This window comes from Talpa occidentalis, unplaced genomic scaffold (genome assembly GCF_014898055.3).
Source record: "Talpa occidentalis isolate TD23 unplaced genomic scaffold, MPIMG_talOcc4v2.1 talOcc4.12, whole genome shotgun sequence".
NCBI classification, from domain to species: domain Eukaryota; kingdom Metazoa; phylum Chordata; class Mammalia; order Eulipotyphla; family Talpidae; genus Talpa; species Talpa occidentalis.
In genome coordinates this window covers 12,276,371-12,347,874 of record NW_023601212.1, presented here as the reverse complement: position 1 = coordinate 12,347,874, position 71,504 = coordinate 12,276,371, and the positions used below count along the sequence as shown (strand labels likewise).

Below are 71,504 nucleotides of genomic sequence, written 5' to 3'. Positions count from 1 at the left end.
CAATTCCTAATTTGCTAATCCTGGGAAGCAAAAACATACCCACTTGCATGTTCCTACTAGCTATGAAACACTGAAATAGAAAATATCTTTTTAAAGCTGTCATGAGTTGGGACGATGCACAGTCCAGCTCATGCTCAGGAAATATATCAGCTCTTTGTATGCTTTTTTTTTTTTTCTGGAAGTTGCTTTTCTTACTACTCTATTTAAATACTGACGTTTATGAGACTGCTCCTTTTTATTAGGCAGGCAGCCTACATCTTCCAGTTGAATTGATAATGGTATTATAGAGTAATTTAGGTTTTTTTCTGTTTGTTTCAGGCGGAGGCTTTAAAGTTTAAAGGGACCCACATTGCTCTGTGATTGTGTGCTGGGATGTCCAGCTCACCACACCTCTCTCTTGGGTTACAGGAGATACTTATTTACTCCCTTCCAAGGAGACCCTGTGAGGCTGCAGTCAGCCACTGCTGAAACAGTCAGCCACTGCTGAAAAAGGAGGCGGTGTTCATTTTGAAAACGATCCATGCTGTAAAGTCATGAACCAGGAAGCTGGAATCCTTCACCAGCTCTTTACGCAAATATTTGACTGCAGCTTGAGCTAAAGGACTTGGAAGGAGTGGGCTTTAAAAAATCTGCTTCATTGTGGAGCGCTCCTGAACCCCAGTCCACCCCCGGAAGGGTCTGTTTGTCTGCCTCCCCACGTTATCTCCCCCAGGTATGTTTACAATATCCTACTTGATATTATCTTTCTAGTCATGAGTTCACTTTCTGCTTCGCTCCAGGAATACAAAGAAAGGCACCTCTCTCTCTTAGATTTCAGTCAGCACCAAAATCCACAATCTACAATTCATAAAAACACATCAAGGGTGTTTCAAAAAATGTAAAAAGTAAAGGGTAAATTATATCTTCTGATAAGTGCTAACTCAAGTTTCACTTCATTCTAAAGGTAAAAGGTGTGTGTGATGTTTGCAAATTCATCTGGATGAAATAAACAGCTTTTAAAATCAGATTTACAAGTCTGGCATGCACACGTTTCTGTTGGCACTGTTTGAAACGTATTTGTCTTAATCTGTGACTTCCATTCACAATTGCCTTCTTAAAATTTCAAATTGTGATGACTACTCTGAGTTTATAGCAAAGTAAGATACATTTCTCCCCCCTTTGTATATTTGATAAAAATAATTCTGTCCTTGACTTAAAGCTTCCAGAGGTGTCCTTCAACAACTGAACAAATAGGGGATCATCTCTAATCAATTTCAAGGGTCTGTACTAAGGAGCAGACAGACAATTATATGTCTGGCATCTGCCATTCTTGCTGATCAAGTACACTCTCACAGCTTTCTAGAATCCCAAGTTCTTCTGACGGGTCCTAGTGAGGGATTTTCCATCTGGCTCTCATAATTAGATCATCTGTGTTGACCCGGATGTGCCTGTGAGGGCATGGGTGCAGGAGCATCTTCCAGGAAGCAAAGGAGCACACACTTTGTTCCGCAGGTACCTCTCTACAAGGCACTGGCTCAGAAGTGTGGCTTTGCTAGTCAAACTGCTCCACAGGACAGGTACAAGTGAAATGCTTTACCCTTGCTTTCGTTCCTGCAGCTAGCTCAGCAGGGGACCAGTGGCCAAACCAACCTATAAGAGGACAATAGTCAGAGCATCGCCATGTCCACATGAGACTTCTCCAGGTGCAGCTGAAGCAGACTCTACCATGTACCAAAGCGCCTTACTGAAAGATTACATTTTGTTATGAACATCTTGATGATTTTTTTTGTTATTGTTTATTCTTTCCCAATTCCCTTGTTCCTTCTTCTATTTCTTTAAAAGTAACCATCTCTGAACTGAAGGGATAGATGACTGAGGCTACCAGACTCCTGCTCAGCACAGCTTGATCTCCAGAAAGGTGAATATTTAGGAAGCCAATTAAGTGGGTAGTATTTTTTTTTTTATATTAAGAGTAAGAAGACCTTGATCTTACTTTTAATTTAACTCCTCCACCATTAGGAACAGCTAAAAACTCTGAACTTCTGTCTCCTGTACAGAGGCAAACAGATGTCTGAACTATTCTCATAGTTGCTATAAGAACTAAATGAAATTATGAGTATGCAAAATTGCTTTAAATTAACCATTGTAAAACTTTCTACAAATGGAAGTGAGTCTTCATGTGTTAGCTGACATTCTGCATAGGAAGGGCCTAACTTCTTCGGCCAATGAGTCATCACAGCAAGCTCACACATGAATTTTCAACTTTGAGCAAAGGGTGTGAATGAGCATTACTGGATAGCTGGCTTTCAGTCCTCGGTTGTAATTTTACTTTAGTTGCTTTTCACCAATAATAAAAATGATAGCTAATAGTTACCGAGCACTTACTACATACAAAGCACTCTCCTAAATGCTTCACCTGCAAAATCCTATTTGCTACTGTTTAAAGATGAGGAAACAGAGGCAAGAGAGACTGAATAATATGCTCCAGGATACACACTCATTCCCGAACCTGGGCTTACCCCTCCTACATCATGTACCTCTTCCCACAGGCCTGGCTTGGGAAGTCCTGCATTGCACACCAACAGCACCAGGCACTGAAACTGTTGTGGAGCAGTTGTCAAGTAGCTGGGGATAGGACCAGTGCTGACACTGGCCCCGCTGTCAGATCCCACACATACCTGGGCACAAGCAAGGGTACAGGGCTTTCAGCCAATCATTGCCCTCTCCTAGAGCATAACCTTACATGTAGTTTATTTGGTGCTGTTGCTGCCCCAAGCACCCTGGGCAGTACTGTCTGCTCTAGAATGTATACTGTGAGTCCTGGGACCACCCAGATCAAGCTTGTGACAACGTGGAAATGCTTAGGGCTTCATTACTCCGTAAAGACATTATTCTATATTCCAAGATGTCTCCTCTGCAGAGAAGGCCCTTTTCTGCTGGAAACGTTCAGTGACTGTTGATTTACAAATATATGGCTGAATTTACAAATAAAGGGTGGGGAGATGGTTCCACAGGGATTCTCTGCTTGAAGGGTTTCTGAAAATGAAGTGAATTGCTCAGAGACATTTTCTTTGAGTGTGTGAGGATACACATGTCCTGTCTCCCAGAATAACAATTCACTCACCAGCCAGCTGCACTCTCCCCAACAGGCCCAAGGGGCCCTTTATACATAACTCGAATCAGTGAGGGACAGGTTCCTCCAAGTCCTGAGCCCCATAATGTGTCCCAACTGCTTTTTGTGGCTTCCTTGGTGAACCGGCATGAAGTAGACACAGAAGTTATAAGAACAGCTGAAGTAGGCCCATTGGGGACAGTGACTAGGACCTAAGGTGCTGTTCAAACCTTGCCAGCCCCAGGGCTGAACGAGGCCTAACAGGAATTGGGAGTAGGAAAAGGTTCATGCTTACGGTTACCCCTGAGGCTGCTTGGTGTGCCCTTCTCTGCTGCAGCAGCTCCTTCACCGTGATCTTCACACGAACGCCTTGATACACCTTCGGTTTTTCTGGGGAAAGGCAACAGAGTCAGTGGTCAAGTGAAGGTTTGGGTGTCAGGCTGGGGTGTAAGGGTCCTCTTTATAGACATGGCACTTGAGGCCAGGGGTCTAGGTTTGAAGAATGCAAAGAGAATGCTAAGAGACACATGGGAAAGAACCCCAAATTTGTCATACTTAAAAGGATGGAGAGAGGCTGGGTGTGGTTCAGGGCCCCTAGTAGTAAGGAACCCATGGAAATCTGTGGGGTAAGCTGCTCCAGGATGGGCCCTATTCCTGGACCATCAACACACAGGTTTTCTCTTCAGGAATGTGGAGACCAGCTAGTGGTTTGCAGGAGTTGGTGCTGGTGGTTAACCAACTTAGTGAAACAAGCTGCCAGCCAGGGAGTAGGCCTGATCTGCTGGTCTAGGGAGAGGGTCTCCTTATGGACCCGGGGAGGAGGAGCTCTCTCTCCTTGGTAGCAGCTCACCTAGCTGATTATCACCGGACAAGCGGCCCCCCAGCCACCCCCACCCCCCCACACTGATGCTCTCACAGGTACAGAAACTCATCAGCTCAAGCCAGTTGTGGCTTCTGGGGACGCTCTGACCTCTACATGCCCTTGGTCTGTAGGCCAACCTGGGGCAAGCAATGGCCAGGCGGGGGTTGGCGAGTCCTGTCCTTAGGCCAGGGAGGGGCTGCTACACCGAGCCCAGGAAAGAGGCCCGGCCAGGGGGACCTCCCCCGACCCCACTCCTGTCTTTCCTTGTCTTCTGCCGGGTCTGTGGCTCCCTCGCCTGCCTCTTCTCAGCCTTTCCTGCCCTTCCTGCTCTCCATCTTTCCCTCCCCCTCCTTCGGCCCCGCTCGGCTTTCCCCTTCTCCTCTCTCCCCCTCCCCCTCGGTGCAGGCATTTCTCGGCGGCGCACGGAGGCTCCCGGCGGAGTCCGCGCGGTGCCAGCTCCGAGCAAAGCCTGCCCGGGCGCCGGCCGGCTGAGCCGCCGCTGGGAGGCCGCGCTCGTGGGGTGCCGGCCCCGGACCTGGCGGGGCCGAGTCGGACGCAGCGGCCGGCGCGAGCGGCCCAGCGCCCCGAGGGGTCGGCGGCCGGGGAGTCCGGGCGCGCGGGGAGACGGGCAGCTGCGGCCCCAGGAGGGCCCCGCTGAGCCGCAGTGAGTAGGGCGGGCCGGGAGGCCGGGCCCATCGGGCGCCTCTCGCGGTCGGGGGTGCCCCGGGAGCCAGCGCCCCTCCGGCCCCGGCCTCGACCCTGGAGCGCGCGCCGCGGGCGGCGCGGGGAGGGGCCTGGCGGGGGCGGCCGCGCGCGGCGCGCGGGCTGCGGGTGGCAGTGGCAGGTCGCCAGCGCCTCGCCTGGTCGCCGCGGAGACCGCAGCCGGCCAGCAGGGACCCCCCTCAAACTGGCCACCCCCATCGCCACCTCTTCCAGCCTCCCCGACTAAGTCCGGGGAGCGAGGGCCCCCCAGGGAAGGCGAGCGCGCGCAGCGCTGCAGCGCAGATGCAGAAACCCCGCGGCCGGCTCGCAGGGCCTGGGCGCTGCGCCCTCTCCGCGGTCCAGTCTTTCCCCTCAACTCCCTCGCCGGCTCTGCGGGCAGCAGGAGGGGTTCGGGGTCGGTGCAGGGACCGCCGCAGCTCAGCTCTGCACGGCCGGCGCGCGCTGCTCGCGTCCCGGCCTCACGGCGAGTCTCTAGCTCCCCCCGCTGCCGCTTCGGGGCGCGCAGAGCCCGCGCGGCCAAGTTCCAGGGGCGCAGCTCTGGCAAAGCGCGCGGGTGGGGGACCCGGGGACGCGGACGTCCGCAGCGGCCAGCTCGGCCTCTGGGCCTCTGCCCTGGCTCGCGGGCACCGAGCGAGAGAGGCCACAGCAGCACCTGTGCGCTCTCGAGATTCCCGGCTCATTCTTGCATGCACTGACTTTGTGCCTCTCTGTTCTGTGCAGGCAAAGCGGTGGAAATACACCCCGGATCAAAAAGCCCCAGGCCCGTGTGACCCTACCCCAGGGAGAAGCAGCCGAATTACCAGACATCGTGGTCAGCAGAAGCTGGGTCGGTGGCTGGATGCTGCAGCTTTAGAGACTCAGCGCCTGGGAGGCTCCTGTGCAAGGAGAGAAGCAGAGATGCAACATTTTTAAAGTTTCACAAAGCATCCAGCTGCACCCAGGTTCCTGGAGCAGGAGACAAACAGAATTAATGTTTTATACCTTCGGGTATAGGTTTGAGATTTTCCCCCCTCATGCCAAGTATTTAAAACCTCTAGAAACCCATGATTTGACAATCAATGATTGCGCGATACTTTCAATTTGAATATTCAAAGGCTTAACAAAATGGACTATCTTCTGCAGAAATCCTGCACACAGGCACCCCACAGAGAGTCCAAAGAAACAGGGAGTGAGACCCCTGGGGGTCCTGGCCCTTGCTTTTATTGTATTTTGAGCATTTTGCACACCTTCCCACAGTCAGAGCAGCAGTCCCCAAAGATGCTCTGTATTTCTGCCTCAAAGGCAGCTCCAGGAGCAGGGAGAGGCCTAGGCTGCCTTTCATGGCCACGTGAACCAGGCTGGCTGGCTGCACTGATTTCCACATCCTCTGTCTCCATTTTAAGGGAATATTTCAGGTTTTTGGGAGTGAACATGGCAGCCGGTAGGTGTGGCCTGGCGCAGAGTCACTGTGGCCAAGGCTGTAGGCCTGAGGCCCAGCAGAAGCCTTCGCAAATCTGTGCTTCATCTTTCTCTGGCCCTGCCTGGCCATGTGCTGGCTTCCCTCTCCTCCCTTTCTGCTCTCTGCCTGGGCCCCGGATACTGGCGTTTCAGCACAGAATTCTGCCCCTTGAGACCCTTTGCTCCTCCCCATAGAGCTGAGGATGCCTACAGGCCTCACGCTCTGAGCCTGGCATTTTTTGCACTGGGAAGTTCCCTCTTCTGTCCTCTTACTTTGGAGCCATCCCGGCCTGTGTGCTGTAGGAACATGTCTTCAGAAATGGTGACAAACTTGAGCTGGAAGAACACAGATTGGCATTTAAATCATCACCCTTTGGGTGAGAAGTGGCAGGAGTTGGTGGTCACCTGCCCTCTGGTCCCAGGCCCGAGCCCCTTCCAGATGACCCAGGGCTGTGCTGGGCCCTGTTCTCCAAGCACTTGCTGTACCTCTTCCAGTTCCAGGTGCTCTTGAGTTCCAGGCAGCTTGAGTGACCCTGTGAGGGAGTGAGTGCCAGGCCAAACCCTCTCGTGGCCCCCGAGGGAAGGGGGATGCCCTAGAAGATAGAGGCAGAATGGGACTCCCTTTGTAGATAAGCCAAGGCCCTGGGCTGAGGCAGGCCAGGTGATGGTAGAGTCCTGGGCTCTGTTCCCTGAGTTTGCTGAGGTGCTGGAAGAATTTAGCGGAGCCCCACAGGCCATAGAAAAATTCCAGAATGCCCTGGGATGTGCCCGATGCAGGGTGGAGCACTCGGAGATGAGGAGGGGCTCATGGAGGGACAGGACACAGTGTCTGGTGGGCAGAGTAGCTTGGCTGCTGAGGCCTGGGCTGGGAACACCCAGGCTTGCATGTGGCAGTGGAAGGCAGGATGGGGTGAATGTGTCCCCAGCCCACTGGAATCTCAGCTTCTGGAGCCCTTTTCTGCAAAGGCTCCTGAGCCCGTGTCCAGAGTTTTCCTGATGGATGTTGGGTCTGAGGACCAGGCTTGTGAGGAGGAGAAGGGCATGGGAAATTCCTGGAGCTCCTTTCTTTCTCTAACCCCGAGTGCCTGGGCTCTGGCCGCAGAATCAGTGGGCAGAGCCTGGAGTCGGGACAGTCTTCTGTCCCCGTGGTTTCTTCCACGACTTCTTTTCTCTTTTGCTCTCCCTTTTTGTTTTTTGGTTTGCTTTGAATACACTTCCTCATTGTCCCTTGTGTCTGCTGTTTTCCGAGTTTCTTTGTCTTTCTTCCTGTCCCTGCTTCCCTCCCTTTTCTTGCCTGCATTGCAGTTTTTCTCCCCAGCCCCTGCTGTGTCTCTGTTTTCCCATTTGGGGGTGCTGTCTCATTTCGGCCTAACCTCACCTTTCCCTGATGACGACAAGGTTGCCATTCAGTCCTGTTAGCCACATCCTTGAAGCTTATGCTGCTGATTGGCTGCCCTGTGGAGACACAGGCCAACCTGGGTGGGAGATGAGCTCCCTGCAAATCATGGGGTGCACTGGGACATGGAGGAACTCTTGGTCCTTTCCTCCTCAGCCCCTGCCTGAACTCCTTGGTCTGGAAGCCAGCCCTGGGCAAACATTCGGCAGGTGGGTTTGGTGAGCCCTGTCCTTGGGCCAGACTGACCCCAGGAAAGAGACCCGGCCTGGGACACTCTCTTAGCCCCACCTTCTGTCTATCATTTCTTCTGCAAGCAGAAGCAGTTCTGGGTGCTTCCATGTTGGCCCCTCGGCTGGGCCCATGTTCCAGTGCTGTTTCTGAGCAGCAGATTCAGAAAACTGGGTTTCCCCAGGCTGAACTCTGGTTTCAGATAAAAAAGTTCTCTGGTTTTTGGCCCAACATTCAGGAATGTTTGGTTCCTACCGTTGGTATCATTGTTCACCCCTCCCCACCAGCACTGGTGTTTAAGAACAAAACACTATGCTTGGAGGTCAAGGGAGGTGCTTTCTAAATGGGATCTGCAAATCCTCCTTACAGAGGTGAGGCCTGAGGCCTAGGGCAGTATGTTTACCCTGAGGCCCTCCAGAGTTGCTTGTTCCTCAAAGACTTCTTAAAGGGTGCTCATTAGAGGTCAGGCACCATGCGGTGTAGCCTCCTATATCCCAGCTGCAGAGTCAGGTCCAGGCTAAGCAGCATATCCAAGATTGCCACGCACATCAAGCATCAATGGCAGGACCAGGAATCAGGCTCTGGTAAGTCTGCTGCTAGACCCTTCCTCTTGGCCATTATTGTCTCCCTGATCTTTCATGAGGCTTTCAAACTTGTTTTACTTTAACCCACAAGAAGAAATTTATTTGACAGATAAAAACATCATAAAAAAACATATGCCTAGTATAGGAGCTGCTCCATTATTATTCTGGTCATTGTTTCCATTTCATTCCACTTAAGAAAAATACACATTGGTTGGGAGTCACCAAGATGACTTAATGACCCACTAAAGGGTTGTCACCGACTGACATTGGACAAATGCAGACGCACGTGCCAGCGTTGTATGTGCACAAGTGTTTTCCTGGCTGTTGTACTGTTGGGGGGTGTTGGGAGGAGAGCAAGTGTGCAGAGGGGCAGGCTGACTTGAGACTGGGAACACCACGACGGGAAGAAGAAGAAAATACTGGCAAGAGGTGGGGGTGAGCGTCACTATATTAATTAGTTTGTGCTTCTCAACCTGGGAGCTCTTTCTTTTGCTGGGGTCACTGTCACCTCTGGGGTGATTGACCTGACATCTTAATAATTCCTTTGGTTTTTAGTAAAAAGACTGGAAAAAATGGTTGCAGGTTTTTAAGAGGCTCAGCTCACTTGCTGAAAAATATCACATCAGGTCCCAATGTTTGAAATGTCAGAGAGAAATCTTTGAGGTCCAAAGAGAATGGGCAGTGGGAATTATACGGGGAATACATCTGAGAGGAGAAAGCAAACGTTGTACAAAAATGAACAATGATGTAAAATATATATATAAGTAAATAAATTATATATTAAAAAATAATATGTTGGGCCTCCCCAGTGGCGCAGCGGTTGAGCGCTGGGTTGCGAAGCTGCCCGCAGCCTCTGCAGGCCGGTTCGATCCCCGGCTGCTCCACCAGAGGAGGGTCCCACATGGCGCGCAGACCTCTCCTGCCGCCCTCTGCTCCCCTCAGCAGTGTACTTCGGTCCTTCTGCCTGTTCTGTTCCCCGCTCTGGCTCTGGTGAATTCTCTCACCCTCCCGCGCTTCTGACTGTACCCAGTGCTTGTATAAATAAATAAAGAAATCTTTAAAAAAAAAAGCAAAGAAAAAAATCTTAAAAAAAATAATATGTTACTGAAATTTTCGGCAGATTTTGTATGCAAATAACCCTGCAGAACATTATATTTTCTCCCAAAGTAGGAGACATTATTAAATTTAGACACATGAATAGGAAAACACTCTCAGTTTAAGGAAAAGGGGTGCTGTATTGCCTCCAAATTTGACTACGCCTCTACATTCTCATTATTAATGCAAAGTTCTTTTGTCATTTTGACTTTGGGACACTGTTACCAAAGCTAGTGGGAAATATCAAGTTCCAAAAACATGGAGGAAACATGTACTTACTGGGCCGTAGAGTGAATGTTTCGGTCCATATGAAAATGACCAGGGACACTACCAGACAAAGGTTTTTTAATGATTTGTGGTAAGTCAGCCTCTTCCCATAAAACATATTCAAAACTTCAACTTTTCCATAAGAGGTTTCTGTGGGAAAAGCATTTCATAATCTATCATTTAAATAAGTACACCACCAGACACGGTTTGAAATGTTCATCTCTTAACACTTCCTAAGATGCAATACTTCAGGCATACAAACACATAAAGAAACTGTGATAAAAACCTATGAGTAGATCACCAAGGTTAATTAGTTAAGTCTTTCATTTATGACTAAATGAATTAATTAGCATTCAGTTTTTATTCTATTCAAGATATTTGTTGAGGCAGAAGGTTAGCAGAAATACCTATCCATTTTCCTATGCAAAAGAACTAATTCTTTCTGTGATTTCTTTTGTCCATATTTTAAAAAAAACTTTTGGAGCTGAAACATATTAAAATTGTTTTTACAAAATTATAATCTTCTTTACTTTCGATCGCTGTGTTCTGTCTAAAGTGTCCTCTCTATTCAAAACAAAATTACACTGTCTGCTTACGTACCATAATCAGTAGCTATTGGCCCTAGCAAGGGTAAGTGCAAACTCATATACTCTAGATCAAAAGTGACTCTAACTAGACTCATTCAGCTGCAGTGGAGAGTTTGTACTTGGTATATTTATATGAAGTGTGAGCTGGCCAACTCTCTATAATGTATTTCAACTTTACACATCAATTGTTATTGCAGTTATTTAAATATAACTGATGTTTTATTTTTTATAACTATCCTATAATTTGCATATTGAAAAGTGGGTCTCAAAGATACTAGTAATACTTTTTAATTATAAGTATGTATACATGAGTATAAATGGATATTTTGTTATTGGGGTGATTAGCTCTTTTCTTTCAGAGTAGGCCAATACTTTGCACTGGAGTGCTTCTTCTACCACAATAATACCATCATATTGTGTTTTGAGCTGAGCTGTAGCCAGTCATCAGGCTCATTTAAATGCCTTTATTAAATAAACAAGGTAAAGCTGCGGTTTTCTCTTTCTTTGGGCTTTGTATAATATTGTAAGAGAAACACAAACACCACTAAATGCTGTTGTATGTTTCCAGTGGGTTCTGCCACTGTTGCCTATCTGCAGATTTGTGGGGGCACCTTTTGCTTCCCACTTTCTTTTGAAATCGTTGTCCTCTTGTCAGCCTTCTCCAGGGGCTTGCCTGGACAGCATGACTCTGTTTCAAATCTCAAGGGTCCCGATGACCTTTTGAAACCAAGTACTCTCATTTTTTCTGGTTTTCCCAGGAAAGTCATGAGTCCAAGAAAGTGGGTTTTAGGAAAGAAAGGGAGAGAAGAATGTTCATTTTCTCATTCTGCTGACCTTGTTTAGAAGTGTGAAAAGGTGCAGTGAGTCTACTCAGGCAGTAGGAAATAGGAATACTTGGACTGGAAATGGAATAGGGAAATAGAATTAACTTCTTGGCCATAATATTGTAGCTTGGTGCAGGGAAGTGAATTAATCAGGCTTCTTGCACTGCTAGCCTCAGTGGCTGTCACCTGTGGCCTTGATCATGTTGCTGAAGAAGGCGCTTGAGAGCGTGGGTGCCAGGCAGGCGTGCCTGATTGCGGACACCTGGAGCATGGGTGCACACGCGTATGCGAGTGTGCACACCTGAGCCTAGAGGCCAGGGAGATTAGGGTGGCGTCCCTCGGGAAGTGAGGACGGCTAGGAGAGGACCAGTGACTACAGAAGAGGCTAGAGGAAGTGTAAAGATTTGTGGGGGGCTGGGAGGCTGGGTTGCCTGCCTGCACCCAGCCCCCTGCCTGCCCTGCGCCTGGTTGCAGCACTACCCTTGGTTTCACTGTTTTTAACACAGTACTGCAAATTCCCAGAACAACAGAATTCACGTATATACAATGTAGAAATACATTGTCAAGCTAAACAGAATTAAAAAAACAATCATTTGCCAGTTGGAATTCTTAGCACCTCGCCACCTCCCCCTTTGCTGACCAAGCTGGCTCTCGAGGGGTATGAAGCGGCAGGCGTGGGTGCTCCCCGCCCAACGTGTGGATTGTAGGTGCAGGAGAGCTCGCCAGGTGTGGCTGCTCATCTCAGGCCTGATTTCCACCTGCCCGAGGATCACGCTTCCGGACACGCCCACGAAGCCCGCGCCGGGGCTCGTGCAGGACGCCGACAACCTGCACCTCCTGGGCCCTCGCCCGCGTGGCGTCTCCTCCGTGACCTGCACAGACGCTTCTGGCGTGGCGGGGTCCGGCTCCACAGCACCCCTCCCCCGGGCTGTGCAGCTGCTCCCCGGCCCCGAGGCCTCGTCCAGCCCCGCTGCAGCCCACGCCACGGTGAGTGAACTTGCGGGGAGGTGGGCGGCTGCTTCGGCTCCGCGCGCGCCCTCGGCCCCCTTGGTTGGAAAGGGCCCGCTCGGCCTTAGACCCTGACATGGGCGGCCGCAGAGTGTGCGCCCAGGTGCGTCCTTGCTCCCAGGTGCATTTTGTCCATTGCTGTGACGGGGTGTAGGGGCTTTCAGGAGAGTGTGTTTGCTGAGCGCTGCTTACTTGGGGCCGGGGCATCTCGGGTGGGCAGGAGACATGGGAAGACACCAGCCCACTAAGAGCAACGGGCGCGCCGGGTAGTTGGTGTTAGAATCTGTTTTACAGTGATAGGGGCACAGTTATACAAGCACTGTGGTGTCGCGAGCTCCTCAGGAACACACGCTAAAGACTGCAATGATTGCCAATGTACAACTAATCTAGAAAGATGACGTTGCAACCCCCCCTCCTACCCAATCTGTAGAGGGCTGCAGCTTTCTGAGGCAGGGCCTGTTGGTGACACTGGAGGGCAGGGGCCTCTGCCAAGGACACTGGGAAGCAGATGTCCCAGGTCTCACTGGACGTAGGGAAGTTGGGCTCTCGGAGCCCGCGGGAAAGTCACTCCCTCCCAATAAAGAGCAGCCACTGAGCAGTGGAACTCGGCCTGCCTAAAGGTGGTGGGGGAGCAGGGGGGAGACACAGGGCAGGGATCCGAATTGGCAGCTCTGCTCCTTGATCTGCCCCTTCCAGGGCTGCTGTCCCAGGACCAAGCTGAGGGGAGCCAGGTAAAGGAAGGCTCCTTCCTTATCAAGCATTTCTGGGGCACTCCATATATTAGGGGTTTGCTTAATCAGAAAATACCCTTGAAGGCCTGCAGAAGGAAAAATATCAATCATTCACTTCTAAGTGTGAATTAGCGTCCTTATTTGATTTGCTGGATGCCTACCTGGCTAGGTGGAGCATGGGGTAGTGTAATAGAGGGTGCCATAGAGCCTGCATGAGGGACTCTGGGCAACCTGGTAGAACATGAGGCCATCGGACCCCTCAAGAGATGGAGGGAAAAGCCATCGGGTCAGAAGAGAGCAGAGGGTCAGAAAAACATGCAAAGGGGATAAAGAAAAGAAGGCCGTAGGAAGGTAGGAGGCAGAGTGTGGGTGTAACCTGTGGGTGTTGAGTCACACAATGCAAAATCAGAGTGGGTGCAGAGCTTCTACGACAGATGGAGCCTGCAGAAAGGTACTCTGCCTGGTGGGGATTATTCTAGGAACTTTATTTTATTTTTTTAGTAGAAGAACTGGTGGTATAGGCCGGGGTGGGGTGGGTGTGTGTGTGTGTGTGTGTGTGTGTGTGTGTGTGTGTGTGTGTGTATTCACCAGAGACAGAGCGGGGAGCAGAACAGGCAGACTGACTGAAATACACTGCTGAGGGGGGCAGTGGGCGAGACAGGAGAGGTCTGCTGCGCCATGTGGATTAGCAAACTGCTTGGGGATTGAACTCAGGCCGTGGTGGTGATAGCACTGAGACATAACCCCTAGGCCACCAGGGAGGCCCTATTCTAGGAACTTAATTGGCAAAGGAATCCACACTAAACTCACAGGCAGATGCTTCAGAGGTCAGTCTCTTCATTTACACATATTAACAGTTGAACATTTCTGACCCATGAACCACCAAGGCTTCTTTCATCACATGAGACATGTATGTAATGCTCTAGATGCTTTGTTTCTCGATGTCCAGTGGGCAAAGCAGCCCAATTATATTTTCTTTATAATATGTGCATTCTTATTTGATCCCAGAATGCCCATTTTACTCATCCACTATGCTAACTATAGTTTCACCCACCAGAGACCATGTCTAGCTTACCTAAGATTACCACTGGTCAAAGAAAGTTTTGGGCCTTTATTGATTTTTGGGTTCTACTCATTTTTGGGCATCCTAGGCGTGGGGGCAGTGCTGAAACAGGAGCCACATCCTCATCCAGTTTCAATGCCAATAAGGCTTTTGTATATGAGGCCATATTTACAAATCACTGTAAGGAGAGAAATGTGTATAATGCTTCAGTCTTTGAAGTCGAAGTCAATAAATGACTTTTGTTTTATGTACCCTTATCCATATCACATCCTATGGGTCCCCTTTTGCTACAGAACACAGTTCATAACAGAAAAAATGGATAGGAAAAAGTGTGTTTTATGATCTCATAAGCTTTTTAATGTAATTGAAGAAAAGTATTAGTGCCTAAAATGACACCTCAAAGATAATAGATTCAGCTTGTAATAGGCTGTTGAAGTTCCAAACACCTCACTCAAAGGCTGTCTCACTAGAATGCTCCTGATCAGCTGGGCTAGCATGGTGGCGTATTTCGGGGGGGCTCCTGGTGGGGAGGGTTACAACTAAAGGCCACCATCCATTGACAAAGGGCAGCACGAGTGTTTATCCTGCAAATCCAGTTCTGAATGGGCCGCCACATGGACAGCAGTCCGTGGGGTACAGAACCCAACTAGAAGAGTCCTTTGGTGCCCCCTCAGTAAGCTCTACGGCATTCGTAGGCCCCCCAGGCCAGGCTCCCATCTTCTTTGGTCCACGGAGAAGGGTCCTGAAGAACAGAGGTGTCCGTGCCTTGGTCTGGGGCCAGGGGCACCACCTTGGGTGTTAGATCATTGGGCATCGTCATGAAAGGGGTGAAGGGGTAGGGGGGAGGGGTGGGGTACCCGGGTGTGTGGTACAGATCCTCCAGTGCATGCAATGAGTAGGACTGGGCTCCAGCTAGGGTGCCCCCCCAGCTCGAGCTCCGGAGCTGGGTGGTGCTCCCCGACTCCAGTTGGGCAAGGCAACTCGTGCTGGGTGACAAGGTCTGCAGGGGGTCCGTGGGCACAGGGTCCGGTTGGCTGAGGCCATCAGGCACCGTCTGCTCCCATGAGTCCCTCTAAGAATGGAAAGTGAGGGGAGTTAGCCATTCGGTGATACACTAATGAAGTGGACAGATTTCCTCCCCAACATGGACGCTGCTGAGCCCTGCTCCCCAGATGTCTTGATGTCCTCCCACCCCCTGCTGTCTACCTCCCATTGTTAGAACTTCATCCCCTTGTGGTGGAAACCTTCCAGTTTTCTATAAGATGTTTTTAGAGATCTATAAGATCTTTATGAGCTCACCTCTGGGGAGGAATTGAGAACAAGTTTCCAGAGCATAGAAATATTGTGGGGGGAGCCTGGGAGGGAAAGAGAAGCCCCAGGGACTGTGCCTAGAGACATTCCAGGGAAATGCCCCTTCAGGGCACTTTTCTTAGGTGCTGCAGCGATGATGGAGAACAATCTGGCAAAAGCAGTAGCGAATTAAAAAAATGGATAGAAATCCCTTCTCAGAAGCCATGCCCACATAAACCACTGGTTAGACCCTCTTGTCATGGCTGGCACGGACTCTTGCGGGAGGCTGGCTGGGACTGTATTCTGACCGAGACCCTGTATCTCCCTGGCCATCTCCCCGGCCTACTCGGTAGGGGTGGGAGTGGGAGGCTCTCCAGAGCCCTGGGAGGGCCAGACCAGCTTCAGCAGGTGGCCAAGTACTCGGGCTGGCCAGAGTCCTCCCTACAGGCGAGCTGCCCGCAGACTCACCAGCACAAAGTGTGTGGGGTCGCTGGGGAAGGGTGGTGGCAGGAGTGGTGGCAGGGGCGAGGCGCTGAACAGAGAGCCCGGGCTGGGGGTCAGGGCTGCGGGGCGGTGGTCGCTGTAGGGCTCGGGGAAGTAAGGATCCAGGAGGGCCGGGTGGCTGGGCCCCGCCGCCGCCGAGGACTCGCAGGAAAAGGGCTTGGCCACGCTCGTGCTGCACACGTCGCCAGGAAACTGTTTAGAGTTGTGGAAGTCTGAGTCAGACAGGAACGATCTTCGGACCCCATAGTAACCTGATGTGACCGGCGAACCTGTTGCCAAAAGAAAAACACACGGGCAGAAATGTCCCCGTAGGAAGGTGAAGGCATCTCTGTTGCAGCTGAGCCTCTCCACGTGTGAAATGTTTCTGACTGTACATGCCTGACACCAAGGCTGACATGTCAACGGGTAAGTGTTCCATGGGGCTGCATTGTCTCTTTTTAATTGGGCCAGCAGAAGAATAGGCCTACAGTTCACTCAGCCTTTGGGGATGAGTTCATCTAGGATGGTGCACTAGCTCTGCCTTCATTGGCTCATTTGATGTTCATTTAGTGGGCACCTTCTGTGTACCAGGCACTGTGCAGGGGCTTCAAGTGGTCAGAACAAGAATCCCTTGGCATTTGCATTTTGTCTAATGAAGCATCTTTTTTTTGCCCGGCCTCAGAGGGCGCTCTGCTCTCTTCCCTCCTGCCAGGACTCAGAAAAAGAGGTGTTTCTGGGTGTGTTACTGAGATAGCTGTCTCAAGATAAGGTGATAACCCCAGCCCCAATCAGAGGCAGGTTGTACTGTTGTACTTCTTTGTATAAGGACCTGTAAGATACCTCTCTTGTCCCCAGCAGGCAGCAAAAAGGGCTCACTTGCTGTGAGATGATTCGGCTTCTGTGCAGCCAAGGGGACTGTCAAAAATGTGTTTTCTGGCTTTGGGGAGTGTCATGTGGTTTGCTGCCCTCTAGTGGCCACACCCGCCCTCACCTGGCTCACCTGGTGCTGTGTAAGCTGGGAAGACAGTGACTGGCATAGGAAGGCCCCTGGGGAAGAGCTGCAAGTGACAAGAGTTTCCCTGACCATAAGGTCAGGGAAACTGTTCCAGAAGAGAAGAGATATGTTTGCTGAAGGCTTTTGACCCTGCAGGTCAGTTGCAGCAGGAAGTACATTATCATGCAGAACATGCTCAGGGGCACAGACTCAGGTCTGTACCCTGAGGGTATACGTCCCTATTCGTGGGGTGCTCTAGTTGGCTAAGACCAGCATCCTGAGGTCAACAGGGCTGATCTGGGAAGAAGGCGGGGGTGCTTGTCCTTTATACCTTCTTTACCTGCCCCCCATCGCAGTGGAACACTTCTGAACTTTGAACTTTGTTCCCCTCCTCCACCCCCACCCCCCCCAGCAAGCAGGAGAGATTCACCCAGACTCTTCCTTAATTGTTATCATCACTCGGTCCCCCATCTCATCACACCTTGCCCTTGCCAGTGCCACCCACTGTGGCTCTTTCCGTTTGCTCACCGCTCTCTCTCCTGAGTTATAGCTCTCTTTCCAACCTACTTGTGAGCTCTGGGGGGGCGAAGCTTATGTCTTATATGTTTTCTATCAACCCGGTAGAAGAATGCCGTCTTCAACAATGACATGTAAATTTATTCATGCATTCAGAAGAAATCAAAATTCCTTGTTCAAACTCACAGTCCAGTTTTACTCATTCCACTTTCATCTTAAATTCAATAGCCCCAAACTTCTAATCGGCTCATGATGGAAGGCTACCGTTAGGGGTTTCATCATAAACCTATTTCCCAGAGAAAAAAAAAGTGATGCAAGTGGAAATGAATGTTGGTAAATTAATGTTCCTTGGGGTGCCGTGAATTTATAGCCTCGCGTGGCGCAGGCTGAGAGCAGAGTGAACAATATGGGAACGTGCCTTGCGGGGGTCTCTGCCTGTATTTCTAACTTCCAAGTGTAAACTATCTTAAGGAAAAAAAAATCCTCTGTTGTCAAGCACGTTTTTCCTCTGTATGAAGAGGAAGAATAATTCTAGATGGAAAGAGAAGCTGCAGAAATTTTCTTCTCTAGAAGAGAGCAGAGGAAGCCAGATTCCAAGGGACAGTAAAGATAGTTGGGGCCCAATGTGGAGATATTCTGATACATGGAATCTTCTCTTGCCTGTATTTCTTTCTGTGATCCAGCTCTGGAATTTACTAAAATGTTTGAGAAGGCCTCTGCTTCTTCCGAGTTAGAGATCAGAAGGAGTGTGTGTGTGTGTGTGTGTGTGTGTGTGTGTGTGTGTGTACACGCATGTGCGTACATGTAAGAGGGCACCCAACGCTATCGTCCAGAGTGCCCTTTTTCCAACCACACAGGAGTATTTAAGGGCACACATGCATTGAAATGAATACAAATGTGGAATAAATGGCTGACAGAGAGCGAGCACCTTGCTCTTGCCGGACTCTCTCTTCTCAAGCTGCTGCCTCATTTCTCAGAACACAATGTCAGAATTTTAGACATTTTAGAATTGTATCAAGGGCATACTTGCTATGGCTTTGCCCAGTAAGCTGCTTCTCGGCCAAGGATCAAAAGACTGCCGTCAAGACAGACTGGATTCTCAATCCAGGAACCACTGGTTGAGATCTGTCTTCATGACTTTGTGTTTTCAAAACAACCATCCTTTTTAAAGGAGCAAAATCTTGAAATGGCTCTAAGAGAACAGGAGCCCAAATTCCTGTTTAGAGGCGAAAGGAAATGATTCAGTGCTGGTTGAACTCACCTGGCATTTGGACGAATGGAGGCTGAGAGGATGAACTGACACTGCCCTGGAAGGCAAAGAGAGCCAGTGATTTCCTTGCTAGTTTGCAAGTTTAAAAAAAAAGATCAGGAATGCATTTTATAGCAGTTGTTTTCTGATTCTAAGAAACACTATTTAGGGGGTTAAGTTGGGGATGGGGGACAATGAGAGTACCTGGGAACAAAGTTTTATAAGGGACAGGGAGGCCAAGGTTGTAGATTCTGGTAAACATGTCAAAAGCACTGGCTAGAGGCAGTGGAATTGTTTATCCTTTGTATTTTAGTATTTGCATTCATATCCTTCATCAAATACATTAAGTGGTCATGTGAATATATGTATGTGCATATAGATAAAATGTACATATAGATAAAATGTACATATATACACACACACTCACACACAGGCTTGATATTTGGCTTCAACACAGCAACCACTTTTTTACTGACTGCCTTCAAGTTGCACAGAGGTGATAAGGGCCTTGACTGTGACTTATCCTAGTGCCCAGAACAGTGTGGTTCATGGTAGACACAATAGATACACGTGGAGCAAAGGAACAGCCCTCAAAGAGCCGCAGGCTAGGGAACAGGAGAGGCTGGAGGGTGTTGTCAGTTGAATTATGTTGCCCCCCCAAAAACATTGAAGTCCTATAATCCCTGGTACCTGTGAAGGGGGCTTTTTTGGAAATAAGATCTTTGAAGATGTGACTCTTAAATTAGATGTGCCCTAAATCCTTATCTTGTGTCCTTATAAGAGGAAAGACACAGACCTTTGAGTGGTCACTCTCAAGCCTTGGAGTTCAGGGGTGGCCAGTACTCCAGAAACCAGAAGGGGCAGGGGAGGCTGCTCCTCTGGGCCCTTCAGAGGGAGCCTGGCTGCTGACATCTTGGTTTTTGGATGCCCGGTCTCCAGATCTGTGGGATGACACACTGCGGTTGGACCAGTTTGTGACCAATTGTTGCAGCATCCCTAGGGAGCTACTCCAGGGAGTAGCTGACCCCGAATGGGTGGGAAGTGGCGTGGTTGGGGAAGGAGGGCATGGGGTGGGTGCCGAAGCTCGTGTTAGGGTGGGTGGAGGCACATCCTGGAGGAGGTGATGCCTGAGTGGCCTCTGAAGGAAGGGTGTCCAGGTGCATGGAGCCTTAAAATAAACAGATGCAAATCTGGCTTTAAGATGTCCAGGAACAAAGCTCAGTGGCAAGTGTTGCTTTTGTAAAAACTGACTCATCAGCATCCAGTTCTTTGGATCTGAGCTCTCAGCCCTGACTCTTACGGTCCTATATATTCTCAAGAGTTAGAAGAGATTTTAGAGGGTCTCATCCAACCACACAACAATGCTGAAACTCCCTCGGTTGTTAACATTGGGGGCATTTACTCTAGTGACAGAGAACCCAGCACCCCCCGAGAAAGCCCACTTCTTCTTTGGAGACTCCTGTTTACAAAGTATGGGGAAGAGAGTCATTTTCTTTATTCCCACCTCTTTGGTCCATGCAGAATAAACTTAATGTTTTTTGCGTGCACGGCCCCCAAGTATTGGATGGCAACCCCTCATTGCCCAACTGTCCTAAGCCGTTTGGGCACTGGGACAAATGCCATGGACTGGGTACCTTAAAGAACAGCGTTTCTTTCTCACGGTTCTGGACACTGGACGCGATCAGTGTGCTCTCTCTGGCTTGCAGGCAGCTGGCTTCTCACTCCTGTGTCCTCATGTGCTTGTGGGAGACCATTCTGTGTATCTCTTCTTAAAGGGGACTGAACCATTCATGTGGACTCCACCGATGAGCTAACTGCCACCTCCAAACACCATTGCCTTGGGAATTAGGACCTTGGCATATGAATTCTGGGGGTACACAAACTTTCCTTCTGTAGCATGAGCCTGGAAGTTGACCTTCTCCAGCAAAATATCCTCCAACCACTGAAAAGTAGCATAGTCTTTAACAGGGAAGATGCTGGAAAGTGTCTGTGTTTGAATCCCAGTTCTGCCTTCTATTAGCGGTGTGATCTTGGCACATGAAATGAGACCATATATATCCCACACTTGCAGTAGTTCTTGGTGGAGAGCAAGCTGTTGATGGTGTTAGCCCTCATTAGTCAGATGCACTTTATGTGGAATGTATGGTATATTCTTCTAACATGCTTTGATTTATGTGTTTTCTTGCTTGATAAGCTTGCTTGATAAGCTCATGCTTTTAAGTGGCAGGAGGGAGTTGGACATGCAGGGGCAGAGGTAGGTGTTGATTGGGGAAGGAAGGGGTGGTGGTAGTTAAACAGAGCAGCTCTCGTGTTTGGACACATGACCCCCGGTGTTTCCCATTTTTACCTCTGGCTGCCCCGGCCTTTCCAGGAAGGCTGGTTTCCTGCCTTTCCTTCTGTGTCAAGGCCTCTGCCTCAGCCTCCTTCCTGGATGACTCCCAGCAGGGTGCGGCAGGGTGGGGTGGGAGCTGTCCTGGGTGCTGTCTGGAGAGATGGCTGCTCGCTCTTCTCCCTTCCCGCTCCCCTTAAACTGCTCCGGCCAAGGCTGGGGCCAGAATGGGGCCTTTGATGACACTTGAGCACTTGCCCAATTTGTTGATCCTTAAGACTGAGCCCCCACTCTCCCCTCAGCATCTGCCAGCCGCTCATTGGCCTCTGCCTCCGTCCCAGCAGGGTGAGGCTCAGTCTGGGCGGATGCAGCCCCTCAGCTTTAGGCCTCTCTGCTGTGAAAGCTTCCCTATGTTTCTCTTGCACCCCCCAACCCTCACCACTAGAATCTCCTTATACCTCTTGTCTTCTGCCAGTTTTCATGATTACAGTGGATTTCCAGCACTGCCCCACTCCAACCCTATTTTACTACCCGATGACTACAAAGATTTCGGAATTACCATCCACTTAATTTTATTTATTATTTGAAGAAAAGAAGCCTCTTGTGTTGGTTTCGCCTACATGATTTTGCCTTCTACCTCCTGTGGAAATTACATACTCTAGTTGCATTCTGTATGGTGACTCATAAAAACCTACCTTGCCTATTTACCAAAGCTTGCAAACAAGTCTTGAATCTCCCACGGACAGATGAGATCCTTAGACTGTTAACTCTTACTGTTCTCTTAATTTGCATGAGTGTGTTACTTCCTAGCATTTTAGCTTTTTCTTGTTATAAAGAATTAGGTATCATAATTTGCACCATCATTTTAAAGTACATTTGTACTGGATTTACTTACACATTACCCACGTTCCTTGCTTACTCTTCTTGGTTTGTTTTTTGGGTTTTTTTTTTTTTTGGTAAGTTTGTTTTCTTTCTTTTAAATTAATCCTTTAAAAAATTCCTTTAGTGTAGCTGGTATTGGTGATAAACGATTGTATTTTTAATGTATTGGAGAATACCATTTCTTTTGCCCTTGTACTCGAAAGATAAAATTGCTGGGATCACAATTGTTGCTTTATAGTTTTTCTTCTTTTACTCCTTTAAAGCCTCTTTTGTTTTTGTTTTTATCATTGCAGTTGAGAACTTTGTTATTAGCATTTTAGACTTTGTGTATGACAAGCTTTGTTTTCTTTTGTTGACTGCTTTTTTTAAAAAAGATTTATTTATTTTTGCATACAAGAACTGGGGTATAGGCCGGAAGTGCGGAGGGTGAGAGGATTCACCAGAGACAGAGTGGGGAGCACAATGGACAGATTGACTGAAATACACTACTGAGGGGAGCAGCAGGCAAGACAGGGGAGAGGTCTGCTGCGCCATGTGGGTAGCTCCTTGCCTGGGGATTGAACTCATGCTGCAGTGGCTTCAGATAGCTTCATAGGTTGTGTCTTAACCCCTTGTGCCACCTGGGAGGCTCCGTTGACTGCTTTTTAATATGCTCTCTTTATCTCTAAGGCTCCTTGAGTTCACCTCATTTTATATAAAGGTATATTAAAAATATATATATATCCTGCTTGGTATAGGATGTACTTCATGTGTCTGGGGATCAATGTCCCAAGGTCTGGAAAAATTTCAAACATCATGTCTCTAATGTTGCCTTGTCTATAAGTCTCCTTCTGGATCTCTGTGTAGAAGTATCTTAAACCTTTTGCTTTTCTCATTGTCTCTTAGCCTCTCATTACTTCATCTATAGATATTATGGATTTCTTCAGCTCAGCATCCAGTTCTCTAATTCTTTCTCTAACTGTAGCTAATTTGCTATTAACTCACACATTGATTTTTTTATCATCAGTAATTGCATATTTTCTTATTTCTATAAATTCCACTTTAGTTTAAAAAATCTGCTTGATAATTTTTGGTAGTCTCTTGTTGAGAGTTTATTGCTTATTAGGTTATTGTATGGTTTGTATTTGGTAATTCTAATACCTAAAAGTTCTGGGAATTTAAATTTAGACTGTGTTTCCTGCCTGTCCTTCATAGCAGTTTGCTTCCTAAACCACTTGGCGATTTTTGAGTGACTCTCATATCTGGTAACTTTGATCTGTGGACATCTGGGATCCTAAACTGTGGTTGAGTTCTTCCAGTAGATATATGATTCTATTTCATGGGAGTCAGCTTCCATGTAGGTTCTCCAGTTTAATCCTGGGGTCCCATGCTCTGCTCTTAAGCTTGATACAGTTCAGAGACCAGTCTTCATGCATTAAATTTAGGTGGACCCCTGTCCTCCGGGGGCCGTTTTTTTTTTTTTTTTTTTGTGACCATCTTCTCTTTATTTGGAGTCTTGATTTCTGCTCAAACCTTCCCCCCAGCATCCCATGCCAACCCTTCTCTCTCCCCACCGCAGCTTTGGAGATTGACCTCACTTCCTGCCTGCTCAACAGCTCAAAAAATACGTTTTATGCAGGATCCAGTACTGTGTGGGTGAGACCATCTCATCTGAAACAGAATGAACTCCCTAAACATTGAAGCTAGATGTAGAGCTCTTTCTTTTTACATAGCACAAAACATTTATTGTTCTGTGATTTCCCAGCATTCTCAACAGATATTTAAATTATATTAGAAGTAATTCATTAGCACATATTTGTAGTAATTTCATAAATATACTGTTAGGTAGATGGCCAAATTTATTCTATGTTTTATCTCATTGAATTACCACAACAACCCCATGAGATTAATAATATTATGCTTATTATAATGATGAGGAATCTGAAGCACACAGAATAAGTTCCCCTGAGAGATGAGATGCAGTTAGTGGTGATGGTGATGGTAGAAACAAACGTCAGAGACTGTTTTTAAATTACCGCACCACTCTGCCTTATAAGCCTTTTCATAACTCAAAAAGTAAAAATAGGAAGGCATCATATTTTATAATTTTAGTGTAAAGGAGGCTTAGGGATCCAGAGAGCTCATATAATTATATGTGAACACTTACAAGGAAAATTATTGTGGTTTTATACTTCCCTTCCTTATATACATGTGTATATATGTTTATATATATGTATACTATGGTATATGTATACATGAGCTCTATATGAAATATATACAAAATACACATGTATACACACACACACATACTTACATAATATCCTTAACCCTCCAATGGATATTCAATTTTAGGGAGGGTCAGATTTAGTTCTGGTATAAATTACATATAAGAAAACACACATTTTCAATGTGCAATTTGATGAATTTTGACCAACTCCTGTGACCCACCACCACATCATGATATATAAAACTTTTCCTTCAAATTAATTATTTTATAGCTATACTTAGTGCTGTTCCCTCTAGAGGGGTCTGGGAAATAATAAGACGGAGAAATATAATAAGCAATGCACCTCTTCAGTTCACCTCATAGAAGGTAGACAAGTTCTAAAGTTTCTATGTTGGGACTAAGAAGGATTTCACTAGAAGGATTTCAGGAATGGCACTTTCTTCCCCATCCCACTCCCAGACTTCATAGGTCAAGAAAGAACAAACTAAAACATGATCCTTCAGCTTGGTCGCAAGTTGTCATCACTTATGTAAAGGGAAAAGTCACATTCCTGTCTTCCCTAAGATCTTATGCCTGCACGGTTGCCTCTCACCATATGAATCCTCCAGAAATAATATTGAAATTGATATTGAACATCTCATAACTTTTGACCAAGCAAGATGGTATATAATTTTTATTTTGCATATGGCAAACAACAGGATCCTGCAATGCCAGGTAGCCAAATTTAGAGGTTTATATTTGAATGAAATTTGCCAGTCTGCAACTTCCTGTAGCTAACACAGCAGCCTCACAGCTGCCCAAAAGCCCCTCCATGAAAATGAGTTAATTTGAACTAATAGGTCACCAGGGTAGTAAAGTGATAAGATTAGGAGTTTCCCCTAAGTACATTCATACTAATTTTTATGGCCCTATCATATTTTTAGGTGCCAAGCTAGTTGAAGGAATACATTGAAATTGTGCTAAGGGAGAGGCCTCTGACTAGCTTAAACATTTTCACATTGTTGTATCATTTCTTATTTCTAATTATATAGTTTAGGATGTCTCTTTAAATTTTAAAGATATCTGTACTAATATTCACATAATCATAACCTGTGACTTGCTAGGATCTCTCTTCAAGGGATTCACAGCACTTTATACATTTAATTTTTCATTCATTAATTTAAAACACTTTATATTTTTAATTTTTCATCATATCTATGGTCGGGAGGCAGGATGAAGTGATAGCATCGAAACATTCTAACATAGTATTTTATTATCAGGTTTACATCCACCATATATATGATATGATTTCCCTCCAACTTTGAAATGAATGTCAAGTTAACACTGGTATAACAAATTATATGGGTACCTGTGTTAGGTTGGAATACGTTCACTCCTGCCCACCCTCCCTCACCCCTAATATGGGCATAGAGAATTAGATGCCCTTAGTTAATGTGACAAGTCATAGACTAAACTATGATGTTTTCATACATCTTAATAGTTTTGCAAAGTTTGAAACAGGTTTTCATGTATGGGCCGCTTATCTGTCTCACATGGTGGTTTAATCATGAATAAGAAAAATATAGTGAAAAGGAACTAGTTACACACACCTACCATGTGTCAGGTGCTTGATAGAATGCTATTATTAAGGAGGTAGTATCGTCTCAGATTCACAAAAGAGGAAACCATACACCAGAGAAGTTAAGGTGTCCAGCATCATCCATCCAGTAAATTACAGACCCAGGACTTAAACCTCAAGCTCTCTGACTCCCAGATCTATGCGCCTTCAATCTCCTGGTAACATAAGGAGAATGTTCTCTGCATGAGTCCTTCTGTCAAACCACAGATGTTTCCTGGGGCCCTCTGGTGTGTACCATATGAGGCTGAGTGTGTAGGTACCAGAAATAATGCACTCTTGGTCTTCGCTTAGAATCTACTTAGGGAGACAAGCTATTTGCAGTAGATTAATACAGTCATAATTTCTTTGCAGTTTCTCCCATCAAGAAGTCTGCCCGTGCTCCCTGAATCAGGGATGGTTTGTGACTTGCTTTGACCAACAGAATGTAGCAGAGGTGGGGCTGTTCAGAGCTAAGTTTCAGAGCTAAGACTTCCAGAGGATTTGCAGCATCCATGTTTACTTGCTTGCAATTCTGCTTACAACTTCTTCTTTTTTAAAACAGATTTTATTTGTTTTTGCATAGAAAACTGGGGTGAAAGTCGGAGGTGCAGAGGGGTGAGAGGATTCACCAGGGACAGAATGGGGAGCAGAACAGGCAGATCTACTGCAATACACTGCTGAGGGGAGCAGCGGGTGAGTCAGGAGAGGTCTGCTGCGCCTTGTGTGTCAGTTCCCTGGCCAGGTATTGAACTCAGGCTGCAGTGGTGATAGTGCAATAGCGATGAGACTTAACCTCTCCACTACCAGGGAGGCCACCACTTCCTCTTAAGGAAGTCAGTCTAGCCTCCTGGAGCATGAATGACTTTGTTGAAGTGAATCAGGCACTTCTGCTGACAGCTAGTACCAACTGCCAGACATTCTAAAGAACCATGTTGGACTTTTTAGCATGGCAGAACCTCCAGTAAAATACTACTGCATGAGTCAGCTCTGGAGAAATCAGCAGAGGACCTTACAGCCAACTCAAAAAGTTGTGAGAAGTAATAAATCACTAGCAACTATGGAAGTGGGTTTTTATGCAGCAATAAGTAACCTATAGAGACTTTTGGGCAGGAAAAAGTAGCTGATGAGTCAGAACAGAATGTCCCTGGACTCCAGGCTTGCTCCAAGCTATGGGGGAGACACCAAGGTGCTGAGGATTTGAATTGGACACGGAAGGATGAGAGGATGCAGAGAGGAGACAGGAAATTCTCAGGTGCAAGGATTTTTTTGTGAACCAAGCAAAGAGGTAAGAAAGTCCTCTCGTCTCCAAGGAATAATCATGTTGTCTGTTGGAAGCAGATGTTTCACTTAATCAATTCAATAAAAATGTTTCCTGTGCCTATAGGGTTATGCATCATGATTATGGTCATTTCCTGAAATAGAAAGAGTAACAATGTGTGGATTCTATGACTTAGGCACCACATAGTTTCACAGGGAAGACCATTGTATATATCATAAGTGATTAATGTGATAATAAAAGAAGGGGTGAAAGGCATTTCATGAATATCTACTTGGAGCCAGACTCTGTGCCGCCACTGTACATATATCAGCATCTTTCTTTATTTTTAGCAACAGCTAATAGATGACTGCCTTAGGTATTTAGATAATTTACATACATTAGCTCATTAAATCATCACCAGTTACCCATGCAATAGATACATTATAATCTCTAGATGATGGGGTGGAAAACTAATAGACAGTATGTAGGACTTGTCCAAGGTCACAAAGCTAGTAAGTTACACAGCCTGGTCACTGGCCTAGGTCCTGCTAACCATGATTTAGTTCCGGTAGGGGCAACGAGAACGTAGGTTAGAGGTGAATTGCAGTCTTGGGAGAAGATGACTGAAGGGTGCATACTGTCCAATACATGAGTCAGGTTTTGAAGGTTGAAAGGAACTGAGGGAGCATTTAGAGGGGACTGTGGACTGGATGGGGTGCGAAGCAGGCACTCACATGTCTGACAGCCCAGGGTAGATGCAGAAACAGTGCAGACAGGTGCTGAGAAGCAGCCCAAGGACGGGCAGGAGCCAGGTTACAATAAAAGGACATTTTTGAGCCTGGCTAAAGCGTTTGGACTTTGCTCACCGGCAGGTGATGGCCCTTTAGAAGTTTCTGAGCAGTATAGGCAAGGTGAAAGGAGAATTCTAGAGCATTTGATCGAGTGCTGAAACTGAGGGGTCAGGATGGCTGGCAGAGTGAGTGGCTGGGCTGTTGCTGTAGAACAGGGATTCAGGGGAGGGGGGTGTCCCTGGAGAGTGGGACTCCGGGAGCCAGTGCTGACCTTTATAGCCACCTCTGTTTGACTTTGTCTTGGAGACAAAGACTTTGGCTTTGTCTGGCAAGAGCTGGTCCTCGCCCTGTGGGTGCTGCGGGCTGCTAGCCACCTGTCCCGGCTGTCCCAGTTCCCAGGGCTCCTTCTCGCGTTTCTTCCTTATCACCACCTCCCCGCTGATACCTGTGTGTAAAGAGGGGCCAGCAGGTCTCCCTCCCACTGCCATAGTGACAAAAAAACCCCCTACATTTTTGTGTATTTTATTGAAGCATGCATTGCAAGGGCCAGTCTTAAAGTCAATAAGAATTTGTGAGGAAATAATATGGGAATCTGTATCCCTTACAGTTGTTACCTTGTGACTACAGAGCCTAGCTTCTAGGGGCTTTACATCACAAAGATCCTATCTGCTTGGTGCCCTTTGTTTCATTGAGACCAGCCTCTGGGAAGGCAGGTGCCATGGACTGACTTAAAATGGAGACATGAAAGTATTAAGTGATTCATGGAGGCCTTCAAACTTAGAGCGGTGAAGACAAAAAGTCATGTTTAAATTCTGTCGGGTCGGGGGAGGGAATTTATGGTGAAAGGATTAAGGCATACACACTGAAAATAGTGCAAATATGTGTCTTTGAGGCTCATTAACCTCTTGGTGCATCAGTTTCTTTCTCATAAAACATCAGCAAATTTGGGGAAGATTGTCCATGGTGTCCCCTGGGAAGAAGGAGGCAATTAGGGGGCTGGGCGGAGGGGGGAGGTGCTGGGGAGACAGGGATGGTGGGTGCACTTCCATTTATTACCTTATGCCTATTTAGTCTCTGAAATATTCCTGTGTAGTACTTGGGTCATTAAAACAGTAATTGATACAAATTTAAACAATAGAATTGAGGTTGTACATTTTTACTGTAAATCTCAACATTAAAAACCATGAGTCTACATGTCTTGGATTTCTGGGGTGGGAATCATTTCTTGAAATTCTACTACTGAAACTCTCCCACTTGGCATAAAATGATGTTGCTGGAGAAGATGATTTCTGTTGCCTCAGCTACCAAATGAAATACATTTTCTCCCCTGGCTCTGGTGTACCTTTGGAATGTTATTTGTATTTATGTAGCTGAGTCAGAAAAACAGGAGCCACTGGGAGGCACTTTGATAAATGGTCCTGTACACTTTGGCCCGAACGGCATCTACAGAACCCCAGCCGTACCAGATGGACTTGCTGGGACTGTTGTGCTGCAAAACCTGATTATTTTTGCAAGCAGTGTGAAAGAATTCACCACCGGGAAATATTTTAAATTTCATGACTTTTGAAAAGACGACAGAACCCATAGAACAGCTGAAAAAATAAGCAGCAAAAAGTTGGCCTTTATGATTATTATTTTAAAAAATGTCTGTGGTTGTGAAGGAGCAGGTGGCTGGCCAGGGAACATGGAAAGGCCTGGAACACTTCTGTAACCAGGGCAGGACAGTGGGCTAATTGAAGTCAGACAGTGGACCATTTTGAAAGCCTTAGATAAAACATTCTTTCGAATGAAAGCTGAGGTTATACTGTGCACCTCTACTTAAACAATGGCATTTTTGAGCTTACAGGACAGTCCAGCATAGACTTTTTTTTCTATTTCTTTTGTCAGTGTTTCTGGGCTCATGAAGGGGGTCAGTTGGCAATAATAATAAGCAACATACAGAGCCCTGTGCTATGAGAGTGAGCAGAAGGTGGGGGGAGACACCCCCACATAAGATGCAGATGCCTTGTCATTGGTACCCTCGCAGGCATTACAAATAGGTGGATCCTTCTTGCTGTCCACTCAGAAAAAAAGGAGCCAGGCCAAAGGAAATGTGCTTATTGAAAAATGACAGCTTCCCTAGGAGATTGAGGGATGAAACACAAAGAATACAGGTACTTTAAAAAAGAAGACTACTGTACAAAATTCACAACGATGTGAGAAAATAAATAATTAAAAAATAGAAGGGAGAAGAATAAAGATAATGCAAGAAAAGGCAGCACCATTTATGTAACGGCCAGGATAGGGAAACAACCTAAGTGTCCCAGAACAGACAGTGGATCAGGAAGATGCGGTGTAGACACACAACAGAGTACACACTCAGCATGTGCAGCAGTGTGGATGGAAGCGGAGGGAGCACGCTCAGCAACATCAGTCAGAAGGAGAAAGAGAAACAGCGTATGATGTCACTTTATGTGGAATATAGAGGAACAAAGCACAGGAGCAGATCAAGCCAAACCATTACGGAATCCTAGAACTCTGACTGCAGAACTGAAGCTGCCGGAGGGGCTGAGGGATGGACCAGAATAAACTGGGGAGGAAGCACCGGGATAACATGCCCTGAGGGGGAGAGGCTTTGCCTCGAAGTCACAAGCAACACCATTAACCAGTGTTGTCTCCATGAAAAGAAAGGAAAAGAAAAAGAACACTCTGGCAAAGCGGAAGACACACATCCGGGCTGTGGGACGACCATTTGCAGCGCCCAGGCCAGCTTGAAACCCTTCTGAGCCAGCACACTGTGGGGTGGGTTCAGTGGGTGAGAGCGGAAGAGAAAAGGGTAGGCTTTATGGTGAGTGAAGAAATCTGAGCCTCTCAGAAAGACATGGGTCTTTCCTGCAACAGCCTTCTTGCCTCTCTCCTGCCGCTCATGTCTTCAGAGCTGGGGATGCCTCTGTTCAAAATGTCTCTTCTCCTAACCACGGGCTCAAAATGACACACTTGTCCTTTGTCCACAGACTGGAGAGTCCAGTCATGGCTGCAGCAGCCGCAAATTCTTCCTTGAGTTGATGTCTGGCCAAGACCCTGAATTTCAGGGGTGGATAAGCAGGTGCAGTCTCCTCACATCCTGATGCTGCTTTTAGCTTTCACTTGTTCAGAACTGCCACCGGAATACCAAAGTATGACGGTACATAAACTGCCCAAGGTCTAGCAGTTTCTTTTTGGGATACACCTTGATGAAAGTTAGATTTTGATATTAGCCAAGGCTTCCATTTATCTTTAGCATGGAATACTAAAAACTGGCTTCGTGCACAGGTACTCCGTATGCGAGACCCCTGGGGGCGCCCTGGCCCAGTCTTTCTTGTGCTTTCATAAGAAGATAAGACCTAAGGACATTCCCCTGCCCTTTCCTTAGTGGCTATTGTATTTCTCAATTCTTTGCATGTATCAGACTGTGTAAGATCGGCAGAGACACAGATCCACTGAGCTGGTAAGCGCCACGTTTCACTGGGCTCAGAGATCTTTTTCAGCCCCGAAGGGAGCGGATGTGGTCTCTGCCTTCTCAAGTGGGAGAAGTGGCATCCTGCGTCCCGTGCCAGAGGTGAACCATGACATCCCAGCCTCTCGAGTCAGCTCAGCAAGAGAGGTCTAGGAGGGCAGCGAAGAGGCTCCCCAAGGTCATTGTGGTTGGTTTGTCTCCAGCTCAAGAAATGTTTTCCTTGTGTACAGAGAGGACAGGTGCCACGGGGAGCTCAACGCACCAGGGAGTCCAGGAGAGGTAGGAAGTGACAAGGAGGAACTGTATTCTGGAAGCTGGTTCTGGGACAGAGCTGGAGCTAGGTTCCAGAAGGAAATGGAAGATCTCCTTGTGTCTGGTTTCTTCTAAGGTGTTTGGGTATCAAGAAAGGAAGGTCCTGGCTCTGACTGGGGCTGGCTGTGGCCTCCATAGAATGATGGCAGGGATGGAGGATTGAGGAGAAGCCAAAGTCAGACTTGGGGCCCAACAGAAAGTGTGGAATCTGGACTGAGGGGGCTGAGGGCTGGGGGGGCAGAGACCCGGAAACCCAGTGTTGATTCCAAAGCTGGTCCTTCTTGGGGCCAGAAATGTACAGACAGGAAGGCGATGCCTCCGGTAAGATGAAGACCTTGGAATCCAATAAGCCTGGGTGCAAACCTGAGCTCCACGGCTTTCTACCTGATGCTTAGTGTCCTCTGAAAACTATTTCCAGTCACCACCTTCTGTTGCTCTTCTTGGGTAATGAAATATATTTTAAAGTGGATACATGAAAATACTCGTAACATTCCTGTTTCAGAGACCAGCAGGAAAGCTATTGTTATTATTATTATTATTATTGTTATTAAGAATTCTTATTTATGCCAGAGAGAATTCAAATGATGGGAGGGGCCCAGCCCAAGAAATCACTTCAGCTGCCATTTTTGACAAAGCATGAAAGTTCCTGTGGAGACCTTTGCCCTCGACATAATTGTTGTTATGTCTTTATGTGATTTTTCTGCTCCCTATTTCCCTTGCAAACTCGGTTTGCAAAACTCACTGGCTGCAGGAAAGGGGATTTATCTTTCCCAGCACAAAAAGTTCAGCACGGCCTTGGAGGCTGGGGTTGGGGTACCATCCAGGGGAGCAAATTCTGACACTGGGGAAGCTGTCAGCGAGGAAGGGAAATGTGGGTACCTGCATGGGGCAGGAGTCCCATCCCAAACCTCTCATAAGCTTCTGCGGCCCTTTGGCACTGAGCCTTGCAAACGTAACTTTACTTGTCAAATCAATAAACTGATAGAGATTCTAATCAAAATGTTCAACACTGGTTTCCTTCCTCCTGCCATTTGAAGTTGGGGTTTCCTAAAACAGTAGTTCTTGAAGGGTAGGTATATGGCTGGTGTGTTACCCCGGATCGGCCAAGTCTTTGGCCACGTAGGCCTGCAGCGGGCGCAGGGGTGTGGGACTTGGTGCAAGGCGGCACGTGGGAGCTGCAGCTCCGGCTTCCTGTCTCCCCAGGAGAGTGAGGCATGGCCCTGTGGGCAACCTGCTGGTTCTTGCAGGGCTGTGTTCTGCGGCTTTCTAACGAGGTGGCTTTCTATGACCATGAAGGCGGGTGGTCTCTGCAGTGTCAGCCTCGTCCCCAGCTGCCCTGGCCGCATGCCCCTTCCTCTGGGGCACATGCCTGCTGTGCCATTTAGCAAATGCCACTGGGCTCCAGGTGGAGGAGCCGCAGCACTGCCTTCTGCTGAGCACTGGCCATGTGCTGTGTGCATTGGGGCTGCGCTCACAGTCACTGTCATTGCATTTCCAGGACCCCGCTATGGTGGGCGTCATGAACCCCATTTAGATAGGATGTAACTGAGGCCCCAGAGAAGTTAGGGTGCTTTCACATATGAGGGTCACACTCTCCGTCTGTTGGACTCCAACTTGCAAACTCTACAGAGCATGTTTTGGCAGTAACATTGTTTGAAGAGCTATATGTGATTTATGGGAATAGGTTCAAACCCCCTTAGAGATATGTCACTACCCCATACCCGCCACCAAAGCCCCCGCAGGCCTTTCCCTCCTTCTCTCCTTCCCCTGGACAACCTCAGTTCCGCAGCCATATTCCCAGGCCTTGTTGGGGTTAAGTTATGTCAGTTCTTTTGTTTTGTTTCTCTTAAAATGCAAACTCTTGACGGCCATCCTCGCAGGCTGGAGGCTCCAAAGAATCAGAAAGAGCAAGACAGGAGCCAGTTGGGGGAAAGATTTAAGAAAACAAAGCGGTGAGTGTTTTAGCAGAGAAATGTGCTGGAGGCTTTGGGAGCAGAGGGGAGTGTCCGGGAGACCTTAGCAGGCAAGGACGACCGGGTCAGGCCCCCCACCCTGCTCTTGCACTTCACCCTGCAAACTGAGGGGGTTCCCTCTGCTGACCACCACAGACGGGGCCTCTCCCGCTGCCCTGGGGCTTTTCCCCCTCCACATGGGCCTTTGCCTCCTGTGCCCTGTTTGGACTGTCTCCCTCCTCGCTGCAGACAGGCATCTTCTCCCTCCTTCAGAACTTAGCTCAACCCTCGCCCTCCTCCCCAGAGTATCCTCTCACCTCCCCTGTCCCATCCACAATCCACTCACCCTCTTCTGAGCTTCTGCGGTCCACGCTGAGGGACACTATGGTGTGGGCACTCAGAACAAAGCCACATGTTGTTTCAAGTCACCGTTTGCACATCCAGTTCTTTCTCCCTTGAGTGTACGGCGTGCGCCTCCCGAGCAGTGGATTTCATCCATCGCTTTGAATTCTAAGCAGCAACGTTCCTTGCAGGCCGTGTGGGCTTAATAGCAGTAGCTCTGCTTGAGCACATACCCGGTGCCAAGCCCTTGACAAATATGAAATCTCACCCTACGATAACCTTGCCCGGCAGATATTATTATCTTCCCCTGACAGCAAGATTAAGTCACTTTCCCGTCATCACACTGTTGGCAAGTGGAGGGCCGGGATTTGAATTCAGGTCATCTGGATCCAGAGCCTAGAGTCTCCCCACACTCAGCATTCCGGGGCGTCGAAGTCGGCCCCCATCAGTGCTGTGGCTCCCCAAGGACCGCGTGCTTTGAAACTGCAGCTCAAAGATGCCTCTTTGTGGGTCTAAACTAGTCCTCAGAGGTTCTCTTGGCTCTATTTTAAATCCTAAACAGGGTGATGGGGGTGTTTGAAAAATGAGTAACAGGAAAGATAAAGGGATGGGATAAACTTTTAAAAGCTGGAGTACTAAAACTGGGTACTGCAATGGAAGGGACCCCAGAATACTCTGGTGACGAGGACACCAAGGCCCCAGAGGAGGAAGGAGTTGCCTGGGGCCACGGAGAATTGGCAGGGGGGGTGGGCTCCTCTTCGGGTGCAGAAGACAGACACTGCATGTGTTCTTCAGCATTCCAGGGGAATCACAGAAACTTTATGCGCTAACATACAGTTCCCAATTGTGTGTTTTCTTTTTTTTCCTCCTACTTCCTAAGAAACCCAAATGCAAATCACAGATATGGACATCAGAGTGTTTACACTCGGTGGTAACTGAAGTGTGCTTGTGATTGGTGCTGCCCAACAGCAGCTGGGCATGTAACCAAACAAGCCTCTAGCTAGCAGCCCTGACGAGGACAGACGGGCGTCAGGGCCTGGACCCGGGCAGTGCCCAGCTGTTCCACAGTCCGCCTGACCCACCTCTCCACCAAGATCAAACACACTCAATTACTGTGTCATAAATGCACTATATGGTGTTTGGAGATCCATTTACCTGCTGTTCCTCCAGATTTTTCCATCAATATGTACTATTATCATGCTTTTTTCTGTACTTACAATGCTCTCCTTCCAAAAATAATCAGGAAAGGTGATTAACCAAAACATCCAACTGACAGCTTGGCCTGACCCGATAGATTCTTCACATAGAGACTTGAGCAGGGAATTTAAATGTAAGGACTTTGGAAAATATACAAAAATACAATCATTGTAAGTAATTAGGATTTGAAAAGCAAACCCTTGAGGCTGGTATGAGGAGGCTGTGGCAAGTGGAAATAGTTAAACTTGTCTTGTAAATACAAAATATGTATCTTCCAAGGCTGATAAAATCCAAATCTGTTTCCCACTTGGGATGAAACTCCTCAACATTTTCCTCATTTCAGATCTTCTAAAAACAACCAGAAATCTTCATCTATTTTTCCTCATGTTTGTGTAGAATATTAACTTAAAATAACTTTCCTATTTCCTTATTGTTCTGTCCATAGCGTTGTGATGACTGATGAGAGCAGGGTAGTTATTATGCTATTATTGGTTCCATAAACCAATAAAGTAGATTGAAATCAGACGCTGATTTCTGGGCCCATCCTTAATCTCCCCTTTCATTGTACTCCTCCATTCTACCACAAAATTTTAACCCCCAAATAATCTCCATGTCTTACTCAGCAAGTTCAAAAAATTTCCCCTCCTGCCAGCTGTTGTGCATACAATGATTTTTTAATGAGTCATCCTGATAGCTTAAGACAAACTTGATTAGAAAGCTCAGCAGCTTACAAACCATTCATGGACATTCAAAACAAAACTGAAAATCGTGGCTATTAAGCTTATTGCATCTCTTCTTCTTCTGCATAGTTTGGGTACTATAGGGAACTCAGAAGGCCCTGAATTTTGCGCTATTATTAAATCGTGTAATCAGAAATTGAGATGGTTGTAATCAGAAAACAGTGCTTCATAACCCAAACATCGAGTTACTATTTTGGGGTACTAGCTATTGGCAAATGGCTCCTGTTTTCAAGTATTCTAGTAGAAAATCGAATAGTATAGCAAAAAATAATACAGAAAAGGTCGAGAAAGAAAGGGAAAAGTCATTATTTAGCAACAGACAGGCGCAGTAGTGGTGAAGCCACAGGATTACGGCTAAAATGGACAGAAGCGGTTTCAGGTCCAGCTTTGGCAGAAGTTGTTTTGGATACAAGGGATATTTGCTCTTGGAGTTCCCCCGCAAGGAGGCGAGAAGCAGCTTGTGGCATCAGAACAGGTGTTCTCGCTGGGCACTGGCGAGGGGCGTCGGCACAGCCTGGGGAGCTGCGTCCCGGGAGGAGAGCATCACTGGATGCCCCTTCTGCACTCTTACTGGGCACAGTCTTCACCATGTGTGTGTTTTGGTGTCCTCGGGCTGCTGCAACAGGGACCACAGACCAGGCAGCTCCAGGAGACCGGGGCTTGCTCTCAGAGCTCTGAGGCTGGAGGTCCGACCCAGGTGTGGCGGGGCCGTGCTCCCTGCTGGCTAGGGGCGAGCCCCTTCTCTGCCTCCTGCAGCTTCGGGTGGCGCCTGCATTTCTGGCTTGGCAGCCATAGGACTCCAGCCTGTGTCTTCTCCTTGGTGTGCTGCTCTCCACGCTCCCTCTTACAGGGACACATGTGACTGCATTTAGGGTCACTTGCCAGGAGTCTCCTTCACAGGCTGCTGAGGGTTCAGTTGGCCTTTGAGTGGTGAACGCCCTGTGTTGGTAGTGAGATGAGCGTGTGGAGGGATGGCCTCCCTACCCAAGCTTACCCCAGGTCTTAGATGCCTTGCTCTGTGGGGCACTGGTATGAAAAAGAGGTGGAGGTGTCAGGACCACCTATGCGGCCAGCCTCTACCAGGAGCACCATCCTCTCCAGGGCACATTTGCAACAAGCACAGAACAAAGTGGGGATGGGGGTGGGCCAGTGAGTACTCTGTCCTGTTGGGGACAGCGCGCCACTCTAGGATAGCAGTTGAGCAGAAGAAATATGAGCCCATGAGTAGGAAGAGAGTAAAATCAGTTCATGGAAGCACCTAAAGTCTGAATAGCCACAATTTGGGGGATTTTTTTTCCTTTTGCATTTTATAACCTACCATTCAAGCAGCAGGGAGAAGAAAAACTACATGCAGCCCAGCGAACCACATGTAACCTCCAATTCAAAGGTCATTGAATTGAGGCGGAGGAGGGAGGCTAGTGCCGAGAAGGTAGATGGTAGCTGTGCCCCTGCAGGTGAGGCGGACTCCACCTGAGAATAACCAGAACACCACCTGGCGAGGCATCTAGTCCCAGGTGTCCTCACACGATATGCTTTGATTTCCTTTGCTCGCGAGTGCGATGTCTGAAGCTTGGTGTTCCCCCAAATCTGTCTGTTGGCCTATGTCCGAGGTGATGGTATCAGAAGCCTCTGGGAGGTCACGAGGGGGATCCTCCTGGGTGGGACTAGTGACTTTATTAAAGAGATCCAGAGACTCCCCAAGCCCTTCTCCTGCACGAGGACACAGCCAGAAGACTGCAAGCTGCAAGGAGCCAGGCCCAGCGCCATGCGGGTGCCTGATCTGGGCCCCCCGGCCGCGGGAACTGAGGGAAATGAGTGTGTGCTGGTTGACGAGCTCTGCGGCCCACGATGCCTTGTGGCAGCAGCCCACATGGACTGCGTGTGTTAGCGGCTGTTCTGCTCCAGCCACACTGACCTCCTGCTTTAAAGGGGCATGGACTTCAGAGCCAGAGCACCTGCCTCTTGCTAACTGTGTGCTTGGGAAACAATCACTTCCCTTGTCTTATTCTCAACTTTCTCATCTGTGAAATGGGAAAACGCAGGGAGATCAGTGTCTCGGGACGAGTGTGGCCCTGCAGGGAGACAGAGTCCAGGAAGGGCACTTTAAACTGTCCTTCTGCAAACCGTTGTCTTCCTAGCACAGGACCATCGGGCTGGCCCTTTTTCTTTCTCATCCGGCCCAGCATGGTCTGCCTTGGTTGGTCCTGTGTTAAGTGTATTAGCACTTCTTGCCACCAGGTTACAGGTGCTTAATGGCACAGGCTGTGCGTTACCTGTTCTTGGACCCACTTTCACTGTAACACTTTCAGTGTCTTGGGCCAGTAGCTACCACTCAACAAACTCTTATCAGGGTAGAGAGAAGAGCCCTGGCTATGGCCTGGGAGGCTTCTACACTTGCTCTTTGGTCTCCGGTATCGTTCTCGAGCTATAATGTGCCAAGGAATCACCCAAGGAACTCGTTCATAAAGGCCATTTATAGTCTACTATGCTATAGATATGCTTGGGGCAGGGCCAGGAATCTGCATTTAAAAGGAACTAATATGACAATTAATTATATTTATATTATCTCTTGAAAAGTAATAATTAGAGAAAACACACTGTTTTCTTGAGCCAGAAGTCATGCTAGGTAATTAAAAAAAAAGATAATAGTTTTTCTCCACTGTTTGGATATAGGCTTTCTTGTCTTGGGAACTCTGGGATCATTTGTACAGAAGTGTTGATGATGTTGCCAGGAGGGCGATGTTTCCTCACTCACACTGGCAGGTGCAATGGCTGCTTCTAGACTACGGGGTTATCCACATCATGTCTTCAGTCTTGACAGTTCGCCTGGAACTTTCATCAAGTTCAAAGTTCTAGCCGGGATCATGGCCAAGTAATCCATATTACTTCCTTGAGGCTGGCTCACACAGAGTAGAGTCTGAATCCTCTCTTCCCCTCCCACCTCTCAAGAGGGTATGAATATTTTTAACACACCCCAGATGATTCTGAGCAGGCGCTGGTGAAACACTCCATTAGAAGCAGACAAGGAGCCATTGATCCAGATTTCTCTATCACCTGAGCTCCATTCATTCAACTAGAAGGGAGGAGGTGGTTTAAAAGGAAGGAAGGCAGAAGATGTGCAATAGAAGGTGTTTTCATCTGGGAGGAACTGGAAGCTGGAGTTGGGTCATTTACACATTTCTCAGAAAGTTGACTTGGGAGCAGTGTTGGCACGGCTGAGCCCTGCCTGAGCAGACACAGTGGGGACACCCGTGGGTCTGATGTGTTATACCCTTGTGCCTGGTGCTGTCCGTGGTTGCCTCGTTTATCCCAGTTCCCTTGCTCTTAATCCTGCTCCCAGCGATGCCTGCCATTCATGGTGTTATATTTTACCTACTACAAGAAGTGATTATATCCTCATCTTGATAGCCCGTGACTATTTCCATGCTAGAATTAACTCTGGAGATGTGGGTGCAGCTACATAAACATTCTAGGCACAGAGTGTGAAGCTGTTTTTGATGCAGATGACAGATAGAGGCTTTACACTAAAGACATCTCCTGGGGTTTTTGAATATGAAGTTGCATGCTACAGAGAGAACTTTGCCACCTTGTCTCAACCTGGTTTAGAATAATGTGTTTTTTTAAAATCGCATTTTTTTTTAATTGAGGTAATGTTGGTATACGACACCAGATACGATTCAGAGATACAGGATCATACCTCTTCAGAAGGAGGTCCACATTATTTTTACCAACTGTGACTTTGTTAATTCACGACTGGAGGGAATGAGAAAGTCAGGGTTCAGCCTCCATTCACAGGCAGCCAGACATCCCCAGAGCTTTTGGGGTGCTGGCTTGGAGTGTGCTGTGACGTTAATACCAGCAATTTTATTGTTTGCTGTTAAATAAAGGAGGCTTTGCTATGGAGAATATCAACTCGAGTGGCTGGGAGATTGGTGCGTGGAGTAAGGGAGGGAGAGATAGCTAGCCTGAACAGGAGACAAACCCCCAGAGGCTTCAGAACGTATTAGATTGAGACTTACATTAAATCTCGAAGTACTTGTCTGCCTGGATCGTTTTTCTGCCAGTAGATCTTTGACTGTATGCTTCACTCTCACGCCCTGATACACTCGTTTGCTGTAGTCTCCTGGGACTTAAGCAAATGAAATAGTAACAATCAATTGTGGATGGAAGAATTCAGTTAACCTCCTAAGGGGCACATTCAAGGGCTGATAATTGCGATGCTATTTGCTCGTTAAAGTGATAGATTTCTTGAACTGGAAGTCACCTCAACAGAGATCATTTTGCCCCCTCCCCTGTTTCTTGAAAGAAAGTCATCCCCTCTCTGCTTAAGAGAAAGAAACACTGTTCCATCTTTTACCAGCAGCTCATCAAGTCTCCTATTTTTGTATTCTGATTTGCCCCAGGAAGATTTATAATTTGTGTTTTAATCTTGAGATCAGAGATCAGATGCACCTGCAATAATGCTTCTTACTACATGATGCAAACATGAGCTTTGCATGATTCAGGTTACAGAGTGACAGTGTCCCTGCCGCATCATCTCTGTGATGTAGATGAGCAGGTCAACTGGATGGCCTCAAGAAGAAAGTTCCTTATTATCTGTCTTCTCTACTAAATTAACTATTTTTAATTTTTGAAACTAAGGTGATACAACATGAGAAATTGTCGCTTCGAAGTTAGGCCAAAGACAGGAAGGAATCATCCATTCCCCTAACAGATATTTATCGAGCCCATACTCTGTGCTTACCAAACACACTACAGTGCTTGGAAATTGACATGTATTATTTAATTTGCTCCAATTTACAGATGAAGACACTGAGGTTGGGGGCTAAGTTCTTTGCCAAGCTCTCATGATTGCTGGTCAGCAATAAAGTGGGGATCCAAGAAAAATATTTCCCTGAGGTTCTGAAATCTTCAGCTCTGCTTCTAGGGATAGTGAGTCAGGGGCTGCCCAGGAGAGCCTTCGATGTGGACTATTACAGAACACATATAGGCACCGAATTAGTAGTTGAACTGGGGGAATTGTAAAGTATTTTCTAACTGAAATAATTGTTCTATAGTGGGTTGGATGGTTTTAGTTCTATTTTATTGAGGTGTTGCTGGCAATTTCAGCTGGCACAGAATTCAGCATCAGGGTGCGTGACTAAACATAATGAACACGAATGTATTAGGCATCTAACCAAAAATATCCTCTAATCTGACTGAATGTGTAGTCTAAGGCTGTAATTTGATTTATGAGCTAAATCTCCATGCAGAAAGAATGGAAGGGAGAAACCCCAACCAGAAGTAAGGCCAAGTGGGAAGTGGATGGAAGAGGCTGTTAGCTTGGGGCTCAGCTCTCACACCCCACATGGGTGTCACTGGGTTGGGAAATCAGCCTCTCAGCTCCATTTTCTTCATCTGTAAAATGGCTATAAGAACCTCTCCATAGCTGACTTCAGAGTTTTATTGAACGTGCATGTGATGTGACCATGCTTTGGAAACTGCTAGATTTTACACAAAATGCCTCTACAAAATGGAGAACTAGGTTCCAAGAAAATATATTATTTAATTCAAATAAAGCCACATGCACCCTGATTTCCACAAAACAGAGTTATCTGTAGGGTGAGTTAGCTGTACTTTTGAGGGTTTTGGTTTATATATCCTTTAATTAAGGGGGTTTGAATTATTTCATTTAAATCAGCCTCAAATCCAAAGCTTAATAACCTTATGTTTGTTCCAAAGGAATCAAGTATTGCATCTAGAGTTGTGTACAATATCCCCTCCTACCCTCTTTCCCCCCTACCCCCCTTTTGGGAGAAGTTTAAGGCTACATTTACTTATCAATTATAATTATTGTCTCTGTGTCAGGCATTGTGTCAGGACTGGGATACAAAAGAACATGCTATCTGGTGGGAGGAGAGAAATACTTAAAATCATTATAATGCAAATGTGCTAAGTGCAACAATGGAAAATTGCCTGGGAGATTCAGAACACAGAAGATGCCAGTCCCTGGTGAAGGCAGGCAGGGAGTGAGGGAAAACAAGGGGATGCTGACCTCAGGTCAGAGTGTGTGGTGTTGGTAAACTGGCCCAGAACATTCCAGTCTGACAGACAGGCCTGGAGACAAGAACAGAATAAGGCATGTGAGAGAGGAAGTGACAGGGGTAAAGCTGGGAAAGGAACCCAGTAGCTCAGTTATGAAGTTTCTTGTGTTTGAAGGAGTTTGGACTTTGTCCTGTGGGCAGTGACCCCCTGGAGGCTTTTAATCAAGGGAGCAGTGTGGCTGGATTTGCATTTTATTTAATTAAAAAATATTTTTATTGTGGTAGTGGTAGCCTTGGTTTACATCATTGTTGGTATCTTGGAACTATGGGGCCCCCTCCTCAGGTGGTGGTAGACTTTTCTGGCAGCCGCAAGGAGGGTGAATTTAAACATCACAAAACCACAGGGAGACCAGTCAGGAGAATTCTGGAATAACTCAGTCAAGAGGCAGTGGGTCCGAGCAGTGGTAGACAGGAGAGAGAGCGCGGGGCAGACATCTCAGAGCCACCATGTTGTTGATGGTGATGAGTCAGAGGATGAAATCTCAGGGGCAAGTGTGTGAAAGGCAGAGTCTGTAATAACACAGGGGGGATGATGTGTGCCTGGGGGAGACAAGCCAGGTGACCCCAGCACCTGTGAGGATCAGAATCTTGGGTTCCTCACGCTCTGGTTGGGAAACTCTGGACTAGACTAGGTGTTTAAAGATGGAAGCCTGGCGATCAGCCTCATCCAAAGGGCCTTCAGAGAAGGAGAAGAGAAGCCTTTGAGGAAGAAAGTGGTTGGTGAAGAACTGGAAAAACCAGGGGAATAAGGAAGGTATCTAGAATTCAGGGGAAGGGAGCTCAATAAAGGAGGAAAAAGCAGGAATGTGGAATGGCCAACAGGGGTCCGGGAAGGTAAGGACAGCAGAGCATCCGTTGTCTTCAGTGTTGTGGTTTCAGTGCTTAGCAAGAGCAATTTGGGAAGAATGTGGGGGTGGCCAGAGGCCAGGTAATAATGTCCCGGGAGGAGGCAAAGACAGAGAGGGAGACCTCTTGAAGTTCGAATGACAAAGAGAAGTTAGCAAGGGGATGATACCTGGAAAGAGCCATAGTGTCAAGCAGAGCTTTGCTTGTGATTTGCTATCTATGTGTGCATTTCTGGGTTACAGAGATTTGAGGAGATGTGAACGGCACTCAAGGGACGGTGGGAGTAAACATGGAGAAAAGGAGACACTACGATGTGAGGACATCTTGAAGAGGAAGGAGAAACCGGGGTCAAGGGCATTCACTCGGCGCTCATCCTCGGTAGGGCAGAGGCGGGTGGCCGAGTGGTGTGGGCAGTGGCTGCGAGGCTGGAGTGCCCACCGAGCAGCCTGGAGGAGGAGAGAGACGCAGGGACTAAAGGTCAGACGCGAGCAAGGGTTCGAGTCAGACAGACAAGGGGAGCCCTATGATCCTCGAAGTGCGTCCCGGGGCCGGCAGCAGCCGCGCTGGCTGGGACTTGCTAGGAGAGCAGGTCCTCGGTGCTCCTCCCGATGCACTGCGGGCGAGGGCCCCTCCGTACATACATGTGTTGACAGGCCCTCTTGGTCATTCTGATGTTCTCTGAGGTTTGAGAACCACAGACGTACGTAAGGGTAAAGACTTCATGAAGTGGAGGGAAACACTAGGTCTCCTAGCTGCGCAGGACGGGGAGAGTCGGGCTGATGGGTGGCGGCGTGGACCTCAGCTGGGGGAGTCAGGGGTAAAGGTGAAGGGTCCAGGCTGAATCCTTTGTGTGTTGCAGCCAGTCTTGGCCTTATTTATTTATTTATTTTTTCCAAAACGGCTTTTCATGGATGATTTTGATTTGATTTATCAAGATATGCTGGATGTTACACCAAAAAGCCTAGAGGAAGCGGCACCTATTCTAAGTAAGTTTGACAGATAACCACAAGGCGATTAGCAGGCAGAGAGAAAGTTTATGAGATGGCAAATAACCAGAGCAAAACTCGTGAAGTTGTTTCCGAAGCAGTCAGCGGCGCGCTGGGCAGTGCTGACTCCGTGCAGGGTCGCGGGCAGCGTGCCTGAGTGGGTGCAAAATAAATGAGCGCATAGAGCAGATGTCCTTCAGGAGACCTGCTTTAGCGAGAGAAATAAAACATTGAAAAAAAAGACATTCGTGTGTGGAAGAGGAGAGAGGAGAGAAGAGGACACTGCGGTGCTGGCGAAAGCTTTGTGGGCTGAGCTGAGGCTCGGATGTGGCCTGGAGGTTAGGCGGAGGGAGGGAGGCCCTGCAGATGCCAGGCGTGGCAGGAGCTCAGCAGAGGCATGAAGGAGCAAGGCATGTGTAGAGGGGTGAGGATCGGGGCAGGTGGGTTCATGGATTTAAACACCCTCTCAACGAGCATGAATTTCCAAGGCCTGTTGTGAGCCCAGACCTGTAGGTGTTCACACTTGGACATTCTTCTTCACCTGGGGCCAGGTAGATGCTTTGACCATCGCATCTCCAGATCTGAACCCATTCTTCTCGCATATTCGCTTTACCTGCCATCTTCTCTGTCTCAGTTGTTGCCAGGTCCATCCTTCTAGTGGCTCACACTGTAGGGTCAACCTCAGCTCCTCTCTTTCTCATACTGCACTACCAGCCTTCAGGAAGTCCTGATGGTGCTAACCTGCAAAATAACTCCACAACCTGCTGACTTTTCTGCTCCTCCACTGCTAACATCCAGGTTCAGTCCCCGGTCATCTCTTGCACATGACTGCAGCAGCCCCTTAACTGGCCTCCTCACTGCCCTGCTTCCCAGCCTTCACCCCTGCTCCCTGTTCTCAGCACAGCAGGCAAAGTGACCCTTTAAAAAAGAAAATCCGTTCATGTCACTCCTCAAAAACACACCGTGATTTCTGTTTCACTCAGAGTAAAAGCCAAAGTCCCTCCTATGGCCCAACATGGCTTGGCTTTGATGCTCGAGAGTCTGATCTCATCCCGGACACTAGCCCCGTGCTCACTACTCTCCAGCCAGTTTCTGAGATGCTCCAGACACACCACTTCTGCCTGCAGACCTCGCATCGCTATCCACTCTGTCTGGAATTTTCTCTCTCCTCCCCCACCACCATTATCCACATGCCCTTGTCTCTCAAGAGTTGGCTCAACTGTATTCTTTTTTTTTAAATTGTGCACTTTATTTATTTTTTTTAAAAGATTTATTTATTTATGCAAGCACTGGGTACAGTCAGAAGCACTGGAGGGTGAGAGAATTCACCAGAGCCAGAGCGGGGAGCAGAACAGGCAGAAGGACTGAAGTACACTGCTGAGGGGAGCAGCGGGCGGCAGGAGAGGTCTGTGCACCATGTGGGACCCTCCTCCAGCAGCCGGGGAGCAGCCGGGGATCGAACCGGCGCTGCAAAGGCTGTGGGCAGCTTCGCAACCCAGCGCTCAACCGCTGCGCCACCGGGGAGGCCCTCAACCGTACTCTTAATGAGAACATAGTTAAATTATGTTGCTTTTCCCCATAAAATATTGTGGATCCCCTTACACTATTCTACTATTTCTTTTTATGTAGCATTTACACTTATAATGTCCTATATAACTTCCTCATGTATTAAGTGTATTGCTTAGGGGCTGTCTCCTCCTTATTTAAAATCAGTTCCACTGGGCTTGGCTTTCATTAAATTCTTCTTGGAAGCATCTTTTTTGGTTGTTGTTGAGAATGAAGGAAATGTTGACCATCTTGAAAGCCAGACTGTACAAATTTGTACTGTATGTTGCAGATGATGGAAAACACCAAACTTTTTGAACACAAGAGTATGACTTTGTCATATTTGGGGGAAGATTTGGAGTACCTCTTTGGAAGACGAATCTGAGGGTAGATCCTAGGAGAGGTTGAGGATGAGGAAGCAGATAGGCTGGAAAATGGTAAAACAGTAAGAGAATCACAAGATAGTGGAAGTGACCGGGAAGGGACCAGACCGAGGCAACTTTCAAAAGAAAACACGCGTGTGCTATTGTGCACACTATGCACACTCACAGACTGGAATGCATGGGGCGAGAAATCAAGGAGACAAAGAAGAGAGCTGGTGGACTTCGAGCTTGGGTGGCATAATCAAAAATGGCCTGCAGATCCTTTTAGCTGGAACTTTGGAACTTTGACCAGGGTTAGAACGGTGCTTCTAAGCTTTGTCTTTAAATCTATGGTAGTTAAGATTATGAAAATAAAACTCCTCAAGGAAGAGTTTATAGTAAGAGAAGGCTAGAAATTTAATTCCTGTACCTCTGCTGCCCAGGGGAGCCGGCACGGACAGGGGGTGGGGTGCAAGGACAGGCCAGAGACTCAGGGCAGAGCAAACGGAGGGTGTCAAGTATCTGCACTAAGAAGACTGCAGTAAATCCTTGCGGAGTAGATGAAAAAACACAATAGAATCAACTATAAGGAAATAATACTTGTAGACTAAGTAAAATGACTCCTAGAGAGGCTGAGGGAAGTGAAGTTGGAGAAAGGTTTTAGGAAAAGGTAAAGACTGGGCGAGAAAGAGGTTTTCTCTGAGGCAGGAAGGAAATATACTCTCTGGGGCTTTCTCGAAGTGGGGCAAAGCCATGCTCTGAAGCAGTGGCACAAAAAGGCAAACACCTACACTTCGCACAGCACAACAAGAGGATTAAAACAAATTTTAACTCAGCCACAGAACCTAGTACAAATTCTTAAATCTATCACCTGGTTTACTCCTCCCGTTCCTGAGAATTCTGGTTTCTTAAGCTCCTGAGTTTCTGCCCTCTTTTTTGGAAAGGAATGATATTTACTTTAAAAACCTTACAGGCATTCCTACTCCAGTGCATTGTGTCTATTTAAAGAGCCCACACCTGCAGAAACCAGGAATCACTTAAGCTTCTTTATTCAAATACTCTAGATACAAACTTGCATTCAGCTCAGTTGTTGAGAAAACAAAGACATGTTTCCGGACAGAAAGCACAAGCAAATATCAATATGAATCAATTTAGCCTTTAGAATTTGGAAAAATCTTTTTTTGTGCTTAATATTGTGATTGTGTATATGTGACACATTGGCACAGACACTGCTGGTTCCTGTTGGCTTGATGGGCTGAGCCCATAGTCAGGTGAATGGTCCTGTGGGTCCTGTGGTTTTTTTCCACCACGTCCCATTTATACATGTGCCGAAATGGGATATTTAAAATGTAGGCAATTCCTAAAGTACTTTTAATTATGCAATAGCAAACACACTTATGGTGTCTGAAGCACCTACTGATTTTACAAGTTTTGATGCCATTCTCTGGAATACATCTTCTGCCTTTTAAATTCTCGAGAGTCTCTAAGCAGGTGCTCCTTACACCAGGTGAGGGAGTCAAGAGATAGTTCAAGGCAGACCAAAGAGTAGAACCAAACACCATCCACAGCTTTAGGGAAGAACAAATCCTAAACTGTGGTCCCGCAAATATGAAACAGGCGCATTTATGCTCAAGACAAAGACCTGGAGCCACAGGGCTTGGTGGGCAGCCTCTGCCTTGTTCCTTGTGTGCTGTGGGCCAAGTGTCCTGAGGAGGCCTCCTGGCCAGGGGCAGTCCAGTGTGTGGGCACCTGTCAGGCTCAGGTGCCATCCTGGCGCTGTGCGGACCCCTTCCCCGCCCTGCTAACCCAGCACAGCCTGCCTTGCTGGGGAGCCGGGTGCCCTCTCCGGGGGAGGCAGAGGCCCACTGAGGAATCATAGTGCTAGTTCAGTCCCCACGGGCAGCTCAGCCTTTGAGTTCCGCTTGTATCTGGGGAGAGGGCACCCTACTGGTTTAACTCGGGCAAACCTCCCTGGGAACACCAGGTAAGGCAAGGTCATCAAAGAATCCTGAAATACCCCCATGGAATCTGGAAGTAAAGATGGAGACTTTTAAACTGTGTGAGTTTACCACGTTAGGATTTTATAGAAGTTTGGTTGGCTCCCATCTTAGGCATCTATAAGCCCCTCCTAGGAGCCACCCCTCTCTCCCACCTTCTAAGTCTCCAAACTGGATCCAAAAGGGAGGGACAGGGAGCCTCGGGGTGGGAACACAGCTGGGAGGGGGCCCGTTGGTCTAGGCCAAAGGACTGTGGGTGCTTTGGCGGTGGGCATGGTTGGGGGCATCCCTCTGAGGGGGGTGAGCCTAGTTCCCTAAATCATACACAGCATCGTAAACCAATATGACATCAATAAGCAAAACCAAACCAAAAACGTAGCCCGTATGTCAACTGTTAGTTCCCTGCTTAGGACTCTCACTATCTCCTTAACTTTGGAGATGTGACTTCGAAGAGCCTGGAGCATTTAAAAAATATATTACTTTTTCTTTCACGGTACTTTACATTCTTGAAATATTTCTTCTGTCATCATTTGTCAACATCTCAAAATGTGGACTTTTTAGTCTCCAATTTGTTCCTCAATGGGTGGGTTTTACTCTATGTTGATAATAACATCTGTGTCCGGGGGGCTTAAACCAGCTGGGGGTGATCTGGGTGTCCTTTGAAATAGATATGAAAATAGATAGGAAATAACAGCTCAGGCTCTTATACACATGTGGAAAATTTTCACCTTTAGCCTAAAGTAAGATGTGTGAATAAAAGATATTTCAAGTTGTAGATAACTGTAGACTCTTCTGCTTTCTGTATAATTGAGCACTTACTGGAAATTATTATATTTAATGTGCACCGTCATTATGCTAGAAGAGTTCTTAATACGTAACTCCTCATTTAAAAAAATAATGATAAATGGAGTTGATGTCTCAGAAGAAATGCCAACCTAGATTGTATGAGCAGTAAAAGTATATTGAACCATTAGTAATTAAATATGACTAGAATCCTGAAAATGTTACCGAAAGTTGGAATTTGTTGGTCTTCTTGCCAGAGTTAGGGATTTTTTTTTTCTTGTCTGCTTTATGTTATCTTTATGACATCAAAAAATAAATATTTGGATTATTAAGGTTAAAAATATTTAATAATAGACATTGACTCACCACTTTCCATTCTGGATGGTTCTGGAGAATTTCCTTAATGGCAGGTAGGATGCCTGGAGGATGGCGTGTTCTGCTTGATAAAGGGATCCTGGTCTCCTGTGAAGGTCAGCCTGATGCTGATGGAAAGGCTTCTCTGTACAAGGCTGTGATGCTGCTGAAATGCCTTGCTTTAGATTTGAGTAAATGCAAATTCTTTGGTGTCTGTTATTCTACAATTTGCATCCCTCATGTAGACTGTCTATGGAGGTAATTTTTCTTTCCCAAGAAGATTTTTATTCAGTAACAATGAGTTTCCTTTGGGAACATACTCTCTTAAAAGTTTATTATGGAAACAAGGAATCCATTATTTGTTTTCCGAATAGCAGTGGACTTTTCTATCCCTTTAATATCGGATTAGGTTTTGCAAAATCGCCCATACAGTGGTTCCCAGCAGGAAATACAGGTACTATGTCTGTAATACTTGGATTATGGGGGCATGATTTTTAAAAAGTGGACATCTTTCAGCTAGAGATAGAATTCTAGGAAGATATTTTTATATTTAATTAGAGATAAAAAAGAATGTCACCTTAATACAGTTGGCTAACCATCTTACCATACATAAAACGTAAAACATAACCCTCTAGCAGAGGTTCCTGAGCTTACCCTTACCAGTACATCGGAATCACCAGTGGAGCTGGCTGCAATTATCTTTGCTCGGAGCCGGTCCCATTCTATTTCAGAACCATTTGGGGAGTAGGGGCCAGATAGCTATATTTTAAAACAAACTTTCTGATTGTCAAAAGGATTTTCTTTGTTGCATATTCAGCCTGTGAGCTCTTTTAGAGCGAATTTTAAGGTAAAATCAAATTTGAGGTCCTTTCTGGTATTTCCCTTGTTCATCCTTCTCTACAGATGCTGCTTAACCTACTGTTGGTTCTGTAGCCCAGCCCTGAGCAGAGTTCCTGCTTGTTCTAGGCAGGTGCAGCGCTGTTATTTGGGAACTTCAGATGAATCTCACCCCAAGGGCATGTGTCCTTACCTCATTTCAGACCAGAGAAATGTAGAGAGCTGTGGCTTTGAAGGTGCATTCTGCAGATCCCCAGAGGTCCCAGGGACTGGCTCAGGGGACTGGCAAAGTCCCAATTAATTTCATAATAAAATAACACGTGATTTGACTCTTATTTTCTCACTTTCATGAGTTTACAGAAGAACTTTCTACAAGTGATCTCAAATAGATTAAGTGAAAAAGCAGGTGTGACTATCAACAATGGATAGATCAACAAGACAAAAAATAAGTAAAGAAACCAAAGCTCTAAATAAGGACCTAGAGCAATTGGGCTTAACAGACATCTATAGAACACTAAACCCCAAAAAAACGGAGTACACATTTTTCTCAAGCGCACACGGATCATTCTCCAGGATCGATCACATACTGGGGCACAAGACAAACATCAACAGATACACCAAGATTGAAATCATATCAACCATCTTTTCTGACCATGAAGGCGTCAAACTAGAAATAAACCATAAAAAGAAGGCAAGGAACTTTCCTACCTCATGGAGATTAAAAACCACACTACTGGAAGACCATTGGACTAATGAGGAGATCAAAGAAGAAATTAAAAAATTTTTTGAATTGAACGACAAGGAGGACACCAATATCCTAAATGTATGGGATGCAGCAAAAGCAGTAATAAGAGGAAAATATATAGCAATAGAAGCTCACATCAAGAAACAAGAAAGAACGCAAAGAAACAACCTAATCTCGAAGCTCAAAGATCTAGAAAAAGAACAACAAGAAAACCCCAAAACCAGTAGAAGAAAAGAAATAATAAAAACCAAAGCAGAAATAAATGAAATTGAAACTAAAAAAACAATCCAAAAGATCAATGAAACCAAGAGCTGGTTCTTTGAAAAAATCAATAAAATAGACAAACCCCTAGCCAGGCTCACAAAGGAAAAAAGGGAGAAAGCACAAATAAACAGGATCATCAATGAAAGAGGAGAAATCACAACGGACACAGCAGAAATCAAAAGAATAATCAGTAACTACTATGAACAGTTATATGGAAACAAGTTTAACAATCTAGAGGAGATGGACAAATTCCTACAACTCTACAATCACCCAAAGCTAGATAAAGAAGAAATAGAACACCTAAACAGACCAATTACAATTAGCGAAATTGAAATGGTAATCAAAAACCTCCCCAAAAACAAAAGCCCAGGACCTGATGGATTTACAAATGAATTCTACCAAACATTCAGAGACGAATTAGTGCCTATCCTTCACAAACTCTTCCAAAAAATTGAGAAGGAAGGGACAATACCAAACACGTTCTATGAAGCCAACATTACACTAATACCAAAACCGAACAAGGACAACACAAAAAAGGAAAACTATAGGCCAATCTCCCTAATGAACACTGATGCAAAAATCCTCAATAAAATTTTAGCTATCAGAATCCAACAATGTATCCATAAGATAATTCACCACGACCAAGTTGGATTCATTCCAGGGGCACAAGGATGGTTTAACATCCGAAAATCAATCAACGTTATCCAACACATCAACAAAAAGAAATATAAAAACCATATGATAATATCAATAGATGCTGAGAAAGCTTTCGACAAAGTGCAACACCCATTCATGATAAAAGCCCTTGAAGTTCTTGGGATACAAGGAACATACCTCAACATCATAAAGGCCATCTATGACAAGCCAACAGCCAGTATCATTCTCAATGGTGAAAAGCTGAAAGCAATTCCATTAAGATCTGGAACAAGACAAGGATGTCCACTCTCACCATTGCTTTTCAATATAATACTGGAAGTCCTAGCCAGGGCAATAAGACAAGAGAAAGACATCCAAGGAATCCAAATAGGAAAAGAAGAAGTCAAGCTATCACTATTTGCAGACGATATGATATTATACATAGAGAACCCCAAAAACTCCACAGAAAAGCTAATTCAACTCATCAATCAGTTCAGTAAAGTGGCAGGATACAAAATCAACACGCAAAAGTCAGTAGCCTTCCTATACACAAACAATAAATCTGAAGAAGAAGAAATCAAAAAGACCATCCCTTTTGTTATTGAAACAAAAAAAATCAAATATTTGGGAATAAATCTAACAAAAGAGGTAAAGGACCTATACAAAGAAAACTATAAAACACTGTTAAAAGAAATAGAAGAAGACACAAAGAAATGGAGAGACATCCCCTGCTCATGGATTGGAAGAATAAACATTATTAAAATGGCCATCCTTCCAAAAGCAATATACAGATTCAATGCTATTCCAATCAAAATTTCAATGTCATTCTTCAAAGAAATAGAACAATTATTGATGAAATTCATATGGAATCACAAAAAACCCCGAATAGCCAAAGCTCTCCTGAAAAAAAAAGAAGGGAATGGAGGCATCAGACTCCCAGACTTCAAACTATACTACAAAGCCATAATCATCAAAACTGCATGGTATTGGAACAAGAACAGACATACAGACCAATGGAATCGAATAGAAAATCCAGAAATAAACCCACAGATTTATGGTCAACTAATCTTTGACAAAGGAGCAAAGACTATGCATTGGAGCAAAGAAAGTTTGTTCAATAAATGGTGCTGGGAAAACTGGGTCGCTACATGCAAAAGAATGAAGCTTGACCACCACCTCACACCATACACAAAAATCAACTCAAAATGGATTAAAGAACTAGACATAAGACCTGAAACCATAAAATATATAGAAGGAAATATAGGCGAAACACTACGTGATTTGCACATCAAAGACATCTTTACAGACACATCACCCAAAGCAGTGATAGTGAAGGCAAAGATAAACAGCTGGGACTATATCAAATTAAAGAGCTTTTGCACAGCAAAAGAGACAATAACAAAAACAAAGAGAAACCCCACCAACTGGGAGAACATTTTTGCACCCAACACTAATGATAAAGGACTGATCACAAAAATCTGCAAAGAGCTGATGAGACTCAACAACAACAAAGAAAATAATCCAGTCAAAAAATGGGCAGAAGAGCTTAAAAGAAACTTCTCTGAAGAGGAAATGCAAATGGCCAACAGGCATATGAAAAAATGTTCAACATCACTTGTCATCAGGGAAATGCAAATCAAAACTACCATGAGATACCATCTTACACCAGTGAGAATGGCACATATTAAAAAAACTAGCAACAACAAATGTTGGCGAGGGTGTGGAGAAAAAGGAACTCTTCTCCACTGTTGGTGGGAGTGCAAACTGGTCCAACCACTGTGGAAAGCTGTGTGGAGATTTCTGGACCTACTAAACATAGAGCTTCCATATGACCCAGCAATTCCACTCCTAGGTATTTACCCAAAGGACACAGAAACATCAATTCCAAAGAACACCTGCACCCCTATGTTTATAGCAGCACTGTTTACAATAGCTAAGCTTTGGAAACAACCCAAATGCCCAAAAATAGATGACTGGATCAAGAAGATGTGGTACATATATACCATGGAATATTACTCAGCATTCAAAAAAGATAAACACATGCAATTTGCAGCAACATGGATGGCGCTGGAAGGGATCATGCTCAGCGAAATAAGCCAAAAAGAAAAAGAAAAATACCGGATGGTCTCACTCATAGCAGGAATCTAGAAAACTTAAATAATGGACCAGGAAAATGAATAACTATAAGAAAGTGAAAATCAAAATCAACAAAAAACTATGAACCAGAGACACTTTTAGGGGGGCGGGGGCGGGAGGGGAGGGATTGGGGTCAGAATGGGGGGCTGCAATTGTATGGGGAATATAACAATAAAATTTATAAAAAAAAAAAAAAAAAAAAAAAAAAAAAAAAAGAAAAAGCAGGTGTGACCATCTAGTCATTTTTTTGGAAAGAATTCAGGAGATTTGAAAAATTATAAAACTCTTACCCTTCTCAATATATCTATTTGGAAAACATAGCTTTTTTAAAAATTAAAAGTTTATTTAGGTTAACATCTAATGGTTGACTATATTAAATGAATAATGTTAAAAAAATTCTTAGCTTAATTTCTAAGATATTAAAGATATGTGGTTATAGGTCATTTAAAAATAAGTTCTTTGGAATACTCATACTTTATAAGAGAATGAAGGGCCTCTGAGACCAAAAAGTTGGAGAGCTGATATGCTGGAAGAACACCTATAGTTTAAACAGGCTTTTGGAGTGTCTAATGCGTTCAAATTTGAGAACATTGTGTCTGTGCAATTCTAAGAAAAAAGCAAATAGGCAGTTTCTCAGTTTCTAGTTACCTATTCCCTTTACGCCTTCAAATGAGTACAAATCTTCAAATGAGAAAAAAGAGGGAGAACCTGCCCACTTTGGATTTATAGCCACCCCCCGCCCCCCACCATTTCTAGCTTTTTCTAAGCTGGGTGGCCCAAGGGCCCCCAGGTTCACCCTTGCTGGCTCTTCTGTCTGATAGCTCTCTACAGCCACACCTCGGGGATACAGGGGTTTGGTTCCAGACCCCCACAATGAAACAAATATCCAATAATATAAGTTGGACCACTTTTTTTCTTTCCTAGAATAAATAAAAGGAAGTTGACACTATACTGCAGTCTGTTACATGTGCAATAGCATTCTGTCTAATAAAATGACATCTCTCTTTATTCAATGTGACAGAGACATGAAGGGAGCACTTGCTGTTGGAAATATGCTGCCAGTAGATGTCCCTGATGCAGAATTGCAAAAAATGCAATATTGCAACATGCAGTCAAGCCAAATGCAGTAAAACCAGGCATATCTTTGTGAGAATGAAATATTAGATTATGAAGGGACTGTTACTGTTTCTATAGTAAAGTCCCCAGGCTTGTAGATTCTTCTAAACCCTACTTTTAAAAGAGGCAGGAACACCTTAAACTTTTCGAGCAGCATGGAACCATTTAAAAACAGATTCCAAAGGGAACAATGGTATGGCGAAGTTAGCTTAGCATGCTTCATGACAACCTTGGTGATGTGCTATATACACATTGATTCTCAGCCATGAGTACCTGGAACTTATATAATATAATGCAATACCACTTCAATAAATACACAGGACACTCACACACTCATATTCAAAACATGTTGCTGGCAGAACAAAGTCCAGGCTACTCAGCACAGCATTCCACGCTCTCTCTGCCCTGGGCCTGTCCCACCTGTCTGCTCGTCCCCCAGCCCCCTCCAAACAGCCTCTCTCCAGGACACAGTGCTCACAGCTCACCTGCCTCAGGATCTACAATGCGTACGAAATATGATCTACCCTAGATTTCCTGAATTGGAATATCTGGTGATCAGACAAGATCATCTGCCTTTTTAAGCCTCGCCCCCACTCCGCCCCCATGTAATTCTTAGTAAATGCAGAAGCTGCTCCAGCTCTAATCCCTGACCCATGGTGGCCGGGGTCCTCACAAGTGCTCCCTGCTCCACGGGCTGGCTTGTGTGTGCACCGAGGTGGATTCCACGCCCCCTTCCAAGGTGCTTCTTGCTGGATCTCTGTCATGGCCCTGATTTCATGCTGCTTTCCATTCTGGTCAGTGGTTTGCATATCCATCCCCCCATCCCAGACCAGATCACCTCTCTCTCCTCTTCTTCCCCATAGCACTGAACTGTACTTACGAAGCTGTGCATGTCTTTGGTTCCTGGTAGGTACCAGCCATGCTGAACCTCACCATGGCATCCACCAAAGTCAGTGGTTTCGGGGACAAGCAGCAATCTAATAAAGATAAGCACAGTGGGGGGATTTTATCATTTTTCACGGCAAAGGCATATTATCACGAGGATAACCTTTCCTTTCCGCAAGCTGTACGTGACACGTACGTCTCCCTGTAGGCTTGTCCTGTATCTGAAACTCAAAAAGTGATGATTTTCTAGAGAAAGTCTAACATAGAAATGTCCAGTACCCTGCAGAAGAAGCATTGTGGATACTACATATCATTGGGAGAGCTGAAATTCATTGAAGCTGAGAAATTGATTTGTGATAAGTGCTTATGCTTTAGAACACTCTCCAGTTCCCTGGCTACTTTTTCATAGAGCCCTGGAGCTGTTTATACAGAATTAAATATATTAAAGAAAACCCTAGAAAGCTTTGTTCTTATCCCAAGGAAACAAATCTGTAGATTGCTAGATGGTTGCTGCTGGAAAGACATGGATTGGTGACCAGGTTTGGTCTGTGTTGGTTTCAGTTGCTGGTGGTTCAGAAGCAGTGACTGCACAGTTGGGCAGTAAGTAAGGTCTGAGGAGGGTCTGAAGCAGCCTGTCAGCAGGAGGGGAGAGCCGGGAGTAGCTTAGGTTAAATAAACACAAATGCATGGCGTGTAGGCACCATTACTATCTGTGTCCTTTATCTCATAGTGGGAACACCCTTCAGATATTTTGCCCACTGCGTTTCTGTATATGCTTCCTCATTCATTCCAGGGCTGGGCACCTGCTGTGTGGGCTTGTAGTTCCTGGCAACTTGGCAGGGGCTTCATTGGCAAATGTGCTGTAAGGCTGACCCCATGGATGTGAGGGTGTGCAGGCCAGGTGTGCCAAGATGGAACCACGGCACACTTGCTGTTTCCCCACCTGCTTTTGTTCCAGGCTTCTTTTAGGAAGGGTTGGAAGGAGCAGATCAGGCAGGGGTTTGGGCCAATGGCATCCTCTTGTTGCACTCTGACTGCTGAGTACAAGAGAGGACTCTAAGAGGCAGAGAAGTATGCTAGTAACACACGAGATGCCTCTTAAATAGAAAGAAGAACAGTCTTTATGACATCAAAAGAAATAGAGATTTGGTCTTTGCCTTCAGTTCTTAACAGAGCTCCTGAGTCCCTTGTAAATTGCTGGATGATAGAAGCATCTTTTCTTCTCATGAGTCTCTTGCTGGACTCTTGGTGGCTTCAGGATGGGACTGGTTACCAGAAGACCAACCCCTGATTAGAAGCCTGGAACTTTCAGCCTTACCCCTCACTGTCCAGGGAGGGGTGAGGGACTGGAGATTGAGTTAATGATTGAAGCCTCCCTGAACATCTCTAAATGATGGGGTCTGGAGAGCTAAGGGGTGGTGACAATATGGAGATGCTGCAGGAGGGCACATGACCCTTCCCTGTCCATCTCTCCACTTGGCAGTCCTTGAGTTGAATCCTTTATAAGTTGATTAACTGTGACTAAGCAGTTTTTCTGCTGCAGTTCTAGTAAATTATTGAACCCAAAGAGGGCATTTCTGGAACCCCTGATCTATAGCCAGGTGGTAAGAAGTACAGGTGACTTGTGAAGGGCACTTGAGTGGATATTTAGTGTAAGAAATGAGTTAATTCAGGATTTCAGGTGAGTGTATCTGCAGGGAGTTTAAGTACAGCTCAGTGCATGAAAATCCACACATTTGGCATCAGCAATGGTGTGATAAAGAAGAAATAGGATTTTTCAGGTATGAACAAGCCCAGTGGAACTGTCACATGCAGCCAGAAGTCACTTTCCTCCCTGCAGCTGGATAGTTGTGAAGATTGGGATGACTCAACTTCCCCATCCCCCTTGGGAGGGCTGTGTCTCCTGTGGCACAAACTCGAATTGCTGAGTCTGTTCCATCAGCTTCTTGCTCCTTAGGGGAATACAGGCTTCCTGATGAAAACTGAGCCTCCAGAGTTTGCTCTGTGAGTGTGATCATGGTGTGAGAACAGAGTCAGCGAGTGACCCAAAGTACCAGACATGGCCACTGTGAGTCAAAGGAAGTGTCATTTAGAGAGACCTGCCTGGGATTTGCAGTGAGTGACCTGATCCCTTAGTATCTGTCCTTCTCCATGTGACCAGTTCATGGCCACAGACTTTCCCTTGAACCTGAAAACAGTTGTCTTGCAAATATTCCACATTTGGGCATATGGGAGCTCTGGTGGGGCTGTTTGCTATGGAAGGAGCAAAATATGGATGGTAGGCTGTTTGCTATGGAAGGAGCCCTGAAGAGCAGGCTGCTTACCCTGGGAGAAAGCACAATCCTAGACCCGCTGAAGCTGCTTCACCATACTTAGTTACCACCTGTGGAAAATGATTTAATTGATCCAGGTGTTTCATTTGGTAAAACAGGTACGCTGGAATTACATCCATGGGAGTCTTGAAGTCTGGCCTTAGTGGGACTACTTATTGGCAGGACATGCTTCAAGGAGTTTGACCAAGAATCATGGGAAGGGATGAATGAGGAGGCCTAAGGAAGACTTTGGGGATGCAGCTATTTTTATTTGGCATTAAATTTTTTTAATTGAGATGATATTGGTTTACAATACTGTATGATTTGGAGGTTCATACCTGTTCAAATGTATGTTACCATACCACATCCACCACTAAAACAACTGCAATCCTCTACTTTAGTCCTTTGGGCCTCCTGTCAATGTTGCTTCCACTTCCTCACCTGCCCCTCTGGTAGCTCAAAGCAGTCCTGTCAAAAATGAATGGAGGTATCATGCACCCAGACTTCAAACTATACTTCAAAGCTACAGTAATCAAAACCATTATGGTATTGGAATAAAAGTAGACATATGGACCAATGGAATAGAGTTGAGAGCCCAGAAATAAGCTCACAATTATATGGACAATTAATTTATAATAAAGGAGCCAAGAGTATATAATGGTGAAAAAAGTCTCTGCAACAAATGGTGTTAGGAAAACAGGACAGCCATAATCAAGAGAATGGATCTAGACCACTAACTCACACCATCCATGAAAATTCACTCAAAATGGGTTTGAGTTTTGAATGTAAGCTCTGCAACCATGAAATACCCAGAGGAAAACAGGCAAAACACTGTATGACAGTGGCTTCAGAGATGTCTTTGGAAACTTGTCTCTCTAAGCACAGGAAACAAAAGCAAAAATAAGCAAATGGCTCTACATCAAACCGAAAAGCTTCTGCACAGCAAATGAAATTGTCATGAAAACCAAAAGACACCCTACCTAATGGGAGAAGATATTTGCACATCCATAATCTGACAAGGGGCTAATATCCCAGATTGACAAAGAAATCATACAATTCAACAAGAGGAAACCAAATAGACCAATAAAAAAAATGAACAGAAAAGCTAAATGCCCATTTTTCTAAAGAAGACATACTGATGGCGAACAGGCATGTGAAGAAATGCTTATCATCATGCAGCATAGGGAAATGCAAATCCAAACCACAAGGAGTGCAATTATTAATTTTTTATGTCTGGGGCCACAGCATTCTGTGACCCATGCTCCCCCAGGGAGCAAGCAACAACATTCCTCCAAGTAGCTCTGGGGCAGGGGAGGCAGTGGGTTTATCTGCCAAGCAGCACATCCGGCCTGAAGAGGGTCTTGGGCCCTGCGGAACCAAGCCAGTTCCTTGAGTCCATTCCCAGAATCCATTAGCAGCCAGGGGATTTTAAGGTCCTGGGGCAAAGGTGAGGCGGTAGTATGGAGGTGCAGAGGGGAGCACCTGCTCGCTCACTGCACCCCAACTCACACCTTTTATTTGGTGACAGTGCCCATCTCTGAGTCCTGTAACTATGGTGTGGTGAGGGGAATAAGTAGTAATGGAAGGTACAAAGATTAACCCTGTCCCCCGTGTGATCCTTTTAGTAACGATGGTAGGATTTCAGAATCACAAGTTTCCCATATATTCAGGATCCTGAATGTGACAGTTGAGATAGAGATCTTGATTGTAGAAATCAAGGAGCTGATTCGGTAGATTTTATTTAAAGAGGGTTTTTTAAAAAAGATTGATTTATTTATGCATACAAGAACTGGGGTGCAGGCCAGAGGTGTGGGGGGTGAGAGGATTCACCAGAGACAGTGGGGAGCAGAACAGGCAGACTGACTGAAATACACTGCTGAGGGGAGCAGCGGGCTAGTGAGGAGAGGTCTGCTGTGCCATGTGGGTAGCTCCCTGGCTGGGGATAGAACTCATGCTGCAGTGGCTGCAGATTGCTTCATAGTGCTGTCTTAACCCCTTGCACCACCAGGGAGGCCCCTAGATAGGGATTTCATTTCATATTTAGTGTCAAGAAGTAGGTAAGTGCTTTCTGGTGTGAACTGAACCAGAACCTGGTCCTGAGCGCACTACAGGAGGCGAGTAGGGGACTCAATAACCTGCTCTAAGAATCAGCTTCTTCTCAGATCCAGCCTGATCTATGATGACGAGGTCTTTGCAATTATCTGGACGAAGTATCTCTGAAGCTCAGGTACCTCTGATTAGAAGACACCACAATTTTGTGTATCAAGGGGAAAGAAAGAAAAGCTGGCATTGAAATGGTGACATCGTGCGTAACAATAGGCCTGAGATGCCAATTGGTCACACAGCATCTTACTTTGAAATTCCTTTTGTAAATGTCGAGGGGCGTGACCGTTTTTTCGAGCTGTTAGTTGCATTGTTTGGCATTTAAAAATATTTGTCAAGAAGTAAAAATATGCTTAATTGCATATTTCCACCAAAACAAAACAAAACTATCTCGATGGAATTTATTTAAGTATCTACTCAAGTCCCAGGACACTGAGTTTTTGCTTTTGTAAGAAAACATGGGTTGTGATCATTTCTCTAAAAATGAGTATTTATTTGACTAACATCAAAGTTTAGTTCCACGGCTGTTTCTTGCTTCTCAATGACATGACATTAACTTATGTGTGTGTCTGTGTGTCCTCTGTATGGAGGCATTTCGAATGAGGTTTAAGTCCAATACATGTGGTACTAACAAGGTGCATAGCCAGGGTCACCCTCTGTCCACATTTGCCCGGGACAGTCCCATTGATTCTTTCACGGCATCCTTGTCCCCTTTCGCTCTCAAAAGATTCTGGGTTTGGAGGATCAAGTTCAAGTTCTGTGGTCACCTTAAACACCTTAAACACCAAGGCCTCCCATGGTGGTGCAGCGGTTGAGCGCTGGGTTGCGAGGCGGCCCGCAGCCTCTGCAGCGCCGGTTCGATCCCCGGCCACCGGCGAGGGTCCCACAAAAAACAAAACAAAACAAAACAAGCAAACAAAAAAACACCTTAAACACCTAATTGAGGCAGCAGCAGGGACGGCTGTCATCCAGTCACAGTGACGTGGGTGGGGGCCACTAGCCACAGCCTGCTGAGTGGGTTGCATCGTGAGATGTCAATTTCAGAGATGTGGAAAGTTGAAAACATGCAGCTCAGAGTCTACCTAAGGATGGACCCTTGGAGCGATGTGTCTGAGTGTTCTTTCTCCATCTTGCCTTCTCCTCTAGTGAGGAACATAGATTAATTCTCATTCTCAAAGGGATCACCTATGGGGAGTGAGGAAACCACAACATTCACTCCGTAATGGGGCTGAGGGCTTAGTGGGGAAGACAAAGAAGTGAATGATGTGTGGTAAGTGCTCTTTGGAGATTATTATCCCTGGCCTCCAAGTGTTCCTAGCGCGGGGCTGTGTTTCTCACTCATTTGACAGTTCTGGTGGCTCTTTGATAAACGTTCAACATTTTCTCTGAAAGATTTTAATTTTCTCCGAAAGATTTAGAAGGTGGCACCTTCCTTCTCATTTTTTTCTTGCCCCTTTCTCTATCCCCTTCCCCTCTGCCTCCTCCACTTTCTTCTTAGCAGAAAAAAATCCTGCTTAAATTAAGATTATACTAATAGGAACATAGGTGCCCAATATTGGTGCAAAATGTCAGTGAGAGGTTGTCCAAAAAGCATCTTAGAGATGAAGGCATCTAAGCTGGGTCTTGAGAGTGCATGTGCTGGTATAAAATTAAAAATCTCCCACCTGCCCATCCCTCATGGATAATCATCATTATTAATTTCTTGTGTGTCTTCCCAGGGGCTCTTTCTGCTAGTAAATACAAATATAAATTATTATCTGGTTTCCAGCTTCTACAAAAAATATTAGCAAACGATACACACTGTTCTTCACCCTTCCATTTTTTTTGTTCCAGATGGAATGATCTTGGTGATTTTTCTCTCCTGCCTAATAATATTCTTTTATATGATACAGCATGATGAATCCAGTCATTTGAGTCATTCCAATCTTCCTCTAAAAACATCGCTGCAGGCACAGTCTTGGACATGGTCATTTTGTCTATACACAAGTATATCTTGAAGTGGAATCATTGGGTTGCAGGTGATGTGCATTTTAAATCTTGGTATTGTTACCCAGATGAGGAGCACACTGAGTCCCTGCACCAATTTCCCTCTCATTAGAAAGGAGATGCCTGATACTAACCTTGCCGGTAGGGCATATGGTAGGTAGAAAAATGAGCCCCTCTAGGTCCAAGTCCTAGAAGCTGGGACTATGTTAGCGAATCAGCCGACCTCAAGATGGACAGAATTTTTCTGGCTCTGTAGGTAGGCCCAGGGTTACCACAGGGGTCCTAAAACATAGCAGTAGTCACATCTGGAGTACTACTGGAGGCAGGTGCAGAGAGGTGCACATCATAGTGCTGACTTTGCAGATGAAAGATGAGGGCCACCAGCATGGAAGCTTGGGGTGTCTAGAAGCTGGGGAGAGCTGGAGAGAGTTCTCCTAGAGGGCCCAGGAAGAAGCGGTGCGGGTGCCCTGCCTTTCCCTGGTTTTAGCTCAATGAGACTGGTGTTGAACTCTGACCTGTGAAACTATCAAGTAAGTAATTTGTGTTTAAGACACAGCATCCTTTGTGATAGTAGCATTAGAAAACGAATAACTATGCTATAAAATTTATAGGCCTTTGCTAATCTACAGTGATAAATGTTATCAGTGTCGTTTTCATTTGCCTTTTCTTATGAGTCAGATTGAACATCTTTTTATACATTTATTTTCTTTTTGGTGGCCTATCTACTTTTTTATCGGATGGGATGATTTTCATCTACTAAATTCTAAGAGTATTTCATAAAGGAAGGATATCAGCTCTCACTGTGTTGTGCTCCCTGTTTGTCCACTATGTTTTCGTTTTGTTATGGCTTTGCTTTTTGTAGATTTTATTTTTTGCACCATTTTAATTTTATTTGGCAAAAATGTGTCAATCTTTTTTCTCTGTGGCTTCTAGCTTTTGAGTAAGAGTAAGAAGGCCTTTTCTACACCAGGTTTAATAAAGGGGTTATCCAGTGTTTTCTTTTAGTACTTTTATTATTTGATTTTTTTTTCAAATATTAAACTATTGGATCCAAGTGAAATCCAGGTGGCAAATGATTTTTGAATAATTGCTATTTTGAACTGATTTGAAACACTGCTTTAATCATAATGTAATTTATCATATATATTCCAGCATATTTCTTGACATTTCTATTCTGTCCCATTAGTCTATTTATGAACCAAATGAACACCATTTGAATTCTTGAGACTTTGTGTTTTAATATCTTATAAAGGAGTTGTTACTTGCTCCTCTTTCCCCAGGGTTTTACTAGCTATTCTAATGTGTTTATTTTTTCCATTTGAAATTTAAAATTAGCTTGGCTAATTAAAAAAAGGGAATAAAGGGGAAATAAAAGAGAAAATGGGAAAAAGAAGTAAAGGAAAAAAATCCTGGTATATTATTGGGATCATGTTACATCTAGAATCAATGCTTTTTTATTTGTTTAGTTTTTTATTTGACGTCTTTCTGTTGCATTTAAATTGTATTTATATAAAAATTTTGCCCATTTCTGCTAAGTTTATTTCAGTTACTTTATTTTGTTGATATTGAAAATGGAGTTTCCACTTTAATGCATTATAAAGTTTGTGTATAAGAAAGCTATTGATGTCTACATATTAATTTGACACTCTGTTACTAAATTTCTTGTTTTGGGTAGTTTTTTAGTTTTTTAGTCTGTATTGTGTTTTTAAAAAATACAATCATCTTGTGTAGGGAGTTTTGGGTAAATTATCCTTCTAATCTAAAATTCAAATTTATTTGTGTGGAGTTGAGCAAAGCAGAACTATTATGATTCTTTTAATTTCTTCTTTTAACATGTAAGGTAGTGTCTTTTTATGTATAGTGGCATTTGTGTTCTTCTCTTAACTAGGTTATTATTTAAAGATGCACCTTTTGCATTTACCCTATTTTCTAACACATTACTTTCTGTTTTGTCAATTCATATATTCCTACTGTCCTTTGGTTTATTTCTTTCCTAATTTTCTGTGTGTTTTTGTTTTTCCAAATCACTGATAAATATATTTGCTTTTACTCAAATGCTAAAGTTATGACTTACACACTAATTAGCAACTTCAGTACAAATTAGCAAAATCCTGGAGTTCTTGTTTTTGACATAGCTGGCTCTTGCTGAGAATCCTTTATTTCCTCTCCCAGGATGCTGAAAACACTTCTGACTTTTCAGCTTTTCACCTAAGTCCCACTTATACAATTAATGTGTAAGTGTTTTTTAAAGTCCTGCCAGCCTTTTCGTTTAAGCCCACTTCTTTGGCCATCTTAATGTCCTCTGCTCATTCTGAGTCTCTTTCCCTCTGGACCACTTTAACTCCATATCCTAGGCTAGAAATAACTTTATCTTCTCAGCTGCGAAATTACATTTTGAACTATCTTGGGAAGCCTCCATCGGGTGCTGCTAGGAATTGAAGCTTAATATCTGAAACTGAACCTTCAGCCTTCCAGCCTCCCAGAATTCCAGCTCACATGCGACTTCCCAGCTCAGCAAACCCCCATTTTTGGGGTAGCTAAACCTTGAAAACCACAGTGTGTTTTATTTTTCTCTGGTACCTTGTCAGTTGGCCACTTGTCACATCTCGTAAGTCCAGCCTTGGTCCTGGCTCCTGCTTTGCACCTACAAGCTGATTCCAGCCAGTGTTGTCTCCGCTCAATCTCCTGCCTCCCCATCTGTCCCAACCGACTTCAGGGCCCTGACTATTAACTGTCCACCTCAACATCCCAAAGGATGCACACCCCGTGAAGGGCTGGCTCTGCTCCTGTTGCTCTACAAGGAGGCTCGGGCCTCCCTTTGGAGCCTTATTCTTGGGATTTCCCCACCTCCCCAGGTGTTTAGAGATGGGGTGTGGGGAGCCTACCCAGCTCCTGGCTTCCCCGGGCTGGGCCCACAGTACACACTTGTTACCGACCCCTGAACTGACTTCACTAGTTGACAGCCTCAGCCACACCTGACACCAGGGCGTGGCCATTGCTCGGACTTCTAGAAGCTGCACTCACATCCTAGCCCCTCAGACTGTGCCCCCTCACTGCCTCCTTTCCTGTAACTTTCCACCTTCAGGTGCCTCACCTAGCCCCGACTTCTGCGGGGGGCTGGCCTGATCCACCTGCCCCTCTCCCTAGAAGTGAGGCTTCAGGCTCAGGCTCAGGCTTCCCTTGGTGGATCTTGCTTGGTCTGGTCCCCTCAGGGGGCTCTGTAGCATGTGCTGAGAGCAGGACGAAGGAGAGAGAGCGCCTCTAGCAGCCGCCGGATCTGCAAAGCAAGGAGCCTGCGTGGTGTGCGCTGCGGTCCTTCACTGAGAAGCTGGAATCTTCTCTTCCTCATTGCTTTCTTCCCCCTCTTTTTCTGCCCCTTCATCACCACCAGCCTCTCTGTGGCGTTTGCCCGCAGAGGTTGAATAAGGGCCACAGGTCTCCAGAGCGGTTCTCAGCCCTGGGAAGGATCTTAGAAGACGCGTAATTCCAGTCTGCCGGGGCCTGTTTCCTTGTCCCTGATGCTTCGGGACTGTTCTCAGTTTGAGCCACCAGGTGGAGCTTCAACCCTACTAGTGGCTCATCAAGGGCGTGCTGGGGTGGCGGGTTTGAGGAAGGATTTTTTTGGGAACTGCAGTGGCATGGAGGCTGGGGGAGTGTCGTCTTTCTTCCATGCAAACCTTGGACATCAGCCTAAATGTTCTTCCCATGACTGCCTGTGCAGAAGGCATTCATGCTCACCCCCCTGCCCTTGCTGCTGCTGGTCAGTATCAGCACTTAGAAGGGGAGAGTCTGCTTTTGGGGTGGTTCTGGGTGGTCCCTCTGCTTCCTCTCTGTCTCATTCACAAGGGGCAGTAGAGGCACACGAGTGAAAACACAGGCTCTAGATTGCTGGGTTCCATTTGGATCGTGGCTCAATTTACAAGCTGTACAGATGTGAGCAAGTCACCGAGATGCCCTGTGCCTCAGTTTCCTCATCTGTATCTGGGAATAATGCAAGGAAGCTGCCTCAGGGCTGCAGCACAGTCATTGTTTATTAGCACTGTCCAGGTTAGCTACTGGGGCAAAACAAATCGACTTCAGCCCTTGGTAGCATCGCCGTGGTCCCATGAGAGAATATTGGTCCACGCCTTTTCTGCAGGAAGGAAACTTGGTATGCACCTGCTCCAGGATTGGAGAGCTCTGCCTGACCGCAGAGCTGGTTCAAGATCTGCTCTGGAACTCCGGCCTGTTGGCCTAACCTTGGGGCAGGACCTCAGACCACCCGGGTCTCCCAGCTCCAGGCTGCCAGCCCTCCCTCCCCCACCAGCCTGTTCAGTAGATCGACAATATCCTGAACTTGGCTTTTTTTTTTTTTCTTTTCACTTCTGGATCGTCTGTTAGAGAGAAGCCATTGCAATCAGTTTGGTTGAAATGTTTTTTTCAGTGGCCCTTAGGGTCAAACACTGACTTAGTGCCTTTCCTGTCTGCTGGGGTGCAGCTCCTGGGGAGTCTCTGCTCCACCTCAGCCCGGGAGTAGGACCCAGCTCTGTCCTCCGTGTCCTCTAGTTGTCAGCAGCAGCGCCTGTGAGAGACGCCTCCCCAGTGGGTTGCAGAGCTGAAGGGAGAGAACAGAGTCCCCTGGGTGTGGCAGCCTCTGTTCTCCACATCAAGACGTGACCTGAAAGTCATCTGCTCAGGGACTTTCTCTGAAAATCACCCAGGGAATAGCCGCTGTTATTAGAGCCAGGCTCCCCTGATAACAGTTGTCTTTGCCTCTTGGATTTCTCGAAGTGTCTGCTGTCCGTACTTCAGATTTGTCCCTGAGTTAAGGGGCCATTGCGTGACTTTGGGGTTGAGAGGGAACTAGAGGGAGAAGGGAAATTGACTCCCCCGAGAGCCCAGGGATTTCAAGTACGATCTCTAGAGGTGGTCCTGGAGGGTCCCCGAGCCTTGGCGGGGGGTGGGGAAGGGCTGTTCCCTGCCACCTTGAAGCTGCTTGGTTTCCTCAGCTGGAGAAATAGTCCTTCCTTCCCGAGTGGCTCACAGGACACATGAACTTTGTGGATAGGAGTTTTCTGTGCTCACACAAAAAAGACAGTCTTACGTGTTGTGGGCGAACAGATTTATACCCTGGATTCTGTGGTAAAAATATTATGCCTTTTTTTTTAAAGTTTACATTTTTTCTGTTGCTGTCTGCTGAAGGATGTTAAGTGATTTTTCCCTTGATACCCCAAAGTGGGCACCAGGACTCACATCTGAAAAGAAGAGGTGACAAGGCCCGTGCCGTTGTGGAGGCGGCCACCAACTCCGGAGGGCCCGTGCCAGCCGCCTCCTCCAGGCTCACAGAGGGGTAGCCGCAGCCCCTCTGCCACCAGCCGCAGGCATCTCACCCCCACCCCAAGTCTATATAAGGAAACTAAGGGGGGGATGGAGGAGGAGGGAGGAGCTGAGAAAAAAAGCTAGAGACATGTAGCCATTTGCATCAAGGAGCCATTTCCTCTCACTTAGTCCCCTGAGTGAGATGTGACTTATTTCCCACCCCTCTCCCCACACTGCTCCAAGCCCAGTGATGCGGAGGCGCCAACAATTTTTCTGCAGAAATCAGAGAAGGCGAGACTGGCATCTTGGTCCCCACCTGGAAGGCTTGTCCTGGGCAGATGCTGTGTGATGTGGCGTCAGAGGGCTGGGAGATGGGGCGCGGAGACAGAGTGACTTCTGTGGTCCCGGGGACTTGGGGAGCTTAGCCTGGCTTGTATCTCCAGGAGAGCTTCTCAATGGGGGGCGGGCGATGACCAGCTGTGGTCCTCAGGGCCTGGGGGCTGCAGGGGCTGGAGGAGGCAGGGTCAGAACAGTCCCGAATCAGGGCAGCGCCAGGCCATTAACCAGGGCCCCGACGAGAGCCTTCACATGGGCTGATGGGGCCCGGGATTTGGACACCAGCAATACTGGGGTGCCCAATGTCTTGAAGCAAAGCAGCAAAGGGGAGAGGACCCTGAAGGCCCATTAAATAGATGACACCTCTCTCTGCTTCCTTCCTGCAAACGCCCTGGAGAGTTGAGGCCGCAAGGAATGGGCAAGGGAAGACCCCCCAGAGCCTCCTGCCCTGCCTTGTCTCCCAACACCCAGGGCCTCTGACTGGAGCCCTGGATGGCCTTCCTGCTTCACCCTTTCAACAGCCCGAAGGTGAAGGCACCAGGCTGCCACCGCCATAGCTCATGGCCTCAGTAGGTACATTTAGAGAGTGATTTTCTTTCTCTAAGTTGTAAGTGCTGTCAAGTGTCCTATTTTGGCAGCTCTCCTGCCCACCTGTGTCTGTGCAGATGCCTCTCTTTTCCACCTTTCCTAATAAACCTGTCCTTTTAAAATGAATAAAAAAAATAAGAATGTCCTATTTCCCCCATAGTATCTAATTCTAAGAATGTCAGAGTGTTTAACCCAACATATGTAGGGTTAAGTCTCCCTGGTGGCGTAGGGGTTAAGTCTCAGTGCTATCACCACTGCGGCCAGGGAACTACCCACATGGCGCAGCAGACCTCTCCTGTCTCACCTGCTGCTCCCCTCCGCAGTGTATTTCAGTAGCTCCACCTGTTCTGCTCCCCACTCTGTCTCTGGTGAATGCTCTCCTCCCCTGTACCTCTGGCCTATACCCCAGTTTTTCTCACATGTTTAGTTTTTATCGTATTGTCACCACGTGTTTTTTTCCAGACTGTGAGTTTAGGTATAGATTAGCCTCCATATAAACCTTTAGTAAATTGATATAAATACATAAAAATGAAATCATTTTCCTGGGTCACAGAAACAGACAAAAGTCATGTGAGTGGGGGGAGACGCTGACATATACAAAACAAGTTCAAGACTAAAATTTCAATTGGATCAAATTTTAAAATTGAAAATCACCAGAAAATTTTGAAATCTGCCTTGGGATTGCCTAGGGAATAAAAAGGGCCGATTGGATTGAGCTTGTTTGGAGGCAGTAGTTAGGGGAAAATCGAACCTCTTCAGGTTTGTACACCACTGAAGGGAGACAGAAGATATTCTCGCTACCGGCCTTTTAACAATGACTTGGCTCCCGAGGGACCCAATAAAAGAAGTGTTTATAGAAATAATCTGAGATGCTTTCATCAGTGAGATGCTTCTACTAGTGCAGCTATAAACATTTCTAGGATAAAACGATCTTTTTCCCAACACCAGCGTCATCATCACCAAAAGTGAATCGTGAAAGTCCCTTGGTGTCAGGGTTTCCCAGATGTCATGCTCCTGGAGCTGAGAGATGGGGATTAAGGTCAAGAGTGGTGGGGTCAGACTTCCCTTGCCAGCCTTCGTCAGGCAGATTCAATGTCTGCCAAGGAGTTTAAAAGTCATGTTTAGTAAAACTGTCTCAGAGGAGGGTTGGCAGCTGAGACATTACATATATTTTATTGTTTATAATGAAAACCACTACACAAACATCCAGGTGTTAATTTTAATATTTGTACTGTTTTCCGTCCTATTCCAGCACTACGCTTTCACTGACTATTGATGTTATTTTCTGTGGAGATTCTGGACCCCAGGGAGCTATATGTGTTTTTTGCTTATTTTCATTCTTATTTCCCTGAAGCAAGAGACTTTGTATGGCCTTCAAGTACAAAGACTTCAGATCAATTCTTTCTATTGCACTTGGTTGCCTCTTGGCTATATAACTTCTGAGTGCAAATCATTGCACTCCTTCATGAAGTATTGTAGAGAATAAATCATAATGGGTAAAAAAAAAAACAAATAAAAATGTCTCAGAGGAGACCTACTTATGGGAACATATTTGTAACTATTCTAGAATCCACATCTGTCTTGACTGATTCAGTTCAAATACTCAGCCTCCAGGAGCACCAATTAATTCTTCTCAGGACTACAGGATCCCCATGAGCTTTAGTAGCCCCCGACCCCCATCTCCACTGCCAAGAGAGGAAAGCTACACTTACCTGGACACCAGGCACTGGAGGGTTCCCTTTTCTCTCCTTACCTGGTCACTGACCATCGATGGTGACCTTAATTCAGCCTGATTAACACTCTCTTCTCACGCCCTTGACAATGACCTCAACTTTGTCTATTGTATGATATTCACTGGTTTGGTCATGACCTCTGCTTGGCTTATTAAGCTTTGATGTTTATCTGGGTTCAATTTTTTCAAACGATGTCACTTTTTGTTTTCACACCATTGTACTTTTAAAGAACACAATGTGGAGGTAAACGAGGATGGCAGTTTTTGTGAGGGGGAAAGGATGCTGGTTGGAAAGCAGTTAGAGCACAGCTGTATCTCAAAGGATCGAACCTGCGGCTTCTGTGTACATATATCTTGCCCTCTTACTCTCTCCCTGCTGATCTGGGGGCTGTTTCCCCCCCTTAAGCCTAAACAGAAGCACAAAGACTCAAGGTGTGATGGGAAATACCAGGAGAGAAGACTGATGTATGTTTATATAATTGTTACTTTCCTGCTCCTTGAAGCTAGGTGGCCGGAAAGAGCAGGGAGGAGGTGTAGGAATAACTGTGACTGGAGTGTTTGAATTGAGGAGGGCAGGGAACCCAGGTGTGATGAGGATTGGGGATGGGGCAAGTGGTTGATCCTCAGCACACACCAGTCCATCCATCACTTATGAACAGCCTATCGTCCTGCAGCCCTGGATCCCTGCAAGCCTGTGGACAGAGGGTGAGGAATTTGGGAAACCTGATATGAGGAAGGGAAACAGAAAAAGAAACTTCATCCCTGGCCAAGGAGGAACTATTTGGATCTCTTTGAGCCAGGGATGTCATGGGCATGGTCCCATTGTTACATACTTCAGTGTGAACTGGGCTGGTTTGCTGGCTTTGGGGAAAAATAATGCATTTCACCTGCATTTTGAGTTGTATATGCCAATTTTAGAGGGACTGAGCTTCAGGTTAGAAATGTTAACTTTACAAATTCAAATGAATTACAAGCCAAAAATATTAATTTAACCTGGGGAATGTACTGTCTAATAATTTGGGTGTCTAGTTTGCTCTGGAGGTAACATTGGTCATTCCACTAATCTTAAGCATTGACTGATCTGGATCTTTCTGTGGAAAGTTGATAGGTATGGATGATGATAGTTGTATGAATCAATGTCAATTTTGCAAGTGGCCACCTGGTGACTTAACTGTCTAATTTCCACCTCCAAGTTGTGTTCTAACCTCAGATTCAGATTCATACTAGATGGTGTTTATGGAATTAAGTGTATTTAGTTACATCACCAGAAGCTAACTACTAATATTTACTGAGTCTCTTTGGGATAAACATTGGTGTTGTGTGTGTGTGCATGTGTGTGCATGCATGTGTGTGTGTCTGTGTGTGTACATTACCAAGAGGCAGGAGATATGACTAGCACTAGGAGCTTATAATAGATAACGTAAAGGTAGTAGGTTTATATTTAGAATTGTGTCTTATGGCTAAGTATTTCTTGGTCCTGGAACATGTGCTTATAATGTGCTTATATTTGTTTAGAACAGGACATTGAAACTGAAATATTAAAATATAAGAGCTTCTGTTTACCAAAATGAGGTTGGAGGGAAAACAATCCAGAATTTAGAAAAGGCAATGGTTAAGAAAGTTTCCATGATCTTGCACCACCTCCGTCAGATTGGGAGGGTCAGAGAATGGGGTTAGATTTTGGGGACAGGCTTTAACTGCCGAAAGCTGTGCTTCCACCCCAGGGTGGGCCAGAGGAGGTGAGTAACTGCTTCCTGTCTCTGAGCTAATTGGAAGGATGTGTTGGGGAGACTGAGGGCTTTAAGTGAGCCTTCAGGATGTCCTAGCAGGTAGCAACCTCCCTGAAATCTGAGGCGTTGTGACAGGGAACAGGAGTGTGCAAAGTCTAGGATTTGTTTCACTGTGCACCAGTGCATGGCCCGGAGGTACCCAGTGTGGAGTCCCTGCCAGCTACCTAAGGGGGCCTCTTGCTGGGAGGCAGGATGGATGCCAAGAAGACTGCTAAGCCCCAGGACCCAGGGCACCTGGAGGGAGTGCCCATAGCTTAGGAGCTAGGGTACCAAGG

General features: G+C 46.0%; 2 protein-coding genes across 2 annotated transcripts in view; both read right to left on the bottom strand.

Moving 5' to 3' along the window:
* Window positions 1–4,561, bottom strand: part of POU2AF3 (POU class 2 homeobox associating factor 3) — a gene marked incomplete at its 5' end in the record, with an annotated part of 8,630 nt that extends 4,069 nt beyond the window's left edge. Inside the window, 2 exons of the mRNA XM_037504716.2 lie at window positions 3,387–3,481; window positions 4,489–4,561. Coding sequence (XP_037360613.1) covers window positions 3,387–3,481; window positions 4,489–4,561 — 168 coding nt within the window. The remainder of the gene's footprint in view (window positions 1–3,386; window positions 3,482–4,488) is intronic.
* A 10,005-nt stretch (window positions 4,562–14,566) lies between these two features.
* POU2AF2 (POU class 2 homeobox associating factor 2) lies at window positions 14,567–48,495 on the bottom strand. Its single transcript, XM_037504251.2, has 5 exons — window positions 48,478–48,495; window positions 39,529–39,638; window positions 18,441–18,486; window positions 15,655–15,959; window positions 14,567–14,968 (listed from the first exon to the last, which is right to left on the bottom strand). Exons 1-5 carry the CDS (start codon window positions 48,485–48,487, stop codon window positions 14,567–14,569), a joined length of 873 nt encoding a protein of 290 aa, XP_037360148.1. The 5' UTR covers window positions 48,488–48,495.
* Window positions 48,496–71,504: the final 23,009 nt, after the last annotated feature.

Coding starts and splice junctions, on each gene's coding strand:
- POU2AF2 (XM_037504251.2), bottom strand. Junction 18,487..39,528: donor CAAGTACTTCGAGATTTAAT/GTAAGTCTCAAT, acceptor TTTGCCTTCCAG/GGCAGTGTCAGTTCATCCTC. Junction 14,969..15,654: donor ACCCCACACACTTTGTGCTG/GTGAGTCTGCGG, acceptor TTCCATTCTTAG/AGGGACTCATGGGAGCAGAC.